Source organism: Cnephaeus nilssonii, assembly GCF_951640355.1.
Source record: "Cnephaeus nilssonii genome assembly, chromosome: 15".
Lineage (NCBI taxonomy): Eukaryota > Metazoa > Chordata > Mammalia > Chiroptera > Vespertilionidae > Cnephaeus > Cnephaeus nilssonii.
Window position 1 is genome coordinate 41,352,250 of NC_137086.1, and position 72,089 is coordinate 41,424,338.

The 72,089-nt window shown below is 39.7% G+C and overlaps 2 protein-coding genes across 9 annotated transcripts in view; both read right to left on the minus strand.

Annotated features, from left to right (window-relative positions):
* Positions 1-1,236: 1,236 nt before the first annotated feature.
* On the minus strand, positions 1,237-30,887 carry NFU1 (NFU1 iron-sulfur cluster scaffold). Of its 4 annotated transcripts, XM_079792805.1 has the most exons (9): positions 30,799-30,863; positions 28,879-29,216; positions 27,414-27,514; positions 23,350-23,485; positions 20,365-20,431; positions 13,292-13,406; positions 8,448-8,508; positions 4,393-4,567; positions 1,237-1,401 (listed from the first exon to the last, which is right to left on the minus strand). In XM_079792805.1, exons 2-9 carry the CDS (start codon positions 28,923-28,925, stop codon positions 1,357-1,359), a joined length of 747 nt encoding a protein of 248 aa, XP_079648931.1. In that variant the 5' UTR covers positions 28,926-29,216; positions 30,799-30,863; the 3' UTR covers positions 1,237-1,356. The 4 variants fall into 4 exon arrangements, with proteins under 4 accessions (XP_079648931.1, XP_079648934.1, XP_079648932.1 ...); XM_079792808.1 differs by lacking the exon at positions 28,879-29,216 and having other exon boundaries at positions 30,799-30,887; XM_079792806.1 differs by lacking the exons at positions 23,350-23,485; positions 27,414-27,514; positions 28,879-29,216; positions 30,799-30,863 and adding exons at positions 16,499-16,523; positions 18,544-18,655.
* Positions 30,888-35,336: 4,449 nt separating this feature from the next.
* The window catches only part of AAK1 (AP2 associated kinase 1), a 139,506-nt gene continuing 102,753 nt past the window's right edge, over positions 35,337-72,089 (minus strand). For 2 of the 5 annotated variants that reach the window (XM_079792778.1, XM_079792777.1), the window contains exons 15-18: positions 70,972-71,129; positions 70,250-70,354; positions 68,113-68,208; positions 35,337-42,638 (exon numbers count right to left, since the gene is read on the minus strand). In XM_079792778.1, coding sequence (XP_079648904.1) covers positions 41,509-42,638; positions 68,113-68,208; positions 70,250-70,354; positions 70,972-71,129 — 1,489 coding nt within the window. In that variant the 3' untranslated portion in view covers positions 35,337-41,508. The other 3 variants (XM_079792780.1, XM_079792779.1, XM_079792781.1) reach the window with 2 other exon arrangements.

Consider the following 72,089-nt stretch of genomic DNA (forward strand, 5'->3'; position numbering starts at 1 on the left):
CCTTGTCCTCCATAATGTGGGTGGGCCTGATACAATCAGTTGAAGGCCTGACTAGAACAAGAGACTCACCTCTCCAGAGCAGGAAAGAATTCACCAGCAGAGCTGGACTTGGACTGCAACATCAGCTCTTCCCTGTCTGCAGCCTGATATCCCACCCTGCAGATTTTGGACTTGCTAGCCTCCATGATTGCATGAGTCAATTCCTAGTTTATAAAGCAATTCCCAGAGTGTAAGCTGAATTCATTTATAATAGCTCAGGAAATACATTGTCCAAACTCACTATCTGGTTCTGTGAATCAAAGGACAAAAATAAAAACTTCAATCTTGGCATTCACAACTGCTGGAGTTCTTCGTGTTTCCATCTCCATCTTAATCTCTGTACTTTTGAAGACCAGAATTTCAGAGATGCAATATACCCATCTTTCTTTTCCTGATATTGTTTGTGAAATGTTGTCTCTAAATTACTACAGAAAAAGGAGAGAGGATAATTTGCTATGTAGGCTATCTAAAAAAGCAGTACTCCTATAGTAGAGAGATAACTGTCCAAATTTCTGGCATGGCACAGACTATAACTCTCTGAGTCAGAAGCCAGTAAAAGGACCAAATCAGCTTCTCATCTTTATTTCAGAGAGATTCTGCTTCATAAGGTAAAGCCTGAGCATGCTAAGGCAGTTTTTCTCAATTCAGCCTGCAGTCTTACAATTAATTGAAATTTTTCTACATTCTGGAACCTGTTTTTGTTTTCATCAGTATTCAGCATTATGATTTGTGTGTGCATGTGTGTGTGTGTTTGTTCTTTGTCTCAAACCCACAATGGGCATGTACCCTGACCAGGAATCGAACTGGCCACCTTTCAGTGCATGGGACAACGCTCAAAGAACTGAACCATACCAGCCAGGACAGCCTCATATCATTTTTAAACCAGAATTGTTTAGTTGGGTTTTTTCAACAAGATAAAAAGTTAATTAAAAATAGTTTCAAACATCTCACAAAAGCTAAGCCATTTAGAATATTTTTTAAAGTATTCTCCCTATTCACATCTGTATTTTAAAAATAAATAAATTAGATGAGGCAAAATGTATTTTAAACTGCTTCAAACATTATGCAAAGAATTAACCATGAAAAATGACTAACAAAAATAGAAATATCCCTGAATAAAATCCATGTGTACAGAAAATGATTCAGGATGCTATAAATAACTCATATGAGGTAAAGCCAACATGCACTATTTATATATCATTCTCTGAAGAAAGAGCATATTTTATTAATCTGCAGTTCCTTAGCAGTTAATAATAAAAGCAAGGTATATAGTATCAATAAGTCTGATTGCTGGGCCCAAAGAAAACTCAAAATATTTTAAGGTGAATTTTTTTCTTTTTCATTTGATTCCTCTTCCATAACCTAGAACCAAAAAAACAAAAACAAAGAGAATTTAAGAATTAAGAAAATAATTAGAAATTGCTATTTTATTGTTTTTAACATTACTTTCTTACCTAAAATACTCTATTCTATAATAATGCAAGTCAATAAAAAGAAATATATCGATAGCCCCAAAGCACAAGGCTTGCATCATAACTTGGTATCCTAACAACATAAAAGCAAACTGAATATTAGCAAATTAATTAAAAGCACTGGTCTCTTTTCCTTGTCCCAAAAGAGGCAATAGCAGAGTCTCAGCTGGTCAGAGAAGACTATAAAGATTAATTGGTATTTCCTAGTCATAGGACTAATGTAATTGATTACCCCCCCCCCAAAGCATCTTATTTAATTAAATATATTGTGGGGATCTATACCAAACTGTAAAAATATACATTAGAAAAATGAATCCTGAGCCCTGGCCGGGTAGCTTAATTGGTTAGTATTGCCCAAATATGCCAAGGTTTCCAGTTCTATCCCCCATCAGGTCACGTGCAAGAATCAACTAATGAATGCATAAATAAGTGGAAGCCTTCACCGGTCTGGCTCAGTGGACGGAGCATCGGCCTGCAGACTAAAGAGTCCCAGGTTCGATTACGGCTAAGGGCACATGCCTGGGTTGCGGGCTCGATCCCCCCCAGTGGGGTCTTGCAGGAGGCAGCCAATCAATGATTCTCTCTCATCATTGATGTTTCTATCTCTCTATCTCCCTTCCTCTCTGAAATCAATAAAAAAAATATATTAAAAAATAATAAAATAAGTGGAACAACAAATTGATGTTTTTATCTTTTCCTCTCCCTCTCTAAAAATCAATCAATAAAAAAATTTTTTAAAGAAAAATAAATCCCCCCAAAAAGTAAGTAAACAAAATATATTGGCAACTATTTTTTTAAAAATATGTTTTATTGATTTTTTACAGAGAGGAAGGGAGAGGGATAGAGTTAGAAACATCAATGAGAGAAAAACATCGATCAGCTGCCTCCTGCACACTCCCTACTGGGTATGTGCCCGCAACCAAGGTACATGCCCTTGATTGGAATCGAACCTGGGACCCTTGAGTCCGCAGGCCAACGCTCTATCCACTGAGCCAAACCGGTTAGGGCTATATTGGCAACTATTTTATCTTACTTAGATAAAAATTCATTTTAAACCTTAGAAAAATGTTAAGACTTTCATTTCTAATTAAGTTAATAAAACTAATGACTACTTGAATAAAAAAATAAAATGATTAATATCTTTTCATGAGTTAATATATTACTCAAATAATAAAGAGCAACTTCTTTGGTAAGGAAGAGAGTTATATAAACCAAAGAATTTTTTTTCTCTTTACCACACCTACTACAATTAAATGCCAATTCAAGTTTATAATATGACAGCCAATTCATCACCCCACCCTGGACAAGTAAACAAAAATGTTCCTTTGTTAATCCACAGTGTCAACTAATATAATTTTTAAAAAGGGATATGGCAAAAAAAAAGCATATGGCAGAAAATGGAACAAAATGTTTGTTTGTTTTTAAATCTAGACCAATCTGGTTCTGATCTGAGACAATCAATCTCTAATAGTTTCTCTTTTGTGTTAAGTAAAAATGGATATTTACTTCCAAGGAATTAATATTTTATATCCAATCTCAGCAACACCCAATCCAAAGGATTTTGTCAATCAACTCCTATTTTAGGCAGAATATTCCTAATTTTGGAATACCATTTCCAAATATTTAATACAAACTATGTAAGAACCTGAATAACACACAAGGCTAAGTGTTGCAGAGGAACACAAAGACTGAGATATGACTGCAAGTCTCTCAAGGAACTTACCCACAGACAAAAAGTGAAACGGACACAGAAAGCGGCTTTGGACCAAAGTAGAGCTTAATTTTAAGCTGAGGACTTAAAAGAGGAGTTCAAAGAGGAGATGGCATGTATTGTACCAAAAGGACAATTTTTTTCTTAGCTTCAATATTTTCTATTTTCCCCCTTTTTATTGAATTTATTGGGGTGACACTGGTTAACAAAATTATGTTTCAGATGCACAATTCCACAACACATGATCTTGTACAATGTACTGCGTGTTCACCTCCTCAAGTCATGTCTCCTTCCATCATTTATCCCCCTATACCCTCCTCTACCTCCCCCCACGTGAACTCCCCACGACCGGCAATCCCCACAAAGGGACGTATTTTAATACTACCCAGAGATGAGTGATTCCCAAAGGCACTAGAAGGAGATGTCTTCTCCTGAAAGGCACAGAATTACCTGAAGTTTTTTTTTTGTGTTTTTTTTTAAATTTCTAACTTCCACATACTCTTTCCCTTCTGGATAATCTCTCTCCATAAGGCCATGTCTCCTGGTTGAGAATCACTGCAGTGAGGGTGACTATTACTGCTTAGAAGATGCTGTGCTACATTCCTTAAGTATCTTGGGGAAGAAAAGTGCTGACAATAGGCTATAGATAAAGCTCTATAATTCTACTCAATAAATACTGTTTTACTGTAAAACAAAGTATGATCTCTTGATGAGCTTCTTGCCTGCACATTTAAGAACAAGAAGTGGATAAATGTAAGAACAAGTAGTGGATCAATATGATGTACTGGAGCTGTTCCTCTAAAGACTTCTAAATAGCATCTACAAAACACTACGATGTTTTGAATCCACTTCTAATTTTTTCACAACCAGAGCAGCAGTATGCCCTGAGTCTCAATTTCCTATGAACAAAATAGAAATGGCTCAATTAATACACTGTACTATTAGAAGATTAAATGAAGTAATATTTGTAAAAATGCCTGGCACACAGTAGGTATTCATAACACTAAAGTTAATTCTAAATTAAAGAGTCATCAAGTCTGATAAAAATTGTAACACTAAGATCCAGCCCTTGAAGAAAATGTCAGGTCATGAATTTCTTTTCTTCTCAAATGTTTATTTTAAATCTATTTGATATTTTAATATTAAAACCATCACATAATATTGGCATACCTGTTCTACGCCTTCTACTTCTGGAATATAAAACTGCAGCATGTTCTGAATTCCATTTTTCAGAGTAATGATTGAACTAGGGCAGCTGGTACAAGAACCTTGGAGTTTCAGCTGTACGATACCATCTTCAAAGCCCTTATATATTACATCTCCTCCATCTTCCTGCACAGTTGGCCTGTGGTCACAGTATATTTGTGATATTTAAGAGGATAGAAATTTTCATCAAAAAAATTTAATATAACTAAGAGCTTAGATTTTGTATTGGTAAAATTCACAAAGTCAGAGTTACTTTTACAATAGAGAATAAGTAGGGCTAGTCTCATTTATAATTTTAATTTTGTTACTTTCATTCATATAAATATATACTCTACTTTTTATATTTAGTCTTGCTTATTAATATTTTTTCAGCATTTAAAATTTAAAATTTCCTAATAATTATAGTAATTACCTAAGTTATACTCAATTTCTTTTGGGTGAATACAGAGAATTTGACACATGCTAGCTTTCTTTTTCAGGTAAACTTTTCATTGAAATATAACATTAATACAGAAAAATGTAGAAATCACGTACAATCAATTCAATTAATTTTCACAAAGTGAATATACATTTGTCCCAGACCAAAAAGCAGAACATTAGCACCTCAGAAGTCCTCTTATTCTTCCTTCTAATAACTCTTCCCAACCAAAGGTAACCATTTCCTAATTGTTACCACCATTGATTAGTTTTGCCTGCTTTTTAACTTAAAAATTTATAAATTCCATTTAGAAAACGTATTTACTCTTTTGTATCTGGCTTCTTTTGCTCTTTGTGAGATTCATCCACATTGTTGCATGTAGTAATTAATAGTTCCATCTCACTGCAGCATAGTATTCCATTAAGTGAATATGCCAGAATTTGTCCTTTCCATTGTTGATGGACATCTGGGTTAATACAAGTTTTTGGCTTTTACAAATGGTGCAGTTATGAAGATTCCTGAAAATGTCTTTTGGTATACATATATATTATTACTAGGAATATACCTAGAGTGGAATTGCTGGGTCAAAAATATGCATAGTCCTGGCCAGGTGGCTTAGTTGGTTGGAGCACCATGCTGTACACCAAAAGGCTGTAGGTTTGATTCCCAGTCATGGCATGTACTGGTACCTAGGTTGTGGATTCAATCCCCAGACAGGGCTTGAACAGGAGGCAACTGATCGATGTTTCTCTCTCACATGGATGTCTCCCTTCTCTCTTCTCCCTCTCCCTCCCCCTCCCACTCCCCCTCCCTCTCCCTCTCCCCCTCCCTCTCCCTCTCCCTCCCTCTCTCTCTCTCTCTCTCTCTCTCTCTCTCTCTCTCTCAAATAAATAAACATATCCTCGGGTGAGGATTTAAAAACAAAAGGATATGCATATATTCAGATTTAGCAGATAATGCTAAATAGTTTTCCAGTTATATAAACTTACTAGTAGCCCGTTTGCACGAAGATTCGTGCAATAGACCTTCATTCACCTGGCTGCCTGCACCAGTTTTCTGCCGGCACCAGGGACCCAGGCCTTGGCTGTGGCCACCGCCTTCTGCCTTTTTCAGGGTCCGGGCTTGGCCCCGGGCGGTGGCCTTGGGCTCGGCTGCACCCAACATCCTTGCTAAGGATCGCAGGAGCCGACCCCCAGTGGTTTCCTGCGATCCGTGCAGGCTGCCCACTGGTGCCCAAGGCCGGGAAAGCCTCCGCCCCAGGCTTTCCTGGCCTTGGGCTCGCCGCACCCAGCGTCCCTGCTACCGATCACATGAGCCGACCCCCAGTGGTTTCCTGCGATCGGTGCAGGCTCCCCGCTGGTGCCCAAGGCCCGGAAAGCCTCGGCCCCTGGGACCCCCAGGAGCGGCGGGAGGGGCCGGGCCGCACCCCCCCTGGTGGCCGATTGCCTCCGGGACCCCCGGGAGGGGCGGGAGGGGCGGGAGGGGCCGGCCACGCCCCCCCGGGTGGCCCATCGCCCCCCGGGACCCCTGGGAGGGGCGGGAGGGGCAGGGCCACGCCCTCCCAGGTGGACACTCAACCCCGGGACCCCCGGGAGGGGCGGGAGAGGCGGGAGGGGCCCGGACACGCCCCCCTAGGTGGCCGATGGCCCCAGGCACCCCCGGGAGCGGCGGCATGGGTCCGGCCACGCCCCCCCGGAGTGCCGATGGGCCCAGGCACCCCCGGGAGCGGCGGCATGGGTCCGGCCACGCCCCCCGGGGTGCCGATTGCCCCAGGCACCCTGGGGAGTGGCAGCATGGGCCGGCCACGCCCCCCGGGGTGCCGATCGCCCCAGGCACCCCCGGGAGCGGCAGCATGGGCCGGCCACGCCCCCCGGGGTGCCGATCGCCCCAGGCACCTCGGGGAGTGGCGGCATGGGCCCGGCCATGCCCCCCCGGGGTGCCCATCGCCCCAGTCACCCCCGGGAGCAGCGGCATGGGCCCGGCCACTGGGCACCGCCATCTTGAACTTCTCAACGGCGGATATGCCCCCGGGAGTCCCGCCCCCAGCCTCCTGACGGCCCAATCGTGGGCATAGCGGAGGTGCGGTCAATTTGCATGTTTCTCTATTATAAGGTAAGATATTCCCACCAGTGGTAGAAGAGAGTTCCTGTTGCTCTACATCCTCAATAGCAATTGGTGTTGTCAATCTTAATTATTTTAACCATTCTAGTGGATGTGCAGCGATAGTTCATTGTGGTTTTAATTTGAATATTCACAATGACTAATGAGGTTGAGCACTTTCTCGTGTCTAGTGGCCATTTGGCTACTGTAGTTTTTGAGTAGCTGCTCCAGTGCTTTCATGAAGAGACTGCTTCAATCTCTGAATATTTGTTTTCTTAACAAATTGTAAGTTTTAAAATATAGTCTGTCATATATGTATTATAAATACCTTCTACTCTTTGCTTTGCTTTTCACTGTAAATGGCATCTTTTGATGAAGAGAATCATAATTCTACTGTAGTCTAATTAATGTTTTTTCCATGATTTTTCTTGTGTCCCGTCAAAAAAACTATTTTTGAAAAAACTCAAAAAGTGATGCAGATATTCTATTTTAAATTTCCTTTGTGATTTCTTTCTTGACCATGGTCTACCTCTGGTTTGCCCCCATTTCAAGGGTATAGTCCTATAGGAAACCCAACTAAGAGTCTGGATGTTTCTTGAGGCCCCAACACTCCTTGACTGGTCCTAAACTCCAATTTTTGTTACTCCCAGAACCGTACAACTGTCAAAACTCTGTTTAGCATTCCAAATGCTTTTTGTTTGACCTCTTAGTCTCTTCTCTTACACAGCTAAGAATAAGCAGGGTGCTTTGTGGGGAGAACCTCTGAGTGTTAGGCTTACTTTTTCTTAACTTCTCTCTAGGATCTTGGCCCTTTAAGTCAAAGCTTAATTGGTGACCCAGAATTTTAATTTTTGTCTTCCCATTTCAACAAATTTGCCAAAAACTAAATGGTTTTTCCGATTCTTAGCAGCTATCCCAAGCCAGCTTCTCATACTCTAGCCTCACACCAAGAATCAGCAAATGCCCAGAGGGAAGCCTCAGTGTGCTTTCTTCCCCACCAGATATTGTTTGCTTTGTTAGCTATTTAATGCCTTCACACACAAATTTTTTTAAATTGTATTTTACCTAGCTTTTCTGGGACTTAACACCAGGACCATTGGTCTGCTACAAGCAAAAAATCAGAGCAGGAAGTTCTCTACTTATTTAATTTTATACTTTATGGATAATAGCCTAAAATACAAGTAATCCTCTCCTCACAATCTTCCCAAACACTGTTAACTAATTTTTTTCTAAGAAATTTGGTATTATAACAATATCAAACCTAAACGGTAACTGTGAAAGATAAAGTCCTTTACTGATTGTGTTTAGTTTTAAAATTTGGATGAATATAGACAATATACAGGCTTTAAATTCAACTGTCATGGTAACATTCTGTGGTTTACATTAACTTATACTCATTTTAAAACTCTACTATAATCTCACAGACAACCAAACACAAATTGCTATAATAAAAATTGGCTCTGCAGTATATATGATCTCAAGTAGAAAGATAAGCACATACCGTATTCTTGTATCTAACAGTTCTTTAATCATTGCCACAACTTCATCATCTTCTTCAGATCCTGGAAACAATTACAAATAAAACATATCAACAGTAGACATTTCATATCAGGCATATACAAGTACTATTAAAATAGGATAATTTTAACCTAGTTAATTTTAATATCTCATCTATGTAATAAAAGCCTAAGCGACAGTTATGGCAGAACGACCAGTTGCTATGATGTGCACTGACCACCAGGAGGCAGACGCTTAATGCAGGAGCTGCCTCCTGATGGTCAGTGTGCTCCCACAGGGGGAGCGCTGCTCAGCCAGAAGCCGGGCTCACAGCTGGCAAGCGCAGCAGTGGTGGCAAAACCCTCTCCCGCCTCTGCAACAATGCTAAGGAGCAGTGAGCCAAGCAGTAAGAAGCAGTTAGCAGGCAAGCAGTAAGAAGCAAGGGGTCCCGGAATGCGAGAGGGATGTCCAACTGCTGTCTTAGACCCATGGGGAGCGGGCCTAAGCCGGCAGTTGGACATCCTCCAAGGGCTCCCAGACTGCGAGAGGGCACAGGCCGGCTGAGGGCCCCCCCTTCCCAGTGCACAAATTTTGTGCACTGGGCTTCTAGTTAAAAAAATAAAAGCACAGGACATGTAACTTGGTATGGTGATAAAGTGATTTGAGGGAAATGAAAAGATCATTCCTTCAATTCTCTGAAGAAAAATTAAGGAGCACTGATCAATTCAATATCTGGCGATAAAGTTGAGTATGCCAAAATAACTTAACTTACTAATGATAGTAGGGTTTCATATATATTTGTAAACTTTCCTCATTCTTTTAAATATTTTTGAGAAATTTATTTACCGTCAGGATAACTAAAAATGTAGACAATTCAAATTACACTATAACAAACACTAGAGTTCTAGCAACAACATAGGCAACAACTATCAATATTAGATTATATTAACTTTGAATCATTTTAAAAAAAATAAAAAGCACTAAAACTAAAATTCTCTTACATCAGTAAACCTAAGTTCCGTTCCCCACTGTCACTTCCATAGGCAACCACTATCATGCGTTTAGTGTATACCCTTCTAGTATATGTTTACATTTCCATGTGTATATTTACACAGATGAGATTCCACAATACCCACTGTTCTATACCTTGACTTTCTCTATTTAATATATCTTACAGATCTTTCCATATCATCATGTTCAGATTTCTCAATTTTTAAAATAGGTACATAAAAATTTTTGTATTAATTTGTCTTCATTTAGTTTCTTATTTCAGTTGTTTCTAGTTCACTGCTATTTCTAACAATCTTGCAGCATGCATGCTTGTGTAAAGTAATTATCAGTTTACTTTTGTAAGTATATTTGTAAAATATATTCCTAGTGATAGGATATTTGGGTCAACAGGTTTAAATTTGGTAGACATAGTCAAATGGCTCTCAAAATATCCTATCAACTTTATGTATATACTCATCAAAAACACAAATAACTGGCCCGGCCAGCGTGGCTCAGTGATTGAGCACTGACCCAGGAACCAAGAGGTCACCAGTAAGATTCCAGGTCAGGGCACATGCCCAGGTTTTGGGCTTGACCCCCAGTAGGAGACATGCCAGAGGCAGCCGATCAATGATTCTCTTTCATCATTGGGTTTCTCTCTCTCCCTCTCCCTTACTCGTTGAAATCAATAAAAATATATTTTAAAAAAACAAACACAAATAACTGTTTCATGCATAAATGGCATGTATGTAAGAGTGTGTAAATAATATACCCTCCACTTTTCCTTTATCACTTCATATTTTCTTTTGTATCTTTTTACATTGATATCTCCCGATCTAGTTCATTTCTTTTAACTACTGAGATATATATGTTTTTTAAATATGTTTTTATTGATGAGAGAGAGAGAGAGAAAGGGATATAGACAGAATCATTGATCAGCTGCCTCCTGCATGCCCCCTACTGGGGATCGAGTCCAAAGCCAGCATGTGCCCTGACCTGGAATCTAACCAGTGACCTCTTGGTTCCTGGATTAATGCTCAACCTCTGAGCCACAGTGGCTGGGTACTGCTGATATATTTAAAAAATATTTCAAAGAACATGCTTCTACATGCTGTCTGTGTACATTTATAAGACTCGTTTAGGGTATATACCTAGATAATGTAACTGTACCATCTAAAAGCATTATGCAAATGTTTGTGTGTGTGTACACACACACACATAACAATATCTTTATGATACTGGAGAAAGGAAAAACTTCATAAACAACAAATACTTAAGCTAATACTTGAGCTCCATGTGCAGTTCCTCTTCCAAGTCCTTTACACAAAATAACTTATTTACAACAAAAAAACAAAAAACAAACACACACAAAGGAAAAGATGAATATATGTAACTACATTAAAAAGAAAAACTGTCGCTCGGCCAGCGTGGCTCAGTATTTGAGTGTCAACCTATGAACCAAGAGGTCATGGTTCGATTCCCGATCAGCGCACATGCCTGGGTTGTGGGCTCAATCCCCAGTGTGGGGCATGCAGGAGGCAGCCAATCAATGATTCTCTATCATCACTGATGTTTCTATCTCTTTCTTCCTTCTTCTTTCCTCTCTGAAATCAATAAAAATATATTTTAAAAAAAGAAAAAGAAAAAATGTGCTTGCTTTGGCAACACAAAAACTAAAATTGGATTGATAAAGAGAAGATTAGCATGGCCCATAAGCAAAGATAACACAGATTCATGAAACATTCTATATTTTCTTAAAAGATTTCTAAATGACAAAAGCTATTCTAAACACAGAGAAAAGATAAGGCATGGTTATGGAGACGTTATCTGTTAGAAAAAAACTAACAAAAAATTGACACTCAGAATACTTCTTAAAAACCTGATAAAATTGATACAAAAAATACATATAATTCAATTTTTAAAAAATGGGCAAAGATTATAAACAGGAAATATATTGACAAGGAAAATAATGACCAGTAAACGTTTGAAAACTTTCAGGCTCAGTATCATAATACCAAGGAAATGCAATTAAAACAAGACACCATTTTACACTTAAATATTGGTTAAAAAAATGTAAGACACTAAGTGATAATAAAAATATAAGAAAGTAAATTCTTATACATTGCTGATTTGTATGTACATTATAACAATTTATAATACAGCAATTCTACTTCTAGGAATATATACTATGCTTTGGCCAGTGGGCTCAATGGTTAGAGCATTGCCCCCACACCAAAGAGTTGTGGGTTCCATTCCTGATCAAGGGCATGTACCTGGGTTGCAGGTTTGCTCCCCACCTGCATTGGTTGTGGCGCATGCGGGAGGCAACCAATCGATGTCTTTCTCTCTCTCTCTCTCTCTCTCTCTTCCCTCTCTTCCTCTTCCACTCTATCTGAAATCAATGGAAAAATATCCTCAGGTGAGGATTACCAAAAAAAAAAAAAGGAATATATGCTACAGAAACTCTCCACATATGCACAAAGGGACAGTACAAAGATGCCCACTGCAGTATTTGTAATAGAAATTACACAAATAATTCACTTGAACATAAGAAACAAAATAATTAACTGTAGTTTATTGATATAATGATTATCCAGCACTTAAACTAAATAGAGCTACATTTTTTTTCAAAATGGATGTATTTCAAAATGTTATACTCAGTGAAAAAGAGGAAAGTTGCATATAACACAAATTATTTAAAGTTTAAAAACAAAAACCAATGTTATATATTCCCTGCAGAGACTTGTATTTGTAATAAATGTCTTAAAACAAACCAAGTTTAGCCCTACCTGGGTTGGCTCAGTGGACAGAGCACCAGCCTGCAGACTGAAAGGTCCCAGGTTTGATTCTGTTCAAAAGCAAATGCTGGGTTGGGGGCTTGATCCTCAGTAGGGGGTATGCAGGAGGCAGCCAATCAATGATTCTCTCTCATCATTGATGCTTCTCTCTCTCTCCCTTCCTCTCTTAAATCAATAAAAATATATTTGGGGGAAAAAAGTTTAAAACAGAGTTTACCTACATCTCTGGAAGCAGAAAGGGAAAAGGGATGAGGGTTGTAGGGCTTTGGCTATGTCTTTAATATTTTATTAAAATACTATAGGCCCGGTGCACAAATTCGTGCACCAGTCGGGTCCCTCGGCCTGTCCTGCGGGATTGGGCCGAAACCGGCTCTCCAATATCCCTCAAGGGGTCACGGATTGCAAGATGGCACAGGCCAGGCTTAGGGATCCCACAGGTGCACAATTAGGGCCAGGGAGGGACACAAGATGTTGGGTAGCTGGGGAGGGACCGCAGGAGGGCTCCACGGCACATCCGACCTGTCTCGCTCAGTCCCGATTGGCCAGAGCCCAGCAGCAAGCTAACTACCAGTCGGAGCGCCTGCCCCCTGGTGGTCAGTGCACATCATAGCAAGCGGTTGAGCAGCCTTAGCATATTGTTAGCATATTATGCTTTGATTGGTTGAACGGACAACCAGACGACTGGACACTTAGCATATTAGGCTTTTATTATATAGGGTGGGTTTAAAGCAATTATAGCCAAAAATTAACATTTGTTAAATCTGAGAGGAGGGCAAATTGGTAAGTTTTATACTATTTTCTGTATGTTTGAAAATTTTTACAATTAAAAAATTTACTTTCGTGTAATAGATTCAATTTATTTACAGATTTTCAAAAATGATGGACAAAACGAGTATATATGAAGTTTTATTTCCTCAGAATTGGTTCCAGAGCTAAATATAGTACAATGATAAAAATCTGTACATCCATGATTTCTGAAATCAAGGCAAATGAGAAGAATGTAGAAAAGCTTTTTTTTAAAAAAAAAAAAAAGATAAATATTAATTATCCAACGTATCACCTGCTTCTCCTGAAGATGTTTCCTCAGTGACTAAGGGTAAGCCAGATGCAAAGAAATCCATGATTGCTGCATAAATATCTGGTTTCAGTAAATTCCAGTCTAACTCTTCACTTTCCTGTAAATATTTGAAGAAAAATGCTAAAATTTCTACCCAAGGGCATAGACAAATATAAAACAAGACTTTGTATCTTTTAAGAATCCTTTCCTACATATATATATATATATATATATATATATATATATATATATATATATATATATCCTGTACTATGCAACAGTATCCATTTCTGGAGAATACATGTCAGGTCCAGTTCTTAAAGAATATGGCTTATAATAACTTTCAGAAGATACAATCCTAGAACATTTCTCATTCATTCATTCATCAAACTTGTACTAAGTGTGCTGTATGTATCATACCCTATATAGGGGATATCAAAATGATAAAAAATATTTTTTCATGAGGTAAAGAGAGTTAAAATACTGAATAAGGATTCTCTATGTTAATGAGGATAAAGAGGCCCTGGCTGGCCCTGGACAGTGTTGTTCAGTGGTTAAAGCATCGGCCCTCACACTGAAGGGTGTCGAGTTCAATTCCCAGTCAAAGGCACGACCTGGGTTGCAGGTTCCATCCCCAGTCCCAGTAGGGGTGTGTGTGGGAGGCAACCAATCAATGTGTCTCTCTCACATCAATGTTTCTCTCCCCCTCCCTCCCAACCTCCCTTCCACTCTCTCTAAAAAATCAATGGAAAAAATATCCTGAAGTGATGATTAACAAAAAAATAAAAGAATTAACTAATGGCCCTGGCCAGGTAGCTCAGTTAGTTAGAGTGTTGTCCCAATATGTCAAGGTTGCAGGTTCAATCTCCAGTCAGGGCAGATACAAGAATCAACCAATGAATGCATAAACAAGTAGAACAAATTACTGCCTGTCTGTCTCTCTCCCCCTTCCTCTCTCTCTCTAAAAATCAATCAATTAATATTTTAAAAAATTTTTAAGATTTTTTTAAAGGGCTGAATTTTAAAAAAGAATCAACCAATGAATGCATAAAGAAGTGGAACAACACATTAATGTATTTCTCTCCCTCTCCTCTCACTCTAAAAAAATCAATAATTAAAATTAAAATATAAAGAGAATAAAGAAATTTCCCATTCTTTTAAATATAATAGGATTAACTGTTTGATCAAATACGTAAGATATCTGACAACTATTAAAAAATTCAATTTACATATACTACTTAAGAGTATTGACAAAATCCAATGACACAACTGTAGAACCAAAACTTCTAACATGTCTTATCTATGGCTCTTGGGCTAGAAGACTTGTGAACTGTCAACAAGACCAGTATCCTCAAGAAAGAATCGATAGCTATTTCACCCCCAAACCTGACCGACTAGTTGATTCCATTTTAAAAAAAGGTATAATTCTTAAATACCTAAATAGTACTAATGTCTAAAAAAGAGAAAGGCAGGATATATAGTTTTCGGTGTTTTTTTTTAATATATATATATTTTTAATATATTTTTATTGATTTCAGAGAGGAAGGGAGAGGGAGAGAGAGATAGAAACATCAGTGATGAGAGAGAATCATTGATCGGCTGCCTCCTGCATGCCCCCCACTAGGGATTGAGCCCACAACCTGGGCATATGCCCTGACCGGGAATCGAACCGGTGACCTCTTGGTTCCTGGGTTGACGCTCAACCGCTGAGCCACACCAGGGTGGGCTGTTTTTTAATATTTTTTTCAATATATTTTATTGATTTTTTATAGAGAGGAAGGGAGAGGGATAGAGAGTTAGAAACATCAATGAGAGAGAAACACCGATCAGCTGCCTCCTGCACACCCCCCACTGGGGTTGTGCCCGCAACCAAGGTACATGCCCTTGACCAGAATCGAACCTGGGACCCTTGAGTCCACAGGCCGATGCTCTATCCACTGAGCCAAACCGGTTTCGGCTGTTTTTTAATATTTTTATTGATTTCAGAGAAGAAGGCAGAGGGAGAGAGAGATAGAAACATCAATGATGAGAAAGAATCATTGATTGGCTGCCTCCTGCATGCTCCCTACTGGGGATTGAGCCCACAACCCAGGCATGTGCCCTGACTGGGAATTAAACCATAACCTCCTGGTTCATAGGTCGATGCTCAACCACTGAGCCTTGCTGGCTGGGCTATTGTTTTAGTCTTTTAAAGGAGAGCTCTTTAGTCTGACCAGGTAGCTCAATTGGTTGAATGTCGTCCCGTACACCAAAATGGTTGCAGATTCAATTCCCAATGAAGGCACATATCTAGGTTTCGGGTTCAATATCCAGTCAGGGTGTGTACAGGAGGCAACCAATGTTTCTCTCACACATTGATGTTTTTCTCTCTCTCTCTGAATCAATTTAAACACACACACACACACACACACACACACACACACACACACACACACACACACACACCTTCTCAGGTGAGGATTTAAAAATAATTTTTTAAAAAGAAAAGGAAATAGTTTTTCTAGAAGGAAAAACTATTAGATGCAGTCTACTCAGACTCTCAGGAAACTGTTGGCTAGGGTCTATGCTTAAAGACTATAAAAAAAATTGATGCTACATGCATAAGAATGATATTTTAATGGATTAAGAACCAATTTAAAGGCAGTACACAGAGCGGAGATAAATGGGCACTGCTATGGATACAAAAGCAAAACTAGTGACATGCTTTAGTGACTGGGAATGTTCTAATAAAGTTAGAGGTAATGTTCTAATAAATTATTTGGAAGACGGATCAAAGGGCTACCTCAGATCTTCAATAAACATTGGGTTCTACTGAGTAAGGAAATCTTGGTAAGAAAAAGAAAGGCAGCATATAAGCTGAAAATACACTTACACATTTAGAAAGGCAGCATATAAGCTGAAAATACACTTACACTTTTAGAAAAAAAAATAAATGATGCACAAAGAAGCCTCTGAATTATCAATTACAGATCAAAAGGGAAACAGGCAATCATTGAAGATGTCAGGTAAATGGAATAGTCCATAATGAGGAAGGTTAACTGAAAGAAAACAAATGCAATCTGCTATTCTACCTATTAAATATCAATGTGTGCCCTCATTTGGAATATTATTTATTAGCTGTCATGTCATTAAGAAAAAATAGTGGAGCTGAAGAAATTTCAAAAAGGGTAACTAAATTATGAAGGGGAAGGGAAATAAAAGATGACTTACCAAAATCAAATCAAGAAAAAAAAACCTGTAAGATATAATCACATGTTTTTATCTAAAAAAATCTTATATATCATAGACTATATGTTAAAGAACTAAATAAAAATGCCTTAAAATAAATACGTAATTTCCTGTTTGTAAAATAAAGACTAGTTACAAGAATTAAACCAGATAATATATGTAAAGCACTCATGCCATAGACCTACATGTGAGACATTGAATAAATGTTGGTCCTTTTTTCTCCCTCAAAAAATATCAAAGAAAGAAAACTGAATAAAAAGGATAGGCCAGGTGTCTCTAAACTGAAAAGACTAGGGATTAGTTAACACAGATTTGCTCACCACGATCCTACATTTGTGGGAAGCCACTTGAAGGCTGAAAATTCAATTTAGAAACGGTTTCCTTCTAGAAAACTTTATTTGAGTGCACTATATGCCAGGCATTGTTCTAGGTGATTTTTGTTGTTGTTCTAGGGCAGTGGTCAGCAAACTCACTAGTCAGCAGAGCCAAATATCAACAGTACAACGATTGAAATTTCTTTTGAGAGCCAAATTTTTTAAACTTAAACTTCTTCTAATGCCACTTCTTCAAAATAGACTCGCCCAGGCCGTGGTATTTTCTGGAAGAGCCACACTCAAGGGGCCAAAGAGCCGCATGTGGCTCGCGACAGCAGTTTGCCGACCACGTTTCTAGGGGATCTTAACAAGATGGACAATTTTTATCTTCACAGAGTTTATATTCTAGTGCAGGAAAGACAGGGAATAAAAATAAAAAATATGATTAAGATAAGCAGAATGAAGAAAATGAACAGGAGCCCAGCTGGTGTGGCTCAATGATTTCACAGGGCCCTATGAACCAGGAGGTCACAGTTCGATTCCCGATCAGGGCACATACCCAGGTTGCGGGCTCATTCCCTGGTAGGGGATGTGCAGGAGGCAGCCAATCAATGATTCTCTCTCATCATTGGTGTATCTATCTTTCTCTGCCTCTCCCTTCCTCTCTAAAAATCAATAAAAAATGTGTGTTTTTTAAATAAAAGAAAATGAACAGGGTAATGAGCTCCTGGGAGAAGTGACACTTTCACAAATATGGTCAAGAAAGGGCTTTCTGAGAAATAGCTACAAAAGAATTCTGGACTTGATGTAACATGCTAAGGGACTAATCCAATATGTCCACTTTTTGGTATATGAAGAACTCATAGTAATCCTTTAAAATTGTTTAAGAGGAGTTGAAAGAATACTTTTTATTTTGATGTGAAATTATACAAATGATTAAATTTGGTATATATATATATATATATATATATATATATATATATATATATATCCTATCTAATAATAGAGTAACATGTAAATTACCATCACTCCGCTACGCCCACGATTGGGTGGCAGAAGGCTGGGGGGGCGGGACTCGGGGTGGCCTATCCGGCCATTGAGAGGCACGGATCCACTGCCACTGAGGGGGGCTACCCTGCTGTTGAGAGGCGCAGGGGGCGGGACTCCCGCCCGGGACTCCCACCCCCTGTGCCTCTCAACGGCCAGATCCACGGCCGCTGAGGGGGCCTGCCGCAGACACCCAGCTGTGCCTCTCAACGGCAGGGTAGCCAGGTGTCCGCGGCAGCCCCCCTCAGCGGCCATTGAGAGGCGCAGGGGGCGGGAGTCCCGCCCCCTGTGCCTCTCAACAGCAGGGTAGCCCCCCTCAGCGGCCGCGGACCATCAAAAGCGTGGGAGCTGAGTGCCTGTCTGCTCCAGCGCCAGGCCTTTCAGAAGCCTCCGCCGAGCCGGAGGCTTCTGAAAGGCCTGGTGCACCAGTGGACAGGCACCCAGCTCCACCGTGAAAAGCGAAAGTGTGTAGGGGACCCTACACGTGCATGATTCAATCATGCACTGGGCCTCTAGTATATATATATATCAATTAATAGATTTAAAAGGATACATAGTTCAAATTTAAATAGTTCATTTCTCATTAACCTAGTAGACTTAAACATGAAACAGCCTTTTCTAGCAGATACCACATTAGCTGTTGCAATGGGTAATGTAAGAACTTACAGTCCACTGCTCTTATGTATGAAGCTCTGAAGGGTTATTGCAGGACGGTAGAATGGGTCAGATGCCATGATGTAAGTGCCCACTTTGAAAGGAGTATATATATTCAATCATTCTGTTGATCAAATATATATTGTGTGTGATTATTTATTTCCTTCTCCTTTTACTCTATCAACTAGAGGCCTGGTGCACGAAATTCGTGCACGGAGGGGGGTTGTCCCTCAGCCCAGCCTGTACCCTCTCCAATATCGGATATCCCTCTCACAATCCAGGACTGCTGGCTCCCAACTGCTTGCCTGCCTGCCTTCCTGATTGCCCCTAACCGCTTCTGCCTGCCAGCCTGATCACCCCCTAACCACTCTGCTGCCAGCCTGTTTGCCCCCAACTTCCCTCCTCTGCCGGCCTGGTCACCCCTAACTGCCCTCTCCTGCAGGGTTGATCACCTCCAACTGCCCTCCCTTGCAGGCTTGGTCCCTCTCAACTGCCCTCCCTTGCAGGCAGGGTGCCTCCCAACTGCCATCTCCTGCTGGCCATCTTGTGTCCACATGGGGGCAGGATCTTTGACCACATGGGGGCAGCTATATTGTGTGTTGCAGTGATGATCAATCTGCATATTACTCTTTTATTAGATAGGATAGAGGCCTGGTACAGGGGTGGGGGCCAGCTGGTTTGCCCTGAAGGGCGTCCCGGATCAGGCAGGGGTTCCCTTAGGGTGTGGGGCGGCCTGAGCGAGGGGCCTGTGGTGGTTTGTAGGCTGGCCACGTCCCCTGGCAACCCAAGCAGAGGCCCTGGTATCTGGAATTTATTTTCCTTCTACAATTGAAACTTTGTAGCCTGGAGCGGAGCCAAGCCCGGGGCTCCCTCCGAGGCCGAGGCCGGCAGCCATTTGTGTTGGAGTTATAATTGAAACTTTGTTGCCTTAAGCGGGTGGGCCCGGCCAGGGTGTGCGGAAAGCTTTGCTTCCCCTGTTGCCGCCGGCAACCCTGGCCTGCTCTCTCAAGCTCCATTCTGCCACCATTTGTTTGAATTTGTTTACCTTCTATAACTGAAACTTTGTAGCTTGAGTGGAGGCTTAGGCCTGGCAAGGGCAGGCGGAAAGCTTGGCTTCCTCTGTTACCTAGGAAACCTTGCTCTCTGTGGCTGTAGCCATCTTGGTTTGGGTTAATTTGCATACTCGCTCTGATTGGATGGTGGGTGTGGCTTGTGGGTGTGTCGGAGGTATGGTCAATTTGCATATTTGTCTATTATTAGATAGGATTTGAATTAAAAATTAGTAAAAATAATACTTGGAAGCCTAAATTCTAGACCTACCAAGGTTAAGTCTTGGCCCTGCTATAGGCTACCTATACAATCTTGAAGCTCAAATTTTTCCCTTTTAAAAAACGAGGGATCTGGAAATTATCCTACATAATAAAATGGTAATATGTAAATTACCATCACTCTGCTACGCCCACGATTGGGCCAGCGGGAGGCGCAGGGGGCAGGACTCAGGGTGGCCGGGGTAGCTGACTGGGCCAGCAGGACGCTGAGTTTGCGGCGCCAGCTCAGCGTCTGCTCAGCGTCTGCGCCATGGCTGCGCTGGAGGCTTTCTAAAGGCCTGGTGCACCAGCGGACAGACAGCCAGCTGGTGCACCAGGTGCATGATTAAATCATGCACTGGGCCTCTAGTATTAAATAATTAACTTAAGAAATGTGAGAAGTAAACTTGAGATTTGTAAAATAACAGTATGTATAAAATACATTAAGAATGGAAATTCTGGAGAACACTTGACTCAGAAAAACTAAAAGTGCTTCATATCTTATTTTATATCCCCCTATGTTTACCTTTGTGACAGTGATGAAATCTGGTCCAAAGAAGACACTTTTTACTCCTTCAATCCTAAATAATTGCCTGTGAAAAAAATAAAAAATGAGATAATAAAATGTTTAATTTTGAAAAGTTTACACATAAACAAAAGTACAGAGAAAAATAAAAGAACTTCCATGTACCCATCATTAGTTTCAAGTCATGGTCAATCTTGTTTTATCATTTTCCCCTACAATCGAGCAATCCCACAATAAAAATATAAAACATTTTTATTACTGAAAAGATCCCTCATTTCCCTTTGTATTCAGCCCTCTTGCTTTACCTCCATGTTCTATTAACTTTTGTTTTATGGAAATAACTTTTTACTTTTTTATTTTTGCTTTAAAAAAATGTTTCCAGCTTCGCTGAAATATAATTGACATAAAATATTGTGTAAGTTGAAGGTGCACAACGTGATGACTTGATGATATACATATAAACTGTGAAATGATTACCACAATAAGGTTAGTTAGCACATCTGTCACCCTGGTAACTATTGATCTTTATGCCACTACTGCTTTGCCTTTGCTAGAGTTTCATATTAATGAAACCATACAGTCTTTTGAGTTTGGCTTCTTTCACTTATCATAATGCTTTTGAGAGTCATCCTTGTTTTTGTGTGTATCAATAGTTCATTCTACTTTATTGTCGATTAGTATTACATTATATGGGCATTTACAACCTGTTTAGCCATTCCACAGTTGATGGACATTTCCAGATTTTTGGGGATGAGGCTATTATAGATAATGCTACTATATAGATTTATGTGCAAACCTTTATGAGGCATATGTTTTGTTTTTTTGTTTTTATACATATAATAATCATATTGCACTTACTGTCCTGAAACTTGCTTTTCTTCACTTAACAGTATATCTTAGAGGTCATTCTGTGATGGTAAATATGGGTCCTTCTCATCCTTTTAATATGTGAAGACCATGGATGAACAATGTTTATCTAACTCTTCCTACTAATGAATATTTTGGTTGTTTCTAACTTATTCCCCTACCAACAAGGCTACAATGAACCTCCCTGCACACACCTTGTGTACATATGTCGGCATTCTCTAGAGAGTATTTTTCAAGCCCACCAGCAGGTTGTGAAATCAATTATTCAGTGACCAAAATTTTATCTAATAAAATAGAACAGAATGAAATAAAAAGAAGAAACAAAATATAAGAATGCATTACATAAGGGTGAAAATGTCCCATCAAACACTTGTTTCATACAAACACACACGTATATTTATATATACATATATATCTGTGTGTGTCTATGTTCACATATACAGTGTATGGATACCTGTATATGTATATATGTGTATGTGGTGTGCGTGTTGAGTCATAACATAAAACATTTATTATTGTGGCTTGTATCAAAAATTATAAAAAACAAGTGCTCTAAGGTATATTCTGACAAGCAGTATGTTTAGGTCAAGGAAATATGTATTTTTATTAATTAGAGATTTTAAAAACCATTCTTGAGATAAACATATTTCTGACTCCCCTAAATGAGATTTTAAAAAAGGGTATATATGGAGAAAATTATTTAAGTGATATTTTCTAAATATCCTTGATAATCAGTATCAGGCACAGCTTACTAAAAATGTCAACTGATACTGACTCTATTTCTTATTATAAATAATTTATTTAGCTATCAGCTAAAAAGAGTTACATTCCAATAATTTTATTGTTTATACTTTATCATCTGATATATACTTACCTTGTCTCTATTTAGTGAATTTAAAAACTGTCTCAACTGAGTTTTTTTTTAATTGATTTCAGAGAGGAAGGGAGAGAAAAAGAGAAACATCGATGTGCTGCCTCCCAGGGTTCGAACCTACAACCTGGGTGTATGTCTCCTGGGAAATCAAACCCACCACCTAATGGTGCACAGGACAACACTCCAACCTAGTGAGCCACACCAGCCAGGATTTAACTGAATAGTTTTGTTTTTAAATCATCCCATATCTGATAACTATTATAATTTATAGTTCTGAGTGGAATATTTTATAAATGACTCCATTTGAGACTTCTAAAAATTCAGCTATCCTTAAGAATTAAACAAGTAAGTTTTCATTGCTTATTAAAAACAGTTTTAAAGATTTAGAATGGTGCCCTGGCCCATGTGGCTGTTGGTTGAGCTTCGACCTATGAACCAGGAGGTCACGGTTTGATTCCCAGTCAGGTCACATGCCTGGGTTGCGGGCTCGATCCCAGTAAGGGGCATGCAGAAGACAGCCGATCGATGATTCTCTCTCATCACTGATGTTTCTATCTCTTTCTCCCTCTCCCTTCCTCTCAAATCAATAAAATATATTTTAAAAAATAAAAGATTTAGAATGGAAATTAACTATATTATCATTTTGATGGATTATTTTTCTTAAGATATAAATTTTTATATAGTCACTAGAGGCCCGGTGCACGAAATTCATGCACTGGCCGGGGGGGGGGGGGGGGTCCCTTAGCCCAGATTGCGAGAAGGTGCAGGCCAGGCCGAGGGACCCCACCGGTGCACAATCGGGGCCGGGGAGGGACTCGGGAGGGCTCCAGGGTGTGTCTGGCCCATCTCGCTCAGTCCCGATCAGTCAGACCCCAGCAGCAAGCTAACCTACCAGTCGGAGCGTCTGCCCCTTGGTGGTCAGTGCACGTCATAGTGAGCAGTTGATTGGCCTGAGCATATCATTAGCATATTACACTTTGATTGGTCCAGATGACTAGATGACTGGACACAGCATATTAGGCTTTTATTATATAGGATGATACAGATCTCTCAATACAGCACTTTTCAGGAGAAGACTTTCCTAATATCAACTCTTACGTTTTTTACCCCTTATCTGAAAATGAAGTATTCTCTGAAAAAAAATACAGTGCACATAAAAATGCAATAGCTAAATAAAGCTGCCTTAACCCCAAAGTCAGTTAATTAGGTTTCTTGGTAAAAGCAAGTGAAAACTAGTAATATACCTAGCCAGAGGGGAGCGAAATGCTGTAGCTGGTGTGGGGAAATCCATGGTCCTTGTCTCAAGAACTGGTTTTCCTGGAATAAATTTTAAACTGTTGGGATTTGGGGTATCTTGTGTTTGAATAAACATGTGTCTCACTAAAAGAGAAAAAAAGAAGAAATAATGTTAATCTGGAAAATAAAGTAGTTAACAATTTATGAACTATGAAATGCTCATTTTCAGAGACCCAAAAAAAGTAAGAAAAGTCAGTAAAAAGAAAATAAGACTTTAACGCCCAAACTGACAAAATAAGAATTTTTAAAGACAAGAAGGCAATTTACCAATATATTTAGGATAACTGCATTGAATTTTATATTAATTTTGATTATTTAGATAGTTTTGCTACTGAACAGATTCTAGTAATATCCTATACTTAAGTAGGAAGGTATATATATATATTATAATTCAGGAATCATATGTATTCTATGTGGTGACTTAATACCAATGGCTATCATAATCATAAATCATCATCACTGTGATATTAATATAGTAAAATGTTACATTCTCTTCTTCCAAAGTACTACCAGCCTTTTAAAGACAAAAAAAATTATAATAATAACTACTATTTCTTGTGTGCTTAGTAGTTACATGCCAAGGACTGAGTTGACTGCTTTTTTTTTTTAAACTGATTTTTAGAGAGAGAGAGAGACGGAGATGGAGAGAGAGAAAAACATCAATGCGAGAGTGAAACATCAGTTGGTTACCTCCTGCAAACCCACTATCAGGGCATGTTTCCTGATCAGGAATTGAACCAGCAACCTTTCAGTGTGTGGAACGATGCCCAAATGAGCTAAAGCAGCCAGGGTGGGTCCAGTGCTTTAAATGTAAGTATGCCTTTAACAACCTATGAAGAAGGTACTATTATTCCCATTTTACAAATGAAAAAACTGAGGCTTAGAGATAAGTACAATAACGTGTTACAAAGAGTTAAGTAACTGCCCAAAAAGTGGTATAGAATTAGTGACACTATAAATTATCATGTAAGTGGGAATCTATGTGATTTACTTTCTGGAATACTTAAAAAGTATCTTTACAGCCCTGGCAGATTGTGCAATGGTTAGAGCATCAGCTCAAGGACCAACAGGTTCGATTCCTGTTCAAGGGCACCTACGTGGGTTGCAGGTTTGATCCTCAGGCCCAGTCAGGGTGAGTGTGGGAGGCAACCAATCAATGCATCTCTCTCACATCGATGTTTCTCTCTTTCTCTCTCCCTCCCTCCTTTTACACTCTCTCTAAAAATCAATGGAAAAAAATATCCTCAGGTGAAGATTAACAATAACAACAAAAATATTGTCGTTATAGGTTCTTTTCTTTTTTTCTAGAGCCATAATTAGATTGAGAATGAATTCATTAGAGCAATAAAGAACAAAATCTTTAATTCCCTACCTTGTTAATATAACAACAACTTGTAAGAAAAAAGGATAGATAATACTGGGGTTTTAACAGTTTTGAAACTATTGAACAGGCCTTTACTATTTATTATGAAAACACACCTTCTGACCAAAAAAAACACCAATTCTCATCTTAGAGCAGTATACTGAAATAGGTTAATTCACTAGGTTATTAACATGTGCTGGGCCCTGGCCAGGTAGCTTGGTCGGTTGGAACATCATCCGATGCACCAAGGTTGTGGGTTCAATCCCCAATCAGGGTACATACAAAACCAGTGAGTGCCTGAATAAGTGAAACAATGAATCGATGTGTATCTCCGTCTCTCTCTCCCTTTCCGCTCTCTTTCTAAAATCAATACATGTGCTAGGCATGATGCTAAGCATTCCACATGAATTATATCCCTTACTCCTCACATTCTGCGAAGGAAGTAGTTTTTATCCTATTTTATAAATGAAGAAACTAAAGCTCAATGTCACTCAGCTATTTAAAGTGACAAAACTGCCAATTTTCCAGCACTGACTTGCTTAACCATTGTGCATATTGCCACTCCATACTTATCAATGCCAAGCATAACAGGAAAATATATATAAAATCAGTCTTCCTATCTTGTCATAATCCTCATACCACACATCCTAGAAAAGATAGAAAAATATAAAAAAGGCAACAGTTTTATTTTAAATTAGAGGTTAAATGTGGCAAAACATATGGTTGTTATGAAAGTGCTTTTCTTACAAGATTCTAACTTGACAGTGGAGAACTGTTTTTGCACCTTGCCATACAGTTCCAGCTAAATGTAACTGCTAAACTGATGTTGAGTCATTTCCTTGGTGAAGTAGAAATTGAAACTAAAGCCCCATACATTTTGCTTATTTAAGTCATTGTCCTATAAGATATCAGTTGGTGACTTGGTGACTAGGCAAGTCCTAAAGAAGAGAAAAATTTTAAATGATATCCTCAGTGTTCAAGTGCTTGGTTTAAAATATTTATACCTCTAACCAATAAATGCCTCTGAAAATCTGTGTTACAAGAAAACAATTTTTCAGATGGAACATTAAAGAAAGGGCTTTCTGCAAATATAAAGATAACAAGGTTCTTCTAACTGTGGTTCTGACCAATCATTTCTTACAACCTTTCTTAATAGTAATTTATTGGTAGCCAAAAGCTCCACACACATTAGGCACTCTTCCAATATTTAAAGAATTAAATCTGGCTTTTATTCTACTCAATCCATTTATGTAAAACTATATATACAGGAAGAAAAATGTTTAGAAATACTTGAAGGTAAGAACTATAAGTATAAAAAAATTGTTAAGAGAGCAAAATCTGAGGTAGAAAATAATATATGACATCATTATATAAATTTTCTTTTGACAATGAACAAAGCTATTTCAAAAAAGTGATTTGACTGGGTATTAACAAAATCACTCCAATTATGGTCTAAATTGGGTTTAATTAAAAAATGATTCCCAGTTCCATCATCCAGAAAGATGCCCCTGAAAGTGTCATAAGGGTTACACCAGGATAGAAAGACTGATCTAAAATAATTGTTCCTATTATTCTTGGTACTGATAGGTAAAGAGGTAGGCATAAGTTCCTCCAAAACAAAAGATTAATGGTGCTTAAAGTCAATATCAAAGATTAAAATCAGCAGCCCTCCAATTTAGAAAGCCTAGGTAACCACATAATTCAATCCCACAGAAATTTAAAGTCCAATTAAAGTATCTTAATATATTGAGATACTCAATATTTATACCTAAATTATTCTGTGATTCAAGAGAGAGGCAAGGTACTCCTGTTCTTGCTCCAGTACACAGGGGAGATATGGTCTGTAACCTAATCCAACTCATGCCAGTAGCCAGTCAGTCACCTCCCAGAGTATGGCCACAGGAGGTGTTCAAGGTAGTGATGGGGATGGAAATGGACCGGAGCTGGATCCACTGTTACAGCTCCATAAGCACACACAGATAGGTATTTACACACAGATATACACTCTTTCCTCCCAGGTTTCCCTAGCCACACAATAGCTCCTCCCAATATGACACGACAGCGGTCATATTTAAATAATTTTCAAATCCTATCCTCATACCTATTTCCAATATTAAAGAAAATAAAAGCATATAATACCAACCAGATTGTCAAAAAAAAAAACAGACTTATTTTGACCAGAAAAAAAAGAAAAAATACATTCAAAATACTATGTTCTACGGTGTGGATGAAAACTAGAAATTTACTGGCTTTAGAGATATTCTTATAAAAATAAGAAGGGTAAGAACCTAAAATACATATGATTCTTTGAAACACAAATTCATTTGTAACTTTTTACCATATTTGCATCTCAGAAATCATTTATTAAGCAACTCTTATGTTTCAGAGGATGTGTTATACAAGATACTGAAATTTCGTAGCTCTATTGGACATTGTGCTAAGGATTCTTGAAATTTAAAACCAATGATATGTGAAAGCAAATAATTACAGCAAAGCGTGATGTTTTGATAGGAAAAAATGCTATATTCTTTTATAGGCACCTGAAGATAAAATTTACAAATTATCGCCTTTTATGACCCACAAAATTTCATTCAAGCAGTTTCATTAGCTTCTGAAACACAATTTGCTCTGAAAGAGGTGAAATTTTACCTGTGTTACATAAGGTTGCAGATAGTGGGACAAGTGGTCTTTGTACAAACTGATGCAGAGGCTGTTTCTTAATGGTGTATGGATTCATCATGTCATATAATCTACATTTAAAAACAAATAAAAATGACATTTTAAGAATCTTTAAGTTATTTCTACTTCTCATACATAAAAAAACCATAACGAAAATAACAATAAAGCCAAGTTTTCATTTTTCTATCTACATTACTTTCACTTCCTCAGGCAATAGCTACAATTTAAAAACAAGAGCTCAAGGGGAAATTTACATCCTTGAAAACTGAGTGCACACAGGATAGTGCAATAGCTGGTGTAAGAAACAAATATATCTACACTCGTGATTCATAACCTCAAGTTCCAGGCTCGTAGTTAAGTTATGCGTAGAGGCAAAGAACTGCAAACTGTTTTTTCCCTTATTTTAAAAATTTTTAAATGAGGTAATAGACTCACATGGTTCCAAATTTAAAAGGAAAAAAGAAAATACAGCCGAAACCGGTTTGGCTCAGTGGATAGAGCGTCGGCCTGCGGACTCAAGGGTCCCGGGTTCGATTCCGGTCAAGGGCATGTACCTTGGTTGCTGGCACATCCCCAGTAGGGGGTGTGCAAGAGGCAGCTGATCGATGTTTCTCTCTCATCGATGTTTCTGACTCTCTATCCCTCTCTGTAAAAAATCAATAAAATTTATTTTAAAAAAAAGAAAATACAGTGAAAAGTCCTCCTTTTCTGTTTCTACCACATTTCCCTAGAAAGAGATAACCTATACTATATGGTTTGAAAGGTATTTCAATACTTCACAAAATCTAGCAGAAAGTATAAACTGCTAAAGAAGCCACCATCTTTGATTGGAAGCATATTAGTACTGTAACTTTAGCTATTACATTAGGATAGAGGAAGTGTTGGTTGGCTATTTTTGCATGCCTTTGGCAAATTAAAAACAAGGTGAGCCCTGAGCATCAGCCTGCTCACCGGAGGTCACGGGTTCCATTCAGGTCAAGGGCGTACCTGGGTTGCAGGTCCAATCCCCAGTCAGGAGGCAACCAATTGATGTGTCCTGTCACATTGATGTTTCTCTCTCTCTCCTCTCCTGCCCCCCTCCCTTTCCACTCTGTCTAGAAATCAATGGAAAAAATATCCTCATCCTCGGGTGAGGATCAAAAAAATAAAATAAAATAAAAACAAGGAGAAAGGGGAAAAACATTATTACCGGAAAGGAAATAAAAGGAGACTTTAGTAGTGAAAATTTTAGAAATCTGATGCAAGTTCTTTTGAAATCTAGTTTACTGTAAAATATTACAATTTTCATTTCACAGGAATCACTGAGGAATTTTAAGCATATTTTTGTTTTGTTTTTAACATCTGATTACTTTTTATGTATACTTTTTATTGTTGATAGTATTCCACATGTCTCCCATTTACCCCCCTTTACCCTGTCCTCCTGGCCCCTACTCACCCCCCAGATCTTCTCCACCCTATTGCTGATGTCCATGGGCTATGCATATAAGGAATAAGTTCTTCGGTTTATCTCTTCCTGTCCCCACAACCCTACATCAAGGTATGTCAGTCCGTTCCATGCCTCCATGCTTCAGGTCTTCTTTTATTGGTCAATTCATTTTGTTCATTAGATTCCACAAATAAGTGAAATCATGTGATATTTGTCTTTCTCAAATTGGCTTATTTCACTTAGCATAAACATCTGATTATTTTCACTTGCAAACTCGTTAAGGGGAAGGACTGTCTTAATTTCTATGTCCCTGGAGCAGCTAGCACCATGGCCTCAGTTCTTCATCCCTAAAATGAATTTAATATTCACAGCTATCTTATAAAGACTGGGGCAAAGATGGATCCAAATAATCCATGTAAAGTGCTTTAAAACAGTGCCACTAGGCCGTATAGTTAGTGTTCAATAAATGTTAGCTACCACTGTTATTATTATGTAATAGGAATGACTCAAATATAAGAGTGGGAGATAGGTAACTAACAAAAAATCCTTCTACAAACTTAATTCTTTTTTTAGAAATCTATTTAAGCTTCAAGAGCATCATTACCACTAAAACTCCTTAAAACGAGATCAACTCCCATTGGGTCCTTTTCTCCTTTTGTTCCAGAAGCGAAACTGGGGTACACCTACTTAAATCCTCAGTGCCTTTCACCTAACCCAGTGGTTCTCAACCTTTCTAATGCCGCGACCCTTTAATACAGTTCCTCATGTTGAAGTGACCCCCAACCATAAAATTATTTTCGTTGCTACTTCATAACTGTAATTTTGCTACTGTTAATGAATCGTAATGAGAACCGTTAGCAGGGTCGCCTAAGACCATCGGAAAACACAGGTATTTACATTAAGATTCATAACAGTAGCAAAATTACAGGTATGAAGTAGCAACGAAAATAATGTTATGGTTGGGGGTCACCACCACATGAGGAACTGTATTAAAGGGTCGCGGCATTAGAAAGGTTGGGAACCACTGTTGGCAGATTATCACTGGCAAGGCGCTCGGCAGGGGAAAACAAGGGCACGCAGTGGGTTTAAGTGACGGGGAGGAAACCGAGGGGTCTGGCTTCTCAGAGTGCCATCACTTGGATGCTGTGAGACCTCAGACAGGTTACGTCCCCTTTCTGGGCCTCGCTGGGAAAATGAAGAAATGAGAGGAGGTATTCTTTTACGACATCCTGACTTTCCATGTTTAAAAGGCAAAGGAGGGCCCGCAGGCGTGGCTCAGTGGTTGAGCTCGGACCTATGAACCAGGAGGTCAAGTTTCCATTTGTCAGGGCACCTGCCCCTTAGGGCTGGATCCCCAGTGAGGGGCGTGTAACAGGCAGCCGATCAATGATTCTCTCTCGTCATTGATGTTTCTCTCTCTCTCCTTCTCCCTTCCTCTCTGAAACCAATAAAACCATATTTAAGACATAAAAATAAGTAAAAGGCAAAGGATGGAATGCACGTGGTGAAATGCTAGAAGGGCCACACGGTTTAAAAATAGCTCTGGGGCGGCAGAGGTCAATGGGGGGGGGGGGACATATGTAATACTTTCAACAATAAAGATTAAAAAATAAATAAATATAAAAATAGCTCTTGCATTGGGTCTCTACAGCCAGGCTCTGCAAAACTCCCCTCCGCAGGGACTCAGGCACGGGGTCTCAGGCCTGGGGCCGGGCAGCGCAGAGCCCACCCCAACTGGGGACTCGGAGCTGCCGGGGGATGGACGCCCACCTCCAGGGCTCAACCCCAAGTGCGGCGACGGGGGGCGGCCCAAAGGCTCGGTCAGAGGCACCTTTCACCACTCCGTCTGAGGGAGTGGGCAGGGCGGTTACCGCTCTGCTAGCTAAACCCAGAGGCATCCCTACGCGGAGCTCAGGATTTGTCACCTACCGCCTGCGCAACCCGGCGGCGCGGGCCGCAGCTCCCCAACCCAGCCGGGCCGCCGCCGCCATCTTACTCCGAGTGCGCAGGCGTGGGACAGGCCTCTCCTTTCACCGAGCCGCGCCCCGCGCAGGCGCAGACGCAGGCGCAGCCCGGCCGCGAAGCGGACAGGCTCCGTGGAGAGCGCCCTCTACCGGTCATAGGCGGCGCTGCTGCGAATGAGCCGGGACGGCTTGCGCCTGGCTGTTTGCTACCATTGCCTACGGCACTGCATAAGCCTGGACAAGGACGGCGGGGGGAAGAAATCCCTCAGTAAGGCTCGCTTTTCTTACTCGCTGGGTCCTGCTCTTGCACCGACTGGTCCTGCGGTTGGAATGGTGTTCCCGACCCTTGCCCCATTGCCATTTGTAGGATCCTGCTTGCCTCCAGACCCAGCTCAGTGACTGCTTTAGAAGACTCCCTGGAGCATCATCTCAGAGGGTTCTAGCCTTCCACCAGCGAGCTGCCTTCCGTTTCCTCTCGGGGCTGATGTGGGCCTCTGTGCCTGAGACTGGGCTTGTGGACTTGGCCATCTTGGACCACCAACACACATAGAGGACTCACCTAGTGCGGGGCTGCCCTTTGCTGTATAAACATGAGTATTGACTAGTTTCTAGAGCAAAGTACAAAAGTCCATTAAGTATTCTTCCAGAAACTTCTCTAGGGGTATTGGCTTTCTCTAGGGAAGCGGTTCTCAAAGCATCAAAGGCATGGAAACACGTTGGAAATGCAGTTACCAGGCCCCACCTTAGACCTACCGAATCACAACCTTGAAGGTGTGGTCCAGGAAGCTAACAAGCCCTCCAGGGGATTCTGATGCAGACTGAAGTGTGAGAATCAACCACCACTCTAGAAAATGTACACAGAGCACTGGTTGCTGACACGGAAACAATACACCTGTTTTGGACAGGTGACGCCACATGCAAGACAACCCTGGAGGTTTCCAAGGCTGGAGAGGCACCTAAGGGGGTGGGTGGGACTTCAGACCTGCAGCTGGGACTTCAGACCTGCAGCTGGCCTGCGCCTGGACACTCTGAGCAGGCACTGCTTCCTCTGAGGGCAGTTTACGCCCTCAAGGCTGCACGTTGTCTTCTAACCACCCTCTCTCTCCCATTCTAGACTTCAGTGCCATCCAAGGCTTGCCCCTTTACTCGCTTCTAGACCCTGAATCAATGTGGCTCTTCTATCCAAGAATAGGACCCAGTTAGGGAACAATCTTTATATCTTAAACTTCTCCCTCTCTTATGGGTTCCTTCCGGTAAGAAAAATCCTGCCTTGCTCCAAATATCCTTCCAACCAACACTCTTTCTTCTCCTCCCTTCAAAGTCAAATGGCATAAAAGAATTGCCTACACCTTTTCACCTCTCACCCCTCAAACCACTGAAACCAGCCTTCCCTGTCCTACCATTGCCTGGGGGCCACTCTGGTCAAGACCACCCACAACATCTATGTTGCTGCACCTGAAGGATCTTCTCAGTTTTTACCTATCTTGTCTCTCTCCCTTTAATAATGTTCCTTGGGCTTCCCTGGCACCACAGCTGCCAATTTTCCCCACTACTTTTCTGGTTACTCCTTCTCCTTCTCCCTTGCAGTTTCATCTGCCCACTTTTTAAATGTTGGTGCTTTTGGAGACCTCATTCCAGGCACTCTTCTCTTCCCATTCTTTTGTGACTGACATGCTTCATTTGGGGAAGCTTATACTAATTAGCATTTCCAGCAGCCACCAAAATATGTTTCTCTCCCTTGCAAAAACTGGATTAAAAAAAAAACAAAAAACTTTGCCAATTCTTGGTCATTTACATTAAGTGAAAAACAAAACTGGTTAGTAACAGCACATGTAGTATGATCCCATTTATGTAAAATCAATTGTGTCTATGTGTGCCTAGAGGTGCTGGAGGGCAGATTGCCAGTCTCTCTCTCTTTTCCCCGCCTCTGGATGTTTTCAGTTCCTTAATTATGCCAAATTATTTCCCGCCTCAGGGCCCTTTGGGGATCAGTGCAGAAAGCCACAGTCAATCCCAGCCAAGGAATAAGACTCTGCACCCAGATCCCAAGCCCCCTCCTCCTGCCCCAACCTGCTGGAGGCAGGTCCCTGAGCCCAACCAAGGGGGAGGAGGGGAGCTCTAAGGCAGATGTAAGGTGGGAATTTTAAAGACTTGGCTAGATTTTTTTTTAATACTTGAGAGAGTAAGATGGAAAATAAGATAGTTTTGCCCTAGCTGGTTTGGCTCAGTGGATAGTATCAGCCTGCAGAGTGAAAGATCCGGGTTCGATACTGGTTAAGGGCACAAACCTTGTACTTTGGTTGCAGGCTCCATCCCCAGCCACGGCATACAAGCCCCAAATTCTAACTGTCGCCTTAAGTCATATTTTTCTGTGAACTACTGTGTAAGTATGTGAATAAAAATCTCTTTTCTCTTGCTAATCTCTTTTGGCAGTTTAATCAAACTCCACAGTTTATTTGCATTTTACTATTTCCCCCCTAATGTTCTTTTTCTGCTCCGGGATCCTATGTGGGGTATATTATATTCACTTGTCATATCTCCTAGCGTCTCTAGTCTGCGACAGTTTCTCAGAGTTTCCTTGGTTTTGATAACTTTAACATTTTCGAGGAGTGCCAGTCAGGTATTTTGTAGACTGTCCTTCAATGGGATTTGTCTGATGTTCTTTACTTGGGTAGATGGGGATTATGGGTTTTGGGGAGGATGATCACAGAAGTGTGGACAAAAATAGAAGTCCTATGGAAAGTAACCTCACAGGGTGATCTGATCATAAATTTCTAACTGGGCCCTGGTGGTGTGCTAAGCGGTTACAGCGTTGGCCCATTTACTGGGTGTACGGGAGGCAACCAATGGATGTGAGAGTCTCACATGAATGTTTCTCTCTCTCTCTCTTCCCCCTTCTCTTCTACCCTTCCACTCTCTCTAAAAAGCAATGGAAAAAATATTCTCAGTGAAGATTAACAAAAACAACAAACTGGGCTAACAATGATGAATTTTCATCAAGAAATTCTATTAAGCAACTCCATTAATTCTTTTTTTAATTTTTTTATTGATTTCAGAAGGAAGGGAGAGGGAGAGAGAGAGATAGAGACATCAATGAGGAGAGAGAATCACTGATCTGCTGCCTCCTGCACGCTCCCTACTGGGGATCGAGCTGCAACCCGGGCATGTGCCCTTGACCAGAATCGAACCCAGGACCTTTCAGTCGGCAGGCCGAGGCTCTATCCACTGAACCAAACCGGCTAGGGCTACTCCATTAATTCTTGGGTCAATTTACTATGCAGTGCATTTCCATTTTATTGTAATTATTTTCATTGAAATCCAGTTTTTTTTATACACTTATAATAGAGATTTATTAGTCAATTTGCAGTTCATTTCAAATTTTACCAATTAATCTTCTGCTACTGAGTTCTCTTGTAGCCACTATACCTGCTAAATTCAAATTTCCCAAGCCAAAATTTTGACTTAAATTTTGTCAAGATTTCATTCTTCAATTAATTTTTAAACATGTTCAGTTTTAGCTGTCTTGAATTTTACTTGAATATTTCTGCTGGTAATGTTCATTATAAACTGACTGAGTAAAGATGGGTAAGATTTAATTTTTGGTTAGTGTATGAGAAAACTGGTCAATTTCCAAGGTTTCTCTGATGAGTGAAAAACAAAGTAGGTCCTTGGGGTCAAAAGGTCCTGCTCAAAAACAGGAAGAGACTGAGGGAGCTCGTAGAACTGCTAATTTCACCATATCTGATTTTGGGAATTCCGTATTTAGTGATGATCTTGGTGCCAAAACCTCAGCAATGGACAATTTGGCTGTCTTCTGAAGGAAATACTTGAATTCCTTGTAGGCCTCTTGGTTAAAATTACATAAAAGCAGATTGAAGAATTACTTGGTCTCCTTTCAGGTAAGCTAACTTAAGTCTTCTATATCTTACTACTCGAATATAAGGAAAGATAAACTCAAGGAAAAGGATGTAAGACATTCAGATAACAGACATATTACATGCTCACAGGAGTTTGCATAGTAGGGAGCTCTGTTGTTTTCCCAGCTTGGTCTTTAGGGTCTGATTATCTTGTATTATTTCATTTATTTCTCCATAAAACACCTGGGATAGAAAGATCTCAGGAAATAACAACAACAGCATTGGAAAGCAAGAAAGCAACCAACCAACCATTGTTCTTGAAACCTAAAAATATAAAACTAGGCTTGGTACTAAAGGGAAATGTACTTGTGGAGCTTTTAATATATATATTTGTATTGATTTCAGGGAGGAAGGGAGAGGCAGAGAGATAGAAACATCAATGATGAGAGAGAAATATTGATAGACTGCCTTCTGCACACCCCCTACCAGGGATTGAGCCCACAACCTGGGCACGTGCCCTGACTGGGAATCAAACCATGACCTCCCGATTCATTGATCGATGTTCAACCACTGAGCCACACTGCCCAGGCATTTATGGAGCTTTTCAATCCCAGGAAGATCTGACATAAAAAAATAATACAAAGTATACTCACTTATTTTAATTAGGTTCAGTTTAATAAAGTATATAGGAGTTTACAACTCAATTATTCATAAAAACTATCAGATACATAAGATAGATCACACAAAGAGTGCAATAACATAAATCCAATAGTCTGCAGATAAGAGGTATTGCAAAAACGAAGATTGACGTTATAATTGTCTTTCCCCTTCCTTTTCCATGTTCACAGCCTCGAGATTGCATGCACATACTGTTTTCTGAGGTCTGATGGCCTCAATACTCCTTTCAGCTGGGTCAACCTCCTCATTCAGTCAATTCAAAATACAGCCAGCAGAGGGAGTGCAGCTCTTCTCCACGGAATGAGCATGGTCCGTGGCCTGTATTTGGTTTCCAGTTCCTAAAAAATGACCTGAAACATTTCCTCTTTCAAAGTAGTATCTTGCAGGCCTGGTAGTGTTCTGGTCTGTTTCCCTCCCAACACTATACATGAGCCAAGAATTTAGGACAAACCCTACTAAGTTTCATTCTCGTGGAAGAGAAGAGCATGCTTACTGTGGAAATGAAGCTCAGGCAATGGCTGCTTTATCCCACACTTATGTAGAACAACTTTAGTTCTTACTCAGGACTTTGTGGATGCCTGGATCTTCTTTGAACATCATCTCTGTGAACTCAACCCATCACCAATTCTCCCTGAATCATGGATGTGAAGCTCATTGAAGTTCAAATATTACTGTTATTTCCCCAAATTTGGAGCAGGAAAAAAGCTATGTCTGGTAGCATTTTGATTATGGGATCCTGGGCATCACACATGGGAGGACTATTTCCTAATAAGAGTCAGGGAGCTGTTGGCAAATGGAACCAAATTCACTCATGCCAAATACCCACTGTCACCTCTTGGTATTCTTTGGATGCCTTTATTAGGAGGTCTTAACACCATGGCAAAATACATGGGATAAACACACACACACACACACACACACACACGCACGCATGCGCACACACGTATACACAGACATTACATTCACATTTCCCAAATAGGAGTCTTTGGTAGATTCGGAGAATACACCTGACTTGTCATTTCAGAGTGAAAAGGCTACGTCTTCTTTCACTCTCAAAGGCTCACTTTAACTGACATTGGTAAAAACCATTTCTGTAATTCCTTACCCAAAGGAATCAAACAGATCCCTTTAACATGCATATACTGGTATATTACAATGCAACGCAGATAACATTGCCTAGATTTCAAGAACAAAACATTGTTAGTATAAACTCAACACATTGAGATTGCTGTGAAGTAGCTCAGACTAAATTTCTTATGTAATTATAAGTTATGGGAATACTGCACTAGACCACCAGTGGGTTGGTTAACATTAGCTATTTTTACAAGCTATTCTAGAGTCCCTTCACACATAAACTTGCCCCTGCATTCTAGGGCACTCTGGGACCTGTGTTAGGTCAAGGTGAGTAGATACTTTTTGGTTGTTTCACAGAGTAAGGCTGGGGTCCTGCCAACCTTCCTTCATCCTTCCTTCTAGTCCATAAGAAATGAGGAAGGTGAGCCATTTCATTCTTATTTTGTGAATTACTCCAGTGTGGTGAGATCATCACAGGCTAGGCTGAAATGTAAGGAGAAACTGTTTACAGTAAAAGGGGAGGCAAATAAAAATTAACATAGTATTAATTCATACCCCTTAAACACTTACTGGTATGGTCGTAATAGGGGGATGTCATGTGAGGAAATGAAGTGGGAATAGGAACAAGGAAAATGAGCCAGGAAGACTTGCAGGGTAAAGAAAGAGCAGGAAAAAGCTATGTCTGGCAGCACATGTGGGAGGCCTGTTTCCCAAGAAAAGACAAGGTGCAAATGAGGCAGATAGGACCAGGAAGTCAGAGAGCAAGGTGGCATTCTGGAAATCAATACATGGCCAGTGTAAATTCCCACATCTAAGCTGAGCCAGCTTGTTGTTCTCAGCAACCTAGCAAATTTATTTTGTAGCAAAAGAACACAAAAACAATTCCCAACCTGATACTACTTTTTATTTTCAAGCATTTTGAAATTCCCCCTTAAGTGAACTTCACAAGTCACAAGTTTGTAAGTATCCTGGTGGTTCAAAACAAAAAAGAACAACAACAACAAACAAACTACAAGTAGTAGTTAACAAAGGCATTGGAAACACTAAGAATTTATATTACATAATTTCATTTAAAATCTTGTTTACTCCATCCGGCAAGATCGAAGGATCGGAACTCAGGGGTGGCTGTGGTGCTTACAAGGTGCTCCTGCCTCCTTAGAAGGTGTGGCCCTCTCAGCAGCTCTCCTATGTACCTTTAATCAAAGTAATCTGGGCTCCATTATTTTTCAGAAACTTTGCAGTTTTCTCAAAAACTGCATCTGTGTGGACAGCAGCCATTCCACAGTTGACTGGCATATGTTCTCCAATTTCAATCCCAAAGACATAGCAGAGAATAACATTTATTAAAGTGACTCCATTTTAAGTCATATCCTTCCTGGAAAAGAGCTTGATTCCACCCTTCTCTAGTTTCCTATATGGTAAAGTTTCCTATTTGACATAATTATACATATTACAGGATCTAGGCTTTGGTGACTTTTCTTTATGGAATCAAATACAGCACGATGGAATTCCTATTGTCAAATCACCCTGGTGATTACGTTTATTTTATATAAAACTGCTGTGAGTCCGTGAAATGTCTGTTGAATATTATATATACATGTTGAAAACACTGATATACATGTATTTTAAAACTTAAATAATGGGTCAATAAAATACTGTATTTTTCCTGGAGTTTAGAAAGAAATACCTTGGTTACCAAATTAAACTCAGAGCTAATATGGGCATATAAACACATACTCACTAAACTACACATGTGAAATTTTCAACTCAACAATGAATGGGCCCCAAATGAAATAGTTACTGACCTAGATACCCTTAGGTCCTGCCACACATTTTTGTTCATTCCATTTCCCAATCTAATAAGGATTTTGGAGCTCAGGGCTGTCTGTAAGCCCAAGAAACAGGTATGTGAACTATTTTTCACCACACAAAAGATAATTCATTATTTCAACAGTACCTGTTAGTCAATTAGTGCATGGTGTGATTCAATGCTTTATTCTGAATATATTCTGGCTCACTATGCTCCACTGAATGAAAGGTCACAAGTTCCTGCATTCCCTATCAGATGTGCAAGGCAAGGAACACATGAAATAAACTAAAATAAGAAGTGCAGTATTTTGTTGACTATACATTTTTTCTCTTTAATATTAACCTATTGTAGTGTAGTTGCTGGAAACATGCATTTACTACTAATTCAAAGCACCCTGAGCACTCCTGATTCCCTTAAACTAAATTTTCCAGATTTCTAGATGCAGGATGGCCTCTGCCAAGAACATTTTACCTTTCAATGATGTATTTGCCTTATATGATCCAAAGAAGGTGATTGCAGAATTCACTAGCTGCAAGCTAATAATATAATCCCATAGTCACAAAATTTTCATGTATCAGTAACAATACAACAGTAATTTGTATGTGTTTTTATTCATTTCCTATTCAAAAAGGTATTTAGGGTCTCTAACCATAAGTCTCCAGTGAGGAGAAAAACAGGTTACGTGTCCATGGTTGCCAAAGATTCTACTGCATAATAAAAACCACCATGATTTTATTGATTTTATCTTGAGAATTAAAATGGCTACTTGATTAGGAGGGTGTGATTAAAAAAAAAAAAGGAAAAACATTGGCAAGGCTGTTAAAGAGGTAGTAAGCCTGAATATTTGGAAGAGTGAGTTAGAATAACGATCTACTTTCTAAGAGTTTCTGATTTGGAGTGAAAACTCCCCTGGATATTCCTTATCCTCTTGCCTTTGAAGGCTTTAATTAATAATATCAATGGGAGGAGTTTGGGGTGCAAAATTCCATATGCATTAGCTAAAACGAATTCACCCAACTGGAAAGATAATTTTGCATCAACTGTTACACAGAAAAATCAGAAATGATCACTGGGAGAAAGAAAACTCTTAGAATGAACATTAACATCTAACTAAGTAAAAGATATTCATTTCTGGCACAAAGAAACCTCAACTGGAAAACCATTGCTAGTAGCTCTGATCCAGTGCCAATTATTTCAGTTTATCCTTTAACCTGGACATTTAAAATAGGTGGAGACAAAACTAGAAAAAGTCTTAAAAAGCAGTTGTTCCTATTTTACTGCCAAGATCCATGAACTTAAAATTTAAAAACTTCACACCTCATCAAGTGCAATAGAATTTGACATTCAGGCTTGATTCTTGGATGAATTTCCAGGAATTCTTAAATCATTAATCTTGTTTGGTAAGCAACTTCCCAAATTTCTCCAGCTAATGGGGGAAAAAATCCCTAACATTTACTTATAAGTCGCAGGAAGCTTTCACATTGAAACATGGTGTAGCAACTCTTCCAATTAAGTTGAATTTCCTCAGCAGAAGCCTTCCCATTGAGACATAAATTTCATTTTAAGGCACTAATAATAAAGGGTATGAAAACAGCTAGGGATGAGTCAGATCTTTCCAGAAAGAGAAAACATTTAAAAAACACAAGTCAGTCATCTATCTGGCTTACTTCAACATCTAAAGAGGAGAGAGAATAAAGATTTTCATGACTAACAGATTCAGCTCTTTTCCATTCTCCCATACAAACTTACAAGTCTTAGATTTACATTCCTTAAGAGGCAGTAGAGAAAAATGGCAAGGGTTTGGAACAAACAAACAAGCAAGCAAGCAAATCTAGTTTGTAGACTAGTCTCATGATTACTTAATTCCATAATGACAGCATGGAGTGCTCAGACCTAAGGTTTTTGAAGTACTTTTTAAGATCACATATCCAGTGATTGAAACTGTAACAAGGTGCTCTTTTCTATTGTTCTGAGGGGGAAATGTAGAAAAATAATTAATTTTTCATGACCAGGTCAATGGAATTTGTTAATCACAAATATAAATTTGTGGAGAAAAAGAAATCTACTCTGAAACCTGTTTCAGCAGGATTTTCTTACACCTTCCAATGAAATAAATTTCACCATGAGAAAAGAACTAAATAAAAATATCAGTTAGTGTAGGAGACAAATGCTAGTAAATGATTGTGGAGGTAGGCATTGTGGGGCAAGATTATCTTAAAGAAAAAATGCTTCCTATGCTCATGTACACACATGTATACACACACACACACACACACACACACACACACACACACACAAGCACACACACCTGTGCACTCATACTGATTTACAAAGCGGTGAGGATGTAGGGAAGGCTCAACACTAGGAGACATGAGCTCAGATATCTCATCCGTTTGCATTTCTACATAGGAAGAGATCTGACACACGTTAATACCCACAGACACATGTGCGAGGGCCAGCCTGGATGGCACAGACTCAGAAACAGATGCAGAGAATCCTAGAGGTGCTGGTTTTACAGGAATGATTATATCTGCAGGCTTACACTTCCTCTTGATGTGCAGGATTTTTATCTTGCATTTCTTTCCAGAAATATCCCCTTTTCAAGGGTATTATGTCCTGGAGGGACTAATCTTGATTCCTCAATGGACATGACTCAGAACAGGACTGCAGGAATTAAAACTAGGAATAACATGGCCCCTTTGGGGTTGGAGTAAAGTATTTCTGGATTTAAACAGATTCTGGGGCCCTAGCCAGCTGGGCTCAGTGGATAGAGCTTCGGCCTGCAGACTGAAGGGTCCCAGGTTTGATTCCGGTCAAGGGCATATGCCCAGGTTGCTGGCTCGATCCCCAGTAGGGGGTGTGCAAGAGGCAGCCGGTCAATGATTCTCTCTCATCTATCTCTCTCTCTCCCTCTCTGAAATCAATAAAAATATATTTTAAAGAAACACAAAAAAATCCCAGTTTCTGGGGGGTGGGGGGGCGGGAGAGGGGAGAGAAAGCCGAGTTCTGGGTAGAGCTGGAGATGCAAAAGCCTGAAAGTCCAGAAAATCAATATAAACAAAAGACATGAGCATACTTAAAGGGGTTTTGATTAAGTATCATTGCAACTGAGTTTGTTGACTGACATCCTCCTCTGACCCAGGGAACTGAAAGATAATAATTGATATATTTCTTGTTAGGAAGGCTCAGCTGGGAGTGATGTGGTGGTTTACTGAGGGTGGGGTAGACACAAAGGCCTAAGGCTCAAGTATTGCTCCTAAGGTTTCTGCTTGCCCGATTTTGAAGGGAAGGGTGCTAAAGCAAAAGGATCAGCAGCTGGCAGCTCCGTAGTCCTGGAAGGAAGGGATGTGATGGAAACAGAGCCAGCTATGGACTGCCTGTTGGTTTGCGAAACAATTTTGTAGGCAGCAATGGGCTGGGCTTCAGGACTTGGCTCATCTTCTGGGCTATAGTGACGGGAATATTTGGATAAAGACTGGGGGCGGAATGATTTGCCAGCCATGGGGCCCGAGGCAGCTTCTTTCTGAGGCTGAAGTCCTTTGTTTCGGTCGTTAAGATGGCCCCCAGATTCCAGGGAGGCTCCCCTGGGTGAGATGCTGTCAGGATGGTCTGCTGCTTGTACAGAATGGGAGGGGAGGTTGGATTGTTGGGCAAAACCAGCCATGGAATACTGAGATCGGACTGAGGAGTACACCGCTCTGTCAGGGCCTGAGAGCTGAGCGACCTCGTCTGTCTGACTGAGAAGACCAGCCTGTGTGGGCAACTCCTGGGAGGTGCTCTGGGCAACTGTTAACTCCTCCATACTTTTCTTCTTGGTAAAAGGAGCTCTTAAGAACACATCCGCCTCCTCTGGCTGGGAAGGAGCCACACTGCCCTTGGAGACAAAAGGGGCTTTGGAGAAAATGTCCATTTCGTCAGCTGGAACCCTTGAGCTCCTAAAGGGGGCTGTGGCAAAAACATCTGGCTCACCAACACCATCAGTGGTTGGTTGTGCGGGGGCTTGAAACTGGTTCTTTTTTCCACCTGGCACTGCCTTTGCTTGCTCAATAGAGACTTCTGGCTGAGCGAATGGAATGGCTCCTGCCAGCTTCCCCTGCAGAGGCTTGCAGCTCTCGTCCTCGTCTTCAGATTCCATGAGGAGAGGTCGAGACCCACTGCAGTCTAGCATGTCCCCCTCAAGGTCAGTCCCTTCCTCCTCGCTGCTGTGGAATGAGCTGTTGCTTGAAGGGCCATCTCTGGCCAAGTAGTCAGATTCTAAATTGTTCTGTGTTTTTGTGTCAGGTACTCTGGAGGGGTCTGGATACAGGGGAAGGCCTTTAACGCCCGCTGATTCTTTAAAGTGCTCTACAGTTATTACAGGACAGGGATTGGGCTCTCTCTGGAGACCTAGAAAAGCACAAAATGCAGAATTAATGCACAGCTGGTTCAATTCTCCTTGGAACATTTAATGGTCAACCCACGGCAGTAACATCATGGGACCAAATAATAGATGTTGAACATGGAAAAGGAAAAACAGAAAAATGAAAGTCAGGCAAGGAAACTGCACACAAACTGGAACACAACCAATCACTGTCTCACATTTTGGGACATGATAAGCACAATGTACAGGAAAGGAAATGAAGACGTTAGGCACACAGACATTTAGTGCAGCTATGCAATGCTCCTACTCACGGGGCTAGGCACTGGCACCTGCTCTAGCTGGCACTGGCACATGATGGAATGAAAACAAACCCAGCCACTCATCTTCACGTATACCATGATGGTTCTGGAGTGTGCAGAAATACTGTCTGGGGACAAAGTCAATTCAGTATCTGACATGTGGTCATGCTCTGCCGGTATCTGAGGACACCCATCCTTTGCCCCCAAACAGCAGCAAAACACAGCTGCTTGATAAATGCAAGTTTACTTGCTGGTTGACGTAAAAGTACCTCAAACAGGAATACTGAAGGTACTTTCTCAGGGGAGGAGACATAAGCAAAATCATATTAAATTTCAACGTTAGCTGGAGTAGCCCTGGAATTTTGTTTTCTGTCTTCGAAGTTAGCAAAGATCTCCTCTGTTTAAATGATTCCATATTAAATTTCTTTAAACAGAGCAAAATGTATGGGAAATTACAGAAGTATTTGCAAATTCTAATATACTAGTCTATTTCTATCTAGTTGAAGTGCCTCAGGGTGCTCTGGCTTTTAACATCAAATAGACAATTATCAGAATGCAAGAGAGCTTACCTTCCAAGAAATATTAGCAGGTTAGAAGTATGTCATTGGGCACATGTTAGCAAGAGGGCAGGAAAAAGGCATATGTAACTAAGCAAGAAGAATCCAGAGAGAGGGTGGTTGGGGGGTAAAGGTATCATTTCATCATGGGGTTCCCAACCCACCAGGATAAGAACATTTGGTAAAAAGATTTGGATTCTATAGATGACTTGGAACCTCTGTACAGAGGCATTCAAATCATCCCAACCCCACGTAGTCCTCTTCCCTTCTAAGCAAACCATTTGCTCATAGAAACTTCTGCAAACAATATTCCCCTTTAAGTTTGCTTAAAGTAAGCACACAGAACACAGCTGAAGCAGCATCAAAATCAGTTTATTGGGAAACCAGTTACTTGGAGACATTACATTGTAAAGAGGTGCAGAGAGAGACCCGAACATTTTAGAAGATACTGTACAAAAATACTATACTCTTCTGAATCCTGTAACTTTTGAGCAGTGCTTCTTCTTAAATAATTCTGACCTTAAATATTGTTTCCAGAAATAAAGGGTGTCCCCCGCCTTTTTTTATTTCCCTAACAGTTGAAATACATTTGATGAATCCCACATTAGAGTCTTGAAGTTAAATTCTGTACTGGTGCAAATGGCTTTCTGAATAGCATTTAAAGAATAAGTTTATTTTGAAGAGGTTAAATTTTTCCTTGTGTTACGGCTTTAATATATGCACTTGCATGATATGAAAGCATTAGGGGATAGGAAATAAACGGAACACCTTCTCCCTTGCAATCTATGTGGAAAGACATAATCCTAACCTCTCAGGCAAGTTTACTGAAATTAGATTTGTCACAGTGATTCCCAGATGATGATTTCTGGGAGGAAATTCAAATGAAAGGGGAAGAGAAGTTTTCCAGAATAAGATTTGCCAAGCAAAGTGGTATGAGAGGCCCTGCACACTCTTTGAACCACTTTCTAACAGCATCAGATGCGCAAAGTTTTCAGTTGCCAAAACTAAGGCACAAATTCTTAACTTCCAAAACTACCCTGAAAGTTGATGTTATTAAGCTAGTTCTGTGGGAGAACAAAATAGCATTTAGGAAAAAAACATGGCAAGTTTACTCAAGCCAATAATTGATTCAGACATTATATAGATCAATAATGAAAATGAACACGTTTGACTAGAGTTAGTGTTTTGGGGAAATTTAAATTAAATTCAGTGAAATATATTTGTGTGCAGAGTTTGGCCCAAAGCAGTGACCTATAGAACGTGGGTCACCTTGGATGCCTGCAGCATTTGATTACATTCTGAGAACTCTAAGTACCAATCAGGGGTGGCCATATCCAGAGTTGGGCAGGATGGAAGAACATGCCAGATTTATCAAAATTACTTCAGTTAAAAAGTGGGTTCTTAGTCAAGTCAAATGGAAGCCTGCCAACTTAGAGCATATTCTATACCCTTCACGGTGAGCAATAGGAAAATTGTACTTAAAGTTCCAGCAGCTTTTAAAATTCACACACATAGCCACAAAAATACTTTAACATAGAGCTCAAAGGGAAAATCAGTCTCCTGTCCTTCAAAGCAAGGCCAGACTACTTCTTATCTCTTTCAGCATGAATCTGCTTACAGGATTGGAAGGTACATGTAAAGGTTTCTCCTGAGAAGGCCAAGTCTCTCGACCTGTCCATTCTTTTTAGTAGAGGGGCAGTGGGACCAAGGCAGAAAGCAAACACCCTCTGCAATTCTCCAAGCTGGCACTTTGCAGACCAAAGACATGCTGGTGGATATGGAAAAGCGCAGACAACCACATTCCCTCAGGGAATTTTGATGGTGACAGCACAAGAAACGGAGTAGTCAAGAGGAGAGAGTCTAGATAACTGTAAACAGAAGGTAGACATTGGGTTTTGTTGGGAGTTAGAGGTCTTTTTTGGAACATGAGTGTGTTCTTGTAGGGAAAACACGTGTTTTCAGGGTGAACAGTCTGTGTATGAAGATAGCCTTCCACCATCAGGAAACATGTGCAAAGTAGTCTGCCTAGTAGCAATTGAAGGGTTTATACTAATTTAACCTCACGCCTTGGTCCAGTTCCTTGGGTAGTTAATGGCATGCATAGCAGATGTCCTTGATCACAACCACAGAGCTCAATAAAGACAGTTGTTCTGGTGGGGGAGGGGGACAGGGGGATGGAGTTAAGGCCAGGACCTGACCACATAGTCTGCACAGGGTCTTCCTTATCAAGAAGCCTAAGGTAGGGATTTTGCTCTAAGTCCTCCAAACTGGGTCATGTCTCTTTTTATTTTGGTTGGGTACATTAAATTAAGCAACAAGTCAAAACATTTCTTTTTCTTGCTCTGATGTAGGATTGTATGCCAGGTTAAGGTTAAGCGCACTTTTCAAAACTCCATTTTAGTCTATTTTGAGGCTCCAAAATTATATAGATTTCAGTAAGAGCTCACATGCTTCAGAGAGTAGGAAAGGAGTCCCAAAAAATATTTGATGACTTGGCAACTATCCTCACTAACTCTCTATTAACTGCCAAAGCAATGAAAAGTGTTGAATGATTTAGGAAAGGTTTATTCTGAAAATGTTATCAGGTGGACACAGTGAAGGTCATCAGCATGCTTTCTAAAAAATCAAAATGTGAAGACTTAAATTTCTGGCTGGTTACTCCTTAATACAATACATCCTGCACAACCAGAATTTTACTTTCCTCTATAATAATTTCGATGACCTTTTGGCTTAGATGATCAAATTAAGCATTTGGTTTTACCATATGCTGTGTAGTTGCATTAAAACCCACGACTGGGGAATAAGGGATTTGCTGGGAGCCAATATTGGCTAGTGATGCTGTGCCTCTCAAGCCAATGGAGCAATTAAATGAGAGAGATTTCTCCCTGGGCATAAAACTGCTATTGCCAACATAACATGTTTAATTAAATTGGCCTGGTATATTAAAGATGAAATTAGAGGAGGATAGCTGCAAACCTGTACTCCATTTTACAACCCTGTGTCTGATCATATCAAATGCAGGCGCACATGGTTTTATTCTCCCAGACCACAAGGTGAAGCCAGGGTAGCCATGACTCATTAAAATGTCCTCAGCATGTCTCTCATACGTGGCCACATTCCCTTGTGCGCAGGTACTTATTGTCACTCAACAATGTGTTTCAATCTTTTTTGCAAAAGTGGGTTTTCAGCTCAGGAAAACAGCAGCTATTTTAAGTTGTTTACAGCTCTAAACATCCATGCTCCTGTTTGAACAGATAAAAGTCTTTATTCCCCTGTATGTTTACATAAGAAATTTGTTTACAGACTTGTTTTTATATAATACTTGCGTAGCAATGTTCAAATTTCACATTTTTACTGCATAAGATAGCTTCATGTACCTCTGTTTGCTCTGTCTTCTTGGGAGAGCGGGATAATGACCTGTGGTAAATATACATTGATGTGAGGAGGGGTGTGCGATAGGGCAGAGAGTACTGGCAGGAAAAGAGTACTTTCAGATACTACATCAAAGTGGGAACCAAGAAAGTGTCTTCCATTCTAGCAACTACCACTACTCGGTAACTTTGCATTACCCAAAACACCTCCCTCTCCCACCTCAGTGAAGGGACACCAAGGAGAAACAAAATGGTATCTTGTTACAGATTATTTGAAATGGAAGCCATTCAGGATTCATTCTAACTCAAAAAACCCAAGCACATCCAGGAACATTACTAGCACGGACAAGGAAAAGGCTAACTGCTGATAAATGTATAGTCTCTAAAGAGGAATGAAAGATAGCTTTGTAATATCTGGAGTATTTCAGTAAATATTCCATTTTAAACATTCATGTGATAGTTTCTCTGTTCTGCTTGGCAGCCTCTAATTTGCTAATTCAGTATTTTGGACAATCGTATTAATTAATTAATTAATTTATTTATTTATTAATGAGGTCACCCTGTCATTTTTATCTCCAAACTCTAAGTTAGTGGCTACAGTATCTGGATAGTCTTATAAACCGAGAAAGTAAAAGACTCATGGAGCTCACAAACTTCATCATGGAAACTTTATTTTGGCCCAAGGTATCTACAGTGTGCTGGGCTGAACAAGTTATTATCTTCATACCTCTGGGATAAGATCAACCCCAAAAGTCCCCTTCTTACCACAGCACTGCTAAAAGCAAAGCTGTTTCTGATCTGGGAGAAGATTGGGCTGATTTAAATCAAAATGATCAATTATTAGTCAGGAGAGTGGGAAAAAGTATTATAAACAAAATTAACATTTCATCTTGAGAAAAACAGATTTTTTTTTGTTTGGTCCCCTATAATTATTAGCAATCCAAGTTTTATAATTAGAATTTAAGAAGTGGCAAGTCCGTTATCAAATGACACTGAACAAGGTGACAACCTATTTTAGAGGTATTTTTAAATATGTATCTCCCAATTTTCTAAACCACACTAAAGACAGGCCAAATCAGTCGTTCACTTATTCAGAATATTAAGGAAAAGGAAGTTAAGAATGGTCATTGTCCCATTCCGTTATAAGGTTCTCTCTGGAAATGTTTTGTGAATTATATTATTTACTATCTTTAATAGTAACTACTCTTAATCTTAGGGTGGTGATTTTGCCTTTGGAAACGGCTAAATGTCACTCAGAACCAAGAGTGGTAGAAAAAGTAGACTAAGAAAGACAACATATTTTCAGGTGCTGAAAGTGATACCAATCAGGTAATAATAACTGATTTTCTTATACCTTATTACCTTCCTTGATATTATTTCTAAGGAGAGCAGTTTCAAAAATAACTTAAATGATTAGGATAAGTATTAGCTTCCCAACTAAAACCAAGGAACAACACTCAATTAGATGTCAAAATTCTGATATGTCTGCTAAAGTAATCATTAATTTTAATCATATTTATAAGTGTCCACTTAAGCCTTATCTCTTGTGATATGTTTTTAAAAACATTGGGAGTTGAATTTAGCAATCTAGTTATTAGAATGCTCTAAAGGGAAAAAATAATAATTTGAGATGTTTTCTACTCTTGCACAATTGGAATAAAAGCAAATCAGAAACATATGCTTATATGATTTTCTAACCACTTTGATGTACACCTGAAACTAATACAGAAATGAATATAAACTATAAGTGAAAAATAAAAAGAATAAATTTAAAAATATCTAATTAAAAAAACACATATGCTTACAGTATTTATCCATTTTTTATATAGCAGATCGTTGATTATACATTTTTTAAAGAACTGAAATTTGATACTGTTTTGTTGTACTCTGTGTGTGGGAGTGTGCATGCGTGGGAGTGTGTAATATTAAAAAAAGGAACATCTATGTTCAAAACTCTGTCATAATTTAGGCTTTTAATTCAGATAACCAAAAAAGAGCAACCCAGGTTAGTAAAAGCCCATTATAATTCTAAAAGGTAAACTCTGCTACAGTAAGAACTACATTAGATAACTGAAGAACATCAGGATATACAAATCCTTCATAGTCCTCCCAAAGCATAATAATATATACTTAGAGCCCTAGAATTCTATAACCTTAGAGACCATGAAGTCCAAACCCATCATTGTCTAAACAAGGACAGCAGCTCTGGGAAGTGATGTGCCTGCTGAAGGTGATTGGCAAAGGTCAAGATGAGATTCCAGATCCTCTGTCCTGTCCAGACCTCTTCTCCCACTACCCTGCCTCAGATCCTACACTTGTAAAATGAAATGGGTGGACTAGATGATGACCTCTAAGGTCCCTTTTATAGCTCCTTAAGTCTATTAATTATCAGCACACTACACTCATCTCAAATAAACCCTTTTAGCTTAGGGATGATACTATATATATCAAAAGACCCCATTTAATGGCTCACTCACTGTATTTCTTCACAGAAAAATAGTTCTCCCCTCTGAGGCCCTACTCCTAAAGAATTTCATGTCATTATCCCCCTCGGGCTTCCTCCATCCAGTCTCTGGCTTCTAGTCTGCTTTTTTCATTAACAGTCTCTATTGAACCAGATGACTAGATAATATATCTAAATGTAATTAGGGTAATACATGAAAGGAACAAGTTAGAGACACCTAATTTCTAAACTATACATTCCATGGTTTCAAGAAACTAAACATTTCATTATATTTCTAACACATATGCTTGAAAAAAAAAAACAAATTGAGAAACGTAGCATAAAACATTATTCTTATTTTAAAAATAAACATTTCCTTCATTAGTTTATACATTTTTTCTATGTCCAGGAAAAAGAATACAATTTTTATCTTCAATAATATTCCTGTCCATAAAGGGGCAAGCCAAGTCCCATTTTCACTGCTATTCAACCAGGAAGAGCTTGTGAAGGATGTCTTTCTTTTAATCCTTAGCAGGAAGGCTTGTGCCTTCCTCAATTTGGAAATGATCCATTATCCTCATAGAGGCCTTTACTTAGCTCATGTAGCTTCAGCTGGCATGGGAAGTGTTTCAAGTCAGAAGGAAGACTGAAAGATTCAAACTTTTTCTCTGATGCCTTTCAAAGGCTGCGCTCACATTGCTGAGGTCAAAGCTTGACCTCCAAAGTGCATGCAGTGTTTTGCAGACTGTTGTTGCTGTTCAACTTTCTTTTTCCCTCCCTTAAAGTGCAAATGTGAGGAAGAAACAAAAGTACCAGGTAGAGAAACAAGTAAATAGACTTGGAATTTTATTTGTACAAATCTGACCAACTAAGAGTTTAGTTTCCCTCTGATCATGGACAATGGCACTCAAGGAAGAGAACCACAGTGGGGTTCTCTGTGCCCACCTTTTCAAAAGGGTAATTGTTAGAAAACTGCTTTCCATGTAAGGAAAAAAATACACTTAACTCAGTAAGGACATATACAGAGGGTGACCATGAGGCATGTTGTCGTGTCAGTGCAAGGTCCTTTATTTATTTTATGAACAATATTCTAAGGTTAGTGAGGAACTATGCTTTGTTTTATTTTTCAATCTAGGAAGCCAAGGAAAACCAACTGAACATTTCATTGGCTGCATCCTTCAATCAAACATCAGAGAGAAAGAAAGGTAAGTAGCCAGAGTCAAATTGTGCCTAGCTTGTCAGCACACTTATTTCTGTTTATCTGCAAATAAACAACATGCTTATTCTACAAAGACAGAAGACCTGCTGAAAGCTTATAGCAACGCACAAGTCTACTCAAACTGATTCCATATGTTACACTGTAGGATCGCAGTGTAAAGTTATACAAGGGAAAGAGATCAAAAACCCTGTACAGACACCTGATATCAGACTTGAAACGCCAAGTGGAAACAGAACTGTTCAGCGTCTTCATTTATACACAATTTACAGTATTTGATTCAAAATAAAAATCACAAGAAAAATACATCTGTTTCTGCTACAACTCCTTCCCCTCCCCCAGCCACCCCCCAATGAAAAGTCTTCTAATAAAAGGTATCATATTATCACCATTGTCTTGTTTTGGTCTAATTCTGAGATCCCGGCTTGGGATGGTTAACATGAAAAGGAATGGCAATATTTGGGATTTATATCATGTACACATTTATCCAAGGATCTCAAGTACTTGCAGTCACATCTCCCGATCTGAGAAATTGCGGTTCAATGGAAGCCAGAATGCTGGATGAATGCTGGACAGGTTGCATGGGGTGTAAAATCCCTTGGCTAAGTCTATGATCAAACAAGGTCAAAGTTGGTTGGCTAGAGCTGGGCTCACTTTGCTTTTCAAATATATACCATCAGTCAGTCAGTTTTACCCTTTCTTAAACCACACATCTGTCTCCAGGCTACTGCCTAGAGTTAAGACCAACCGAAGAAGCCATGTCTTCATAATAATGCAGCAGGATAAAAAGCGAAAGCAGAGAAACACATTCATCAGCATCTGGCCAAAGGAGACGGGTCAGGAGGATTGATTTGGGAGGCCATTCCTAGCAAGAATGAGGCAAAGGTGTCAGTTCACTAGTTTCAGTTACAGTTAAGCTTTTGGTGGAGTTGATTCCGTCTGAGGTGAAGCTCATGGCATCTAGTGCTTGATTTAAGATAATGCTATTGAAGAAGGGTAATGAGAAAACACAGCAAACAATCAGGGAGGAACTGGCCAAGAAATATCTGGAGGGCCAAAGTGATTTTCTTTCCTCATCATTTCTACAGGAGAAGGCAAGGGGTAGGAGATAAGGCCTAGAGGGCCCCTTAGTTGCAGATTTTTTAAAAAAATCGTTTTTCTTATAATTCCGTAATGAAAATGTATATTACGGTATGAAGGTTACAGAACTGCATCTGCTACTGGGTCACGGCTACAGGTCTATGAGCTGATCCACCAGCAGTAAAGACCTGGCTAGGTTGGGAAGACTGGACTCAGAGCTCCCACTGCTGTTTCTAGAGTGCCCACCTGGAAGTGGAGAGATAGGAATTCAGTACAAAACAGAGGGTTAAGGGTTAGATGTGCAGAGCAAGCAAAGGAGAAAAACCAAACTAAAACCAAACCCTACAGAAGCAACAATTTACATTTGCAAACTCTTACATGTTGATTTTTAAACATAAATTACCGTATTTTCCAGCGTATAAGACGACTGGGCATATAAGACGACCCCCAACTTTTCCAGTTAAAATACAGAGTTTGGGATATACCCGCCCTATAAGATGACACCCGGCGTATAAGACGACTCCTGACTTTTGAGAAGATTTTCCTGGTTTAAAAAGTCGTCTTATACGCCGGAAAATACGGTAGCTATCCGCCACCTCCCATAAAAGGTTCAGGCACTGTGTGCACACCATCTTGTAGGCAGGACACCTTTCTAATGAATATATATATATATATTTTGCCTGAGAACTGCTGGCTACATACTAACTTCTTGACCACATAGCGTCATCTCCCTGGCAGAGTAAAAATCAGTAATCTTGCTTTGGGGAGAAAACAGTTATTAAGACCATTGCAATAAAAACATGCTTTAAAAATATGTATGTTTTGTGGCATGTTCAAATGATTTGACTCCATCAAAGAGGAAAAAGTATGCTCCACAAACATCCAAAAGATGCAAATTATATCAAAGCACCACTGTTAATCTCTTTGGGAAGAATAAATATTATAAATTGTTCTAATCATGATAAAAAAATGTTTGGTGCTTTTTCTGATATATGCCTTCAGGTTTCCACTGACTGAAAGATCACTTATTTTTGGCTTGATGCTTTGAAAAAGCAACTTTTGGTCAAACTATTGAATACTTTTCTTCTCTCTAAAGAAACACATGGTCAGGCTTTAAGATACCTCTACCAGTATCTCTATTTGTATCTGTATCTCTACCTATCTGTACTGGTCCAGCCCACAATGATTGTCATTATCCTCAATATCCTTCATTAAATGTTGCTCTTTTTTCCCCCTTGTAAATAAGGTACATCACTATTTTGTAGAGAGCTGATGTCAAGCTCTTTTCCCAAACCTCTCTTTCTTACCTTGTGGGTTTTTGGTTATCAATACAGGAATAGGGTCAAACTCATCTTCTGCCACCTTGTCCGAGCCCTCAGGGACATCAAAACCTGAGATGAGATTACTATCTTCTGCAGCTTAATACAGAATGCAAGTACACAAGCAGAAACAACAGAAGCAGAGATTAACAAATGAGAGAACATGTAAGAGGCACAGAGTTCCCAACTGTTCAATCAATGCAGTTTTTAAAGATAAAAATGCTTATTTTCCTGAGTTGAAATAAATGTAGCAAAATTGGAAATTTTAGGTAAATAGAAGAAAAGGTTTTAGCTCTGGCCATGTTAAGACTTTCATAAATGATGAGGGAGAAGGATTATAAGAAGAATTCTTTCTGCTATTATGAGACCGTTACTGTGAGGTATTTCTTCAATGTGAGTAATTCACAAAAGCACAGAGACTAGTTATTTACCTTCTTTATTGAACAAACAGAGGCCTGACTAGCAATATCTGAAAAACTAAAAAACATGGGTTGGGGTAGTTTCTCCTTACAAAGCAACCGCTATGTACAGTGCAAACAAGTGCTTCTGAGAGGACTCACTGCCCTTTGATTGGAAAAAAAGACTTTCATATACCTCTGATGCCTCAGGGAATGTTGGGCACAAGATCACATGCACTGAGATTCCCAGCAGAAGCTTGTTAGAATATTCTTCTCCCTTCTAATTAAGGCTCTCCTACCAGCAAGTGCTAGCTAAGCGCCTATTTTGCAAGTACTGCTCCTCTGTAATTACACGTTGCCGCTGACACACTCCTGTCAGACATACTTGGTTAACAGGTAACTTCTTTCTACATGTTCTATAAAAACATAATAAGTTGAATGCTATAAAGGGTAAAAACAAAAGCTCAGCTATTACCACTGCAAACCACAGGCTAATTATTTTTTCAGTCAACTTGGGGAGGCTTCCTTTTTGAATTTCTTTCAGAAGGACTTCTAAACTGTTCCTTTTCTATGTATTTGCTCCTTCTAGAACATCACATTCACTACTCAAGCACAAAAAGAAGTTTAGTGAATGCCTGCATACAGTAAGCCAGGCATTGTGCCTATCACTTTCACAAACTACTCACAGAATAGAACTCAATGCAAGCTACTTCTGTCCAGCAGAATTAAAAACCAGTATTAACCTAAGACTAAGAAGTGAAAATGGTAGATTAAAAAGAGAAATCTTGTAAGTAACTGTGACTCAAATGTTAACTTAAATTCAAAACTTTTACAAATTCAATTTTTGAGGATTGACGCCTATTTATCACTATCCAAAATGTTACACCATATTTGATGAAACATTTTTAAGTTCTAAGGCCGACAAGTATAATATTAATAAGTATAGTCAGTGGTTAATCAACTCAACCATCTACTTGAATTGACTTCAAAGATATGTAGCTCGGACCTCCACCAATCTGTTGTCTAAGCCTTATTAAATGTTCTTTCTGAGCGGACCATAACACAGTGGCTGAGAACACTAGCTGAAGTTTTGCACATAAGGAGGTGGTTAAAACACTTCACTAGCAAAGACTTTTGGTAAGAGAAAATTTCAGGTGTTCAGTTCTCCTCTAAGGACACCTGTGGGCCCAAGAAGAAGAAAGCATTTACCTTTATGGGCTGGAGCAGAGATCGCTATGGGGGCAAACTCTTCCAGAAGGTCAGTAGTAGGGTTAGAAAGCAGAGAGCAATCGATCAGGGAATCTTCCCCAGTGAGAGAATCTGAGTCCAGATTAACAGCATCCCAGGTCAGTGATGGCATTAAATGGCACATACAACAATATCACAAGATTAGACCTTAGCCTTTAAGTTATTGCATTTACATGTCATACAAACAAGCCAGGGCAGGAGAAAGAAAACCAAAAGAAACATGTTAAACACTCTGAATTTCATCTACAGAAACATGTATTCCTCTTAACCTTAATATATAAATATGGAAGAATTTTTTGCTCAGAGGTTAGATAAGCAAATATGTGATTTGGATGCCAATAAAACTTTAGCAGCTCAGTTTTCAGCAAATGCCATTTGGGAAAAAGAACTTTTCAATTAAAGAGTTTCACTTAAACTTCCCCTAAACATTCATGGAAAAAAAATCACTATAGAATGAGGTGACCAATTTGACTAAAAGGGGGTTGTCTCTGGCTTACTATTAGTGTAATATGACATGATTAAACAGTTCTTTCCAGACCGAAGATTCCTATTCAAAATAGAATGCTCTTGCCCCTTACTAATAGTATTCTTTAAATTTGAATTGCTCCTTTGAACACATAATTTTGCTTTTAGATAAAGAACAGAAGAAAGACAAAATTCAGAGTCCAAGTATTTTAACACATGAATTATTTTCTGAAAAGTTTTCTAGAAGAAAATAGCCAAGTAAGCACAAGGAAAGGAAACCCTATTAAATTATTTTAACCTGGTGAGTTAATTTTCATATTTCCTAGACTTCTAATTGTTTCTATTCCTAGTTAGGATCGGACATTTTTATCAAGGTAATTATGGACTCAAAAAAAGGAAGGTTATCAAATTTGTATTTATGGGCAGTTAAGGAAGTCTACTTAGAGCGAACTTGGAAAAATTAGGGTGAAATGCTGGAAACAGCAAAGATTTGAACTTTGCCTACAATTTAACAGCAAATCACCTATATGATTAAAGCACTGTGCTAGGAACAGGGTGTCTACATCCAGAACATGAGCTCCATGGATGCCCTGTTAGAGGGGAGAGACTGCTCAGTAACCTGGAGGAGTTAAGGCATCCTTACAGCTCATCAGAGTTCTTTAATTAAGAAGGTGGAAGGAATCTGCCACCAGTGGAAAAATCCTGAATAAAGATAGACTGTAATCAGAGAAAGCCCAGGGATCACTCTACAAAGAACTCCAAAAACATAATCTGCTTTTTGGCGAGGAAACACATCACTCAACATCTAGAAGCTGGGACTGTAACAATGCAGGGCATCCCTTCTGGGAGGAACTAACCAGGCTGCAAAATAAGCCCAGGACCATCTGTCGGGTGGAAAGACTGCTCTGAGAGCTCACCACATCAAGCAATCCCTGCCGCTGCAGAGACTCCTGACTGACCTGTGCGGTTCGAGGTCACAGACTCCGTCTGAGATGGGAGGCGCTGAGGCACTGGGGGCTCCAGTCCTGGTATGAGACTCTCAACAGCAACATCAGCTTTTTCTTTTGTAATAGAGCGTTAAAAAAGGAGAATAATGGGTAAGGGAAAGGCAATCAGAGGTTCTTTGGACAATTCTGTCAAGGCTTTCTCCTACAGGTTTCTAAAATGCCAGTCTCAGGAGAGGTGGAAGGCACAGAAGTTACTTTATTTCTGCTGCTTTGAGTGTCTGGGCTTCACTGATTGAGCAGGTCTGTGCAAAGTTAACCACCGTGGCCAGTCTTGGTGATTCTCAGTTTTTATAGATAAATACAGAGTAAGAGCCATCCAGGAGATCTCTTCCATGTCAGAAAACAGACTGAAAGGCACCTTAATATCTTCTGGTAATTTTGCTTTTCTCAAGGAATAAATGTGGGAGCCTTTCACATCCTCTGTGCCTCACAGAGGCCACTAGTCCATCTCTAATCCCATCCCATGATGCAGTGTGGCGGTATTCTGCACTGTGAGACATCCCCCAGCTAGAGGCCCATCTCTCCGCACAGTCGTGGCCTCTCTGAGTTCTAGGACTTTGCACCCCTGGAGTATAGGGGTCCTGGGCATTTTGTAGGTCTTGCCTGCCCTGCGGTTGGAGCACAGAGAAATGTAAGGACAAGCAGACCAAGCCCCCTCCCCAGTTTCTACTCCTGAGACTTCATCACCAGACATGTGTTGTGTCAGTTACTAACACCTGGCACGTAGAGAGGCCTTCTAAAGAAGACTCTGCTAAAGGTGGGGTCTAGCTTGAAACCAACTTTTTCCGTGAAGCTTTTGTAACTAAGTGTGAATTTTCCCACATTCTTCCTCACTCATAAGACATCACTCTAGAAATCTCAGGATATCAAAACAAGGCAAAAATAACAGTGTTGTGCAGCTGGAAGACAGAGAAAACACTTGATTTGAGGTGCTAACAAAGGAGATTAAATAGCCTTGGCTTCTGGGTTAGCACAAGGCCTCGTCCAACAGCAGAAGGCTTGGTGGCATTTCCATTCCTCACCAGGGCTATTCACTAGGGATCTGTTAACCAGTTAGATATTCTTGAAATAGACACACACATCATGCATTACTGAAGAAACAGAAGATGACTTTACCAATTACAGCATCGGAAGTGCTGCCAAAAGGATCTGTCATAGGCAAGAGGTCAGGGAGCAGAAGAGAAGTGTCAGGAGATTTGAGTCCCTCAATTAGCTTTTCTAGGTCGGGCAGAAAAGTAAAGAGAAAGCAAAATGCAATGAGATATTAAAGCAAGCTGATCATTTTCCATTTTCTATGCAAATACATTTTAGGGGTCAACATTTTATATCGATTCATCATAAAAGTCATGTTAGTATATTGTTAAAAGTAGGCTTTCAAAGTTTGAAGTTTAAAAAATGATTATTTCCCTAACTGAAGTAGTCAACTCTGTGAGGCATTCAAGACTAGGTTTGCTAGTTTTTAAATTTGAGGTATAATTTACACTGAATAAAAGTAATCAATTTTAAGAGTATAATTTGTTGAATGTTAACAAATGTCCACATTCATAGAAGCACCACTGAAATAATGATGTAGAAAACATTTCCACCACCCCAGAAAGTGCCCATGTGTCCCCTTTCTAATCAATGTCTTCCTCTCACCCCCAGACTGTGGTGACATCTGTTTTCTGTCCTGATAGCTTTGCCCCCTCCCTCTTTTTCCCCCTAGGATTTCCTATAAATGGAACCATAATGTATGCAGTCTTTTCTGTCTGGTGTTCTTTATTTATCATAATGCTTTTGAGATTCCTCTACATTGTGGCATGTATCAGTAGTTTGTTCTGTTCTATTGCTGGGTGGTGTTCTACTGTATGAATGCACCTTTTGTTGATTCATTTACTAGTTGGTGATGTTTGGTTGTTTCTAGTTTTTAGCTATTAAAAAATAAATGCATATGTCTTTGTGTATTCATATCCCTTCCTGGGCTCAGTTTTGAATCTCTCTCCCTTTTTTTATTTGCATTTAGAAATGGTTTATAACTCACCAAGAGAATATAATAAACCATGCCCAAGTCAATGCCAACAATCATTTATTGTCTGCCAAGTGAGAGTCTGTGACATGCTATTACTTTTGATATTTTGTGACTAAGAAACAAAAGGATAACAGAAGCCACCAGATTTGTCACACCTGGTAACTTAATGTGGGATAATCTATACACACTAAGATTTCATAATTCCTTTAACCCTGATCCATCAACAACTATCCATTTACCTTTAACCTATTAACACTAGAGGATTAACTTAAAACAAAGTAATAAGTCATAGAATTGTGTAGAAAGAAGGAAATTAAGAACTCATATGTCCTTTTGCTTACAAGACTGAGGCCACATAAATTCTATAACTTGCCCAGTTAAAGGCCAATTATCAACAATTTTTTTCTATCACCAAAATAAAATGCCATTAAGATAAAACTAAAATTAAATTGTTAGAGATAAAGAAACGACTTAAAATTCAAGTATATGTATATAACATTAAAAAATTTTTAAATCCTCAACTGAGAATATGTTTTTATTGATTTGAGAGAGAAAGGAAGGGAGAGGGAGAGAGAAACATCGATCTGTACCTTATGCACCTGACCTGGGAGTGAACTGCAACATGGGTGTGTGCCCTGACCTGGAATTGAACCCATAACCCTTCAATGCATGGGCCAATGCTCCAACCAACTGAGCCACACTCGCCAGAGCTGTATATATAACATTTTAATGAATCGGTATTCTTCTAGGCCATCAGGAATTGAGATAAGTAAAGGCTAAGTTGATATTGATTGAGGGATAGAAACCAAATTTTAGGTGACTTTTAAGTTAGGTAATCTATAACTACACAGATGAAATAATGAGTTTTAGTGTCTTGGCAAGATCATTTGCTTTGGTACAATTAACACATTGCAGAAAAAGACATTTTAATATGTGAAACCAATTTACCACTTTTGGAGTACATGGCATGTAGCTATCTTTGAATTAAATGATAACATGCTACATTCCTCATGTACACCTGATTTATATTGAAGAAAGCAAGGAGGTAAAAAAGAAGCTTCTCTACAGCAGGGAAAAATACCCAGGGTACTAATTAAGTATACAGTATAATCACATCAGCATTAATCTGAAACTATATGTGACATTTTACTATAAGATGTTAAAATATCTTCGACAATTTTCAGCATACTGGCGAAAATAAGGTTTTCCCAAAAAGTCTAAATTTTTATTCTGAACTTTAGCTTTGTTTTATTCCTCCCAAAAGCTTCTCTCACTTAAAAAAAAAAGCAATTGTTTCTTTCACTTTTAGCACTCATATATTTGCAATTTTGTAAAGCAATGGGTAAAAAGTAAAGACCCAAAATTACTTGCTTGTTTTTCATACAGCAGTTTATCTTGGTGCCAAACAGCAGACTAGCATTCTTCCAGAGTCTGAATTCTAGCCTCTTCCAGGGACGCACTGTGACCAGGGGTAGTTCCTGAAGCTTCTGACACTATCTTCTCAACCGTCAAATGGAGAAACCTCCCCACAACTTTTTGTATTGGTCACTTAAATATCATCATTTCCTCAAAGCCTCCCCCAACCCCCCAACATTACAGAAACCTTCCGGAGCACTCTGTTCTTGCAGTCCTTACAACATCACTGAAAGTGGGGAAGGTGTCTTATTAACTCTGTATCCAGTTCTTGGTTCCCTCTAGTTACTACTCTCTGTCACACTTCTGCCTTTCAGCTTCACTGGGGAGGTGGGAGCAATAGGGGATCAACTGGAAATAGTCAGGTACTTCAATAAGAATCTAATTATTTTATTAGCCATTAGCAAAAAGTATGTAAGAGTATTAAAAAGTACATGTGTGCATACATGTGTTGTGGTGAGATGAAATGGAGAAGAGATGGGGTAAGATGCTTGTTTTCTGACCAAACCTCAAAGTAACAGGCTACTCACATAGGTAATCAGTGCTGCGTGGGAATACTCAAATCCTGGAACTATGGCAGGGAAGGGGAGGGGACAAAGTAACACCAGGCAGAAAACAGGAGTGAGAGTAAGGCTACAGCATCTGAAGGTGGATGGCACGTGCAAAACCAGCTTCTTTCACTCCTAGTATTCTCGAAGTAAGAAAAGGCTCTCAGGGCTGGTCCCCAGGCACCATTATAGCAACATTCATCATTTACATTTGTAGAGTTTAATGTCAGACATTTTCATTTATCATTCACATAAAACCCTGGGTTTGAAATAACACAGAACTGAGGACAATGGAGATCAGAGACTGTGAGAATGTATGAGTTGCCCAAAGTCATAGACGGGACATGGTAGAGCCTGGATTGGACTTCCACATGCTACCAACAGGGCCTGCCTATATCTATCAACATAGGAAAAATCTTCACACAGACATGGTCCTGTGTACAATGGTCAAGTTATAAAAGACATGTTGGCACTGGAAGGAACCTCAAATCTTATCCAACGACTAGCCTTCTCATTTGCAGATGAAGAAACCAGCTTCAGAAAGGTAAAGTTAGCTCAAGAGCTTATGGTAAGAACGCCACATAGCCAGCTAGGACTAGGACCCAGATCTTCTATGCACTAGAGATTCATTCCTTTGCTTTAACTAAGGCCTCGATTGTTTTAAATCGTAGAGCTATCTTAGAAGAGATCACATTTAAAGCTATCATTGTGGTTTTTTTGGTCACTGTAAATGAAGAACTTGAGGACAGGATGTAAAGGGAGGCACAGGAAAGGCTATAGGAGGCTGACAGTCTACAAATCAGAGCCTGGAGGCCTCCCATGTGCTTCAAGGACTGGCCTTGATATCCTTCGTTTTTATGAATTCTGTCCTCTCTCTGAAGGTTTTATAAAAATACTCTGAGGCATGTGTCATGGGGGTGGGTGGATGGGTGGAAAAGAGCAGTGCAGAGAAGAGGGCGGTGAATTTAGGAAACTGAGCTGGAAGAGTTCTTTAACATCCAAAACCTCGTTCAAGCTTCACATCGGCATATCACGACTTGTTAATATGTAATGAACAGAGACTTTTAAAAATTTTACATGAATCATGAAAAATGACTTCTCTGGATACAAAAGCAAAACCCATCTTCTGGGACAGTTTACACTGAAATGTACAGACTCACACTCCAATTCTCAATTATACAAGGTGACAGACCAGTAAAACCCAGAAATAATTATTAACTGCATTTTGCAATGATTTAATCTTCCTAAGAAACATTTTACAAGAGTTTCCCATTTCTTCTGTGTTAGAATCACACGTACTTGACGCCATCATATTCCATTATGTGAAAAGTAGTGGGCAACTCTGGATAGAAGGGAATGGTCCAGTTCTGAGGCTGATTCTGATCATTTAAATTAGTTACCTAATTTTTCTAAGCATCAGTTTTCTCACTTGTAGACAGAGGATAAAAACTACTTTAATAGGTTGTCAGAAATTAATGGTATATTTATAGAATTAATATGTGTGTGTGTATGCGTGTGTGTGTGTGTGTGTGTGTGTGTGTGTGTGTGTGTATCAATTAAAGTGCTTGGTACATAAAAGGAGATTAACTTTTCTTTTAGGATTAGATGAGAGATCACCAAACCACTAAGCCCTGAGATTACAGATTGAAAATGGGTACAATTCCATTTTCACCCTCAAACCTTGTTATGAGATTAGAATAAGCAGAATTCATTGAATAAAGTGAAATGTGAGAAGAAGGCAGCATGGTCTTACTAGGAAGAAAAGGTACTAAGACAAGAGACCTGGGTTCTACATTAAGTTTGTATGACACTTTGGATCTAAGTTTTCTTACCGATAAAATGAAGATAAACTTAAAAGGTCCCATCCAACATGAAAGAAAAAAGCAAGAAGTAGAAACTGGCTATTTAGAAGATGGGTTATTTAGAGATGAAATTGGAGATCTGAACTGGTAATAACAACAGAGGCGGACACTCAAGGGCACATTGGTAATACAGGCAGGAGGTAAAATGACTGGTCCCAAGGTAGCAGGTTTGGAAAATGCAGAGCTGACTAAACATTCTGTTCAACATGCAAACAGCCGAGGCAGGCAGAGCCAGGAGAGTAGGATAAGAAGATGGGGGACAATCTAAGCTTGCTCCTCATTTGAAAAAAAGGAGCTTTTATGGTTTGATCCCTTATTATAAAATCAATACATATTTATTGTGAAAATTTTTGGAAAATACATATAAACTAAGGATAAAAGTAAGAACTAACCAAAATCTCACTTCTAGAGAAAAACATACCCTTAAAACTTTAAATGAATACCCTTTTAATCATTCCCTATAAATTTTAATCATTTGATAAGTATTTAAGCATATTCATGTTTTTTTAAGAATAATTTTTTAGAAAAGAATTATGAAGTCAAAAAGAAAGTTAACTCTTAAAGGCTTTTGTTGTAAACTGCCAAACTATCCTCCCAAAAGTTGAACTAACTGATGTTCCCACTAGCAGGATCTGAGCGTGTCTGTTTTCTTATACCTTCACCAAGCCTGAGGTGGTGGTTTTTTTTCCCATCTTTACCAATCTGACAGTGGAAGTTGCAGCATCTCATCCTATATAATAAGAGAGGAATATGCTAATTATCCGTTACGCCATGAGGCATAACCACCAACCGCATAGCGATGGGATCACGGATCTGCAGGAGGGTGGGGCAGCGAACTACAAGCAAGGGGCGGAGAGCTACAGGAGGGGGCAGGGCAGCAAGCTATGGGGGGAGGCAGGGGGAGCTATAGGAGTTGTATTATAATTGTTTTATAATTAACTTGTCTTATATTTATCAGAATGATAAGCTTTCTGAAAAAATGTATTTACTAGTAATTTATATTTGTTTTTTTATGAATTGTCTGCTCATATATTGTTGGTGGTGTTTTCCTATCACATTCCCATTTAGTATACTCAGCTATTTCTCATGTTTCTAGGGTTCCCAAGTAAAAATAAGTCAGATTAGGAGCTTGGAGAAGCACTGAAATCAAGGTTAAAAGACTGAGAAGGTGAACTCTTCAGGAACAGTACCTACAGAATTAGTTAACATGGGCAATGGAAACGGAGAGTGCTCTTAAAGGAGAGGATTGTTAATACTTTGAAATTAAGGGGGTAGGTAAGAGAAAGCACCTTCCCCTCTTTTCTTCAACATAAGTGGCATTAAAAACTAGGGGAAGAGAGAAGGAAATAGTTGCTAGAGTTAGAGATAGGAATTAATCCATTTCAGGTTTTTCTCTTATACCTCTCCTCTCAAGACTTCGTTATTAAAAATGTCAACTACAAAAAAATATCAACTACAAGGCAAGAAGGTAATAAATCCTTCATAAACCAATCTAAGTTTAGATCATCAAAACCATTTCCTAGCATGAGATTGGAAGGTACTGCAAGTTGTGAGTTCTCTTTTAAATATTGAAAGAGGCACTGGCTGGGAAGCTCAGTTGGTTAGAGAATCATCCTGATATGCTAAAGTTACAGGTTCAATCCTGGTCAGGGCGTATACAAGAAACAACCAATGAATGCATAAATAAATGGAACAATAAATCGATGTTTCTCTCTCTCTCAAGTTAATATATAAATTTAAAACATATATCAAAAGAGAGGATAAGTATATCTGTTTATTATAAGCCAATAAGATTAAGGGCTTGTTCAAGGCCCATTCCAACCCTAATTAGGAACACAGGCATGAGGAATAAAGTAGGATGAACTTACCAACACAAAAGGGCTTGATAAGAGCCCCATCAAAAAGAATGATTTGGTTGCTATAGCTTGGTGGCTTTGGAAATTTACTTCTTCTCTAATTTGGGTGTAAGCCCTGGAGTCTTGTGATGAGAGATGCTGTTTTTAACATCTAGGCACTCTAAATAGTTCATATCACTGAGAAACCAGACACTAAAATCTGTAACAGCTGCAAGTTAGACGCAAAAGTCAACAACCATGCCCCATTCCAAGTTCATTCTAGAGAACTGAATTTGCAGGCAGATAAACTTTAGAGAGTAAAGACACATACTATGATCAACCTTGACAGAAGCTGGAAATGAGGAAAATGCTAGGCAAATAGCTCTGAGAAGAATGCCTTGTGAGCACACAAATGCTCAAGCTGTGATTTTTTCACTAGATTTTTTTAAAAAGTTTTTTTTTTATGATGCTTTGGAAAATAAAAATGAAACAAATCCAATCATCCAGTGCCCCTTCACCCATACTTTTATCAAGGAAGTCTAACAGCTCTCAGCTGTGCCAAGGTCAAAGGTTTAACTTAGAGGAAGTTTAATTTCTTATGGGAGAAAAATATCACTAAGACATTAAGATAACCAGGACTGCCCCACTGGAAATAAGGATCTTGGATCAAAGTTGTTACAGCATTTCCTATTTTTATACTAATTTAAAGTTTACAAAATGATTTCAAATACATGGCTTCATCTGCACCTCACGAGCCACTCCATTAAGGTAGGTGTTAATATTGCCAATTTTGAGAACACAGTTTAAGTGATTTGACCAAAATCACCCAACTATTAAGTGGCTAGACCCTAGGTCTTACAAGTTCAAATCCATTTTTGTATTTCCCCAACCCTTATATTTAGCTCTCTAGCCAAAGGCTTTATTGATCTTGGAACTGCCCCAAAGACAAAGAAACACTGATATGTTTCTTTATGTTTCCGACACACTGCTGGGGGATCTTGCTCGGGGGACGGGCCATGAAGAGGAGAGTGTGGAACAGCACAGACCCAATAGCACTGAGGCTTCACTTCCTTCCCCTGGAAAATGAGATTCCTCGACATACTTACCATTCAGTGTTATTTGTAGAATCAAAGGAAATTATATGGATAATGTTTTAAAAGCATAAAAACAAATGCTAAGACATTAAAATACATGTATTTGTCAGGAGAGTAACATTTCATGATTCTTATCCTCAAGAAGGCTGAGTATGGAAGTTAAGCAAGTATGTAAAACAAAACAAACCTACCAAAAAACCTGACTGGTGCCCACAGTGAGCTGAATGTAGTGACAAACTGGTTGCTTGGCGGGGGGACAGGAGGTGGGGGAGACACACTTGTGGTTTGTGGAGGTACCAGATACCCTAAACTCTTAGCACTTTCCTCACTCAGACATTTCAAGTCACTAAGGAAGGATATAGGGGTCTTGGATAAGAAACTATATAACTGAATGGTGCTATGGGTTGAACATGAAAAGAAATAAAATAATCATAGACACACAAACCACACTCAGATCAAATTCTGGAGGGTACCATGAAAGGCTGGAGCTGAACAATCTGCTGAGCCTAGCTATCAGGCTGATCCTGGGGTTTGGCAGCTTCCTGACACTGTGGGCTGTGCCTTCATTTATACACCCTCAAAGAATGGGTGGGGGCCTGGCTGGGGCTTGGCGGAGGCAAAGATGGAAGGCTATGAAGCCAGTAACCTGGTGTTTGGGAGCTGGGACAGAAATGGAGAGTAATGAGGCCACCAGAAGCCTTTCAGCCTCAGGTTTTACTTCATTCATTCACCCAGTCTGCAAATATTCATCGAGTGCTGACTTTCCCTGGCAGCGTTCTCAACACTGGCAACACAGTGATGAATGAAGACGGCAAGGTCCCTCCCTCAGGACACTGACATGTTGGCGAAGAGAATCAGACAATAAACAAATGAAAAAAGACAATGATAAATACTATGAAGAAAAAGGCCAGGACATGTGACTAAGTGCCCTTGGGACCACGCTGCACCTTTCTGAGAAGAGAGTATTTAAACTGAGACCCAAAGGTCGAATGACAAGAAGAAACAGAGCTGGAGGAAAAGCTTTTCAGGGAGAGTACCAGCAAGTGCAAAGGCCCTGTGGTGGGAACAAGTTTATCCTATTAAAGGAAAGACTGAGGGGAAGAGGCTACGAGCTCAGGTTAGAGGAGTGGCCAAGGCCCAGATCAATTAGGGCAGTGGTTCTCAACCTTTCTAATGCCGCGACCGTTTAATACTGTTCCTCATATTGTGGTGACCCCCAACCATAAAATTATTTTCGTTGCTACTTCATAACTGTAATTTGCTACTGTTAATGATCGTAATGTAAATATCTGTGTTTTCTGATGGTCTTAGGCTCTACAGCAGCGGTTCTCAACCTGTGGGTCGCGACCACAGGTTGAGAACCGCTAGCAGGGTCGCTTAAGGTGGGGGAGACACACTTAAGACCTTCGGAAAACACAGATATTTACATTACGATTCATAACAGTGGCAAAATTACAGTTATGAAGTAGCAACGAAAGTAATTTTATGGTTGGGGGTCACCACAACATGAGGAACTGTATTAAAGGGTCGCGGCATTAGAAAGGTTGAGAACCACTGAGTTAGGGCCTTGTAGGTCCTGGTAATAAGTCTGGATTTCATGCTCAGTGATACGAGAATTCACTGGAATGCAAAACACTGATATGTTGCTTTATGTTTTCAACACACAAGTCTGGTCTGATGGATCAGAAAACAAAACATTCTTGGAATTCTCTATTAGAATGTTCCATTTTAGTAGATTTTCCATTAAAACCCAAGAGGAGTCATGGCTTAATTGGTATTGAAGTGTATACCACTAACACTTTAGCAGGAATCCTCCAGAATGAGAGAAATCTGGAAGGCCAGGAGACAGGAAAGATAACAATCAGGAAAGTAAGCATGGCAGCCAGCTGGCTCTAATGGCCCCCAGGCTCATCTTCACACCTTCAAAATGTATCTCTATAACCTGGAGTTGACATCCTGAGTCACCTGGTGCATATGCCTGGCCCCTCACCCTTAATCCAAAGGGCTCCTGGACAGCTGCAGAGCACAGCTACTTGCTCGTGGGCTTCATCCTCTGGCTTGTGCCAAGAGGCCACCCTTTCAGCATATGCAACCATGGGCCGTCTAGGTAAGAGCAATGCAAGAACCTGAGGGGTGTCAAAGGAAGAATGCTGTAATAATCCATTTTTCTTGTCTGATCCTATGACTGCTACAACAGGGAGGAAAAAGAGGTCAGTGGAACTCAGCTTGAATTTGTAGTCCATCCCTCTCCAGCCTTCTGCTTGAAGCTAGCCTGGCTAGCTACTGAGAGATCTGATTACTTTCTTCTCGTTTCTTTAACTACCCTTTACTGAATCATTCCTCAGAGGTTTTAGATATTTTTTACCTACATCCACCATCTAGGTCCAGCAAGCTATAATGTTACACAGTAATACCTGATCAAGGCAAGTTTTTGCTTCCTTTTAGAAGGGTCCACAAATTGCCTAAAGAAATAAAAAACTACCTTGGTGCCCTAGCTACAGTCTGTCTTAGTAGGGAGAGGGTATGAATATCACAATCACTTACAATTTTGAGGCAATCAATCAAATACCTTTAACATTTGGGGGAAAAAAAACACCAGCCAGATCCTATCAGTTTAAGACCAAGAATCAGCAAGGGAAAAACTGGAGAAAAGGAAAACTATCAGAAGCAAAACGACCACCAGATGCTTCGAAGGAGCTGAATCTATTTGTTTTTTCAAAGACACCGATAGAGATGAGAAAAAGCAGCTTCTGTTCCTCACATCACGCTTCTCCACCCCTCCCCTCAAAAGGATGGGGAGGAGAGCAGGAAAGAAATCTTTGGCATTCAGAAACTGCAAATTATGTTTCAAAAGCTGTTTCAATCAGAACACACTAACCGTTTTTTCCTATTTTGGACTGCTCACTTAAAAATCAGGATACGGTAGATTTAAAGGGATATACGAATTCATGCAGTCCATTTCACTCCACTGATGAAGAGTCAAGCCCGAAGGTTTTCAGGTAGTGGAAGAGCTAGAAAGGAAACTCAGGTTTCCTGACTCACATTTCCTATCAATTTTTATTATGCATTTTCATATTATAAAATTAAAGTATATTCCAGGAAAATAGCAATTGGACAGGAAGTAAGTCACCCATTATCTACTCATCATACTATAACCACTATTCACAATATGTTCCTTTTATCACATGCTTATAGGCCTTCCCCCATATTGTTATATTCATTATCGGACTACTATGGAATTCAGATCCTTTTCATGGAGTGTTTAAAACCAACTCTCAAGAGACCCTGGGACATAATAATCAAGCTGGTTAACCGCAGATCAGTTCTATTTACCTACCTGGTGCATCAGGTACTTGAAGAGGAATGAAAGGATCAGATACGCTTAGAAGTGGGAGGCTAGAATCCACAGTCTGCCCACCCTTCCTTTTTTCAGCTGGAGTTGGTTGGAGGGGAAGGAAGGGTCAAGGAGAGAGAAAAAAGGAAAAGCAGAAAATATCAAGTAAATCGAGATGAATTTACTATCTATTAACCCAACAACTCAAATTAGAGAACAAGTCTAAATCAGAGGTAGAATAAAAAGGGATAAGTGGATATAATACAGTGTAACAGCAAAGTATGTAAGAAATATATAATCTGGTCCTTGCAACATACTCTAAGATGTAATTAATGACAAAACGAGGATATTCATACATCTGAAATTCCACTTTTCCTTTTGTGGAAACCCACAGTGATCTTTTTCAGAATTGGTACAGCAATTACTGTCCATATTGCACATTTTGGCATGTAAACAAACATTATCTATTCTGTAATCTAGCATGTATATAGGTACTTCCTATGTAACCATTACCCTCTTGAGGTTGTATCACCAAATGTCTAATATAGTGCTAGGCAGACAGACAGGAGGAGACAACCTGCAAGGTTAGACAACCTCTAATCTCTAGACTACATCTTACATACTATTGGCATTCATTCTATATTTGACAAACTTATAGATTTACAGAAATCTATGCACCCTATGGGATATCAGAGTTTGAAGAGATCTTAGGATTTTCTAGCACAATTTTCTTATTTTTCAGAAAAGGAAATAAAGCCCAGAAGTTGAGAGATTACCCAGAGGTACACCAGCAGACCTAGGATCAGAACCCAGGTCTCCTTGTTTCTACTTTACCATTTTTTACGACGCATTTTAATATTCAGTTTGCAATGCCCAGCTGGGTGTTGCTCAGTGGTTGGAGCGTTGGCCTGCACACTGAAGGGTCGTGGGTTCAATTCCCGATCAAGGGCATGTACCTGGGTTGCAGGTTCGATCCCCAGACCCAGTTGGGGCCCATACAGGAGGCAACCAATCAGTGTGTCTCTCTCACATTGCTGTTTCTCTCTCTTTCCTTCCTTCCCTCCCTTCCGCTCCCTCTAAAAATCAATGGAAAAAATATCCTCGGGTGAGAATTAACAAATAACAGAAAAAAGAGAGATTTAGTTAAATACTTTAAGATATAGCCATATAAAGGCATTAATGCAGGTATTTTTAAAGTTATATTTCAGGAGCTTCTTTAATAATATGGGGGAAACATGCCAGATTTATTAAGTGAGATAAATAGGTTTTAAAATATGATTATAAAGATGTACAGAGATTATTAATCTAAGGTCTAAAACTATACAAAATTATGGTCATTGTTTATTCATGAGGGAGAAAATCTATAAGGTTCATTAGATTCACAAAGATAACTGTCTGTGACCTTAAAAAGGTTAAATGCCACCAATAGATAACAAAATAATATCCCTGTGCTAATTGCTCAGTGGTGAAATCATGAAGCTTTTAACTTTCTTTTCTATGCTTTTCAATAAATTACTAACTTTTACATAAAAAATATGTATAATTTTTATTAATAAAGAGGAAAATTCACCCTAGCCAGTTTGACTTAATGGACACAGCACCAAAGGGTCGCAGGTTCGATTCCAGGTCAAGGACACATACCTGGGTTGTGGGTTCACTCGCCATCCCCAGTCGAGGCATGTGTGGAAGGCAACCAGTTGATGTGCCTCTCTCACATCAGTGTTTCTCTCTTTCCCTCTGTCTCTCCCCCTCCCCACCTCCCTTCCACACTCTCTCTGAAAAGCAATGGAAAAAATACCCTTGGGTGAGGATTAACAAAACAAACAAACAAAAAATACACAGCTTAGCAGAGTCTCAGTGTGATGCTCCTCAAATTTAGAAATATTTGCTTAAAACATGTCCATGGACGACAGAACAAATCCTATATATTACTGCCAGATCATCCTGTCATTTTAATTGAAAGTGACTCTACATCTTTCTTTATCCCTATCTTTTTTATTGGAAGTCTTTGGAATAAAGGAAAATATTAAGTTACCAACAGGATTTTGGGCTCATTAGTATGCTAGAGTTATCTGTGAAGTGGAAAACAGTGTGAAGGTGACAAGAGTGAGTTTGTGTTTCAGGTGTTTGCCATACTAACCATTTCCAGCAGAAAACGAAGAAGTGGCAAAAGCATCACTTTGGGTTGATTGAAAGCCTGGGATCAAACTCTCAGCTGAGCCTCCAAGCTTCTCAGGATGTTTGCCTGGAGGGACAAAACACCATTCAGTTCACGCCAGCAGAATCACAGAACACATCCCCAGAGCACTCTCTGCACTGACTTCTAGACTTCATTCCTTTTTTACTGTGTTATGGTGACACCTCAGCCATTCAGAGGTCCTTGTGTAGTCACTACAGTAGCTGAGAGAACCACTGAAAAATGAAAGGAGGTTTTAAGAATCAAAAGAGAGAGCACATCAGTTTTGCAAGAGGGAAAGAGTTCTGAAGATTGGCTGCACCACAATGCAAACGTAATTAACACTACTGATCTGTACACTTAAAAATGGTTAAACCCTAGTCCGTTTGGATCAGTAGATAGAGCGTTGGCCTGTGTAGTGAAGGGTCCTGGGTTCGATTCCAGTCAGAGGCACATGCCTGGGTTGCAGGCTCAATCAAACCTTTGAGGGACCCAAGCCCTGGCTGGGGCCCAAACCTGCAACCCAGGTACATGCCCTTGACCAGGAATAGAACCCAAGATCCTTCGGTCCATGGGCTGACACTCTATCCGCAGAGCCACACTGGCCAGGGCCCCAAGTCTACATTTTTACATGTATACTCCTCTAGAATAAGATTTCAAGAATCACAAAGACACCAATTACTCACCTTCCCCCAGCTTGGCAAAGTCCTTATTTAGCAGTTCTTCAGCTGTGAGTTTGGAGAAATTGTCATCATCAAAGGGATTCCACGTAGAACCTTCTGAAGGATTATAAACATTTTGCTGGGAAGTCCGAGGAGAGCCTGATGGAGTGGTGGTTGCAGACCTAGGTAAGTTCCCACCCCCACAAAATAAGAAGACATATAAAAGTTGAAAAGGTTCAACCTATTTTCTCTTTGTTTCAAGAGCAAATTCTTTTCCAAGTCAAACCATTATTTTCCACAGTGGTTTTCTAAAAGGGCTTTCCATGGCAACTGGACAGTCTCCATAGACCCCTTTCCACTGTGTAAAATAAATGTTTCCATTTTCTTAATGACTCACTATCTCCCACTACTTCTTTAATCTCTTGCTTAGATTTTTTGTCTTGTCTGCAAGTCTTTTCAATTCAAGATCCCAAAGCAACCTATTGTGCATCTTATGGTGCCCACTATAACCCACAATAATGGACCCTGAAGGGCTAGGACTGATGCCTGTTCAAGCTGCCTCCCATCTGTTGGATCTAGCATGCATAGAACTATGGTCACCTATCACAGTTAAAGAGAAATAAAGACCACTATCTTGTGCTTCTAGGTACCATTACTTAATTTTATTCTAAGTCTCTCTTGATGCCCTTTGCATTTAGCTAATGAGTTAAAGATTTTTAACTTTAGAGTATATGGTTCCAAGAAAGCTGAGGGCCTGAAATTGCATTTACTCCACAAACATTCATTGCAATCTACATCTACTTTATATCAGGCCCATAGCCAGTCACTGGATTTGCAAAGGTTGATTTAGACGTAATCCTTGTCTTGGAGGAACTCTCAGGCTGTCAGCTAGATGAGATACTCATATAGACATACGAATAAATAATGATAATACAATGGGATACGTGCACAACAAATTATAAATGACACCAGAGGAAGGGTTAAAGGAGAGGTGGCCTCTGACATTGATCTTGATGAATAGATAAGCATCTCCTTAGTGGACAAGGAGGACAGTGCAGTTAAGGGAGAGGGCATAGGCTGAACAAAGCACTCGTGAAGATGGAGAATGACAAGTCCACCAATGTGATGCAATAGGTCTTTGG

Bases quoted from the DNA above. Each gene is read 5' to 3' on its own strand.
- NFU1 (XM_079792808.1), bottom strand. From the start codon at position 30,860: ATGGCGGCGGCGGCCCGGCTGGGTTGGGGAGCTGCGGCCCGCGCCGCC. The intron at 20,432-23,349 runs GTATATTACTAG...TTTTTTTCACAG, and splicing joins TTTCGCTCCCCTCTGGCTAG to GCAATTATTTAGGATTGAAG. The intron at 4,568-8,447 runs GTATGTGCTTAT...CTGTGACCACAG, and splicing joins CTGTTAGATACAAGAATACG to GCCAACTGTGCAGGAAGATG.